General features: G+C 34.4%; 2 protein-coding genes and 1 non-coding gene across 4 annotated transcripts; 1 reads left to right on the top strand and 2 right to left on the bottom strand.

Moving 5' to 3' along the window:
• Positions 1 to 12,980: 12,980 nt before the first annotated feature.
• On the bottom strand, positions 12,981 to 13,577 carry LOC142635410 (protein SRC2-like). The gene has a single exon (XM_075809567.1). It carries the CDS (start codon positions 13,575 to 13,577, stop codon positions 12,981 to 12,983), a length of 597 nt encoding a protein of 198 aa, XP_075665682.1.
• Positions 13,578 to 17,122: 3,545 nt separating this feature from the next.
• On the top strand, positions 17,123 to 17,230 carry LOC142637751 (small nucleolar RNA snoR77). Its single transcript, XR_012844876.1, has one exon. It is a non-coding gene; the product is annotated as a small nucleolar RNA snoR77 (small nucleolar RNA).
• Positions 17,231 to 26,602: 9,372 nt separating this feature from the next.
• Positions 26,603 to 31,599, bottom strand: LOC142634495 (putative transcription factor bHLH041). Of its 2 annotated transcripts, XM_075808789.1 has the most exons (8): positions 31,287 to 31,599; positions 31,068 to 31,190; positions 30,819 to 30,924; positions 30,648 to 30,662; positions 30,472 to 30,537; positions 29,717 to 30,382; positions 28,975 to 29,355; positions 26,603 to 26,933 (listed from the first exon to the last, which is right to left on the bottom strand). In XM_075808789.1, the coding sequence occupies exons 1-8, from the start codon at positions 31,400 to 31,402 to the stop codon at positions 26,865 to 26,867; spliced, it is 1,542 nt and encodes a 513-aa protein (XP_075664904.1). In that variant the 5' UTR covers positions 31,403 to 31,599; the 3' UTR covers positions 26,603 to 26,864. The 2 variants fall into 2 exon arrangements, with proteins under 2 accessions (XP_075664904.1, XP_075664905.1); XM_075808790.1 differs by lacking the exon at positions 30,648 to 30,662.
• Between the last annotated feature and the right edge of the window lie 36,843 nt (positions 31,600 to 68,442).

The raw sequence follows: 68,442 nt of genomic DNA, 5'->3' as shown, positions 1-68,442 counted from the left end.
ATGGTAGACCGTCGGCTAATAGAGCAACCTGCCCAATCAGCATCAGAAAACCCATACAAATCAAGAGTACTTGAGGCCAAAATTTGTAACCCAAAGTGAGCAGTCCCATGGACATAGCGCAAAATGCGTTTGACAAGCTAGTAATGAGCCATTGTAGGAGCATGCATAAATTGACACACAAAATTGACACTATAGGAAAGGTTTGGTCTAGTGAAGGTAAGATATTGTAGTCCTCCAACTAGGCTACGATAATGTGTGGGGTCAGGGTAAAGAGCATTATTGATGGGAAGTTGCCGACCTTTTGAGGGCATGGGTGTCGAAATTGGTTTGCATGATGTCATGGCAGCACGATCTAGAAGTTCCAAAGCATAGCGTGTTTGTGAAAGGAAAAGACCTTGGGTACTTTGATGGACTTCAATGCCAAGGAAATGATGGAGAAAACCCAAATCTTTAATGGAGAATTCACGAGCCAATTGAGAGATAAGCCATTGAATCCTAGTTGGGTCATCACCAGTGACTATCATATCATCAACGTAGAGTAGTAAAATAAGAACTCCATGAGAAGATTGACAAATGAACAAACTCGGGTCAGATATGCTGCAATAAAAGCCAAGTTGAAGAAGAAAGTCACTAAGCCTATCAAACCAAGCGCGAGGGGCTTGTTTGAGGCCATATAGGGCACGACTTAGTTGGCAAACATGAGTAGGGTGTACTGGATCAACATAGCCCGGTGGTTGATGCATGTAAATGGGAGTAGATAGAAAGCCATGAAGGAACACATTTTTGACGTCAAGTTTGCGAATCTCCCATCCTTTGACAACTGCTATTGTGAGGGTAAGTTGAATACTAGCAGGTTTGATTACAGGAGAGAAGGTTTCTGAGAAATCTATGCCATCAACTTGATGAAACCCTTTGGCAACTAATTGTGCTTTGAGTCGCTCTAAGGAGCCATTGGGTTTAAGTTTAGCTTTATAAACCCATTTACATCCCACCACATTCGTCTCAGGTTTGGACGGAACAAGGATCCATGTTTTGTTTGTAGCAAGGGCATCCATCTCCTCATCCATGGCAGCTACCTAACCTGGGTGACTTTTAGCATTTTGAATGGATCAGGGTTCAGTTGGGATATCATGCTTTATGCGAGCTACATGGAGATTAGCATACTTGGGGTTGGGCTTATGTACACCAACCTTGGAACGAGTGAGCATGGGGTGTTGAGTTGGGTTTGTTTTAGAAGGAATAGGAGTGGTCTCTACTGGTGGATCTGAGGAAGATGCTTGACATGGCTCAAACAAAGAAGAGCCTGATATGGTCACTGTAGGAGGCTCAGCTGAGGAGGAATTGTGATGCATTTGATGGTGCAGTTGGCTAGTGATGTCTTGAGATTCAGGCGGTGTAAAGGCTGAAAGAGGTGTCGAGTAAGGTGGAGGAGAATCATTCGGTGGATCAATCTCCCATTCTGAGAAGATGCAAAGCTCCCCCTCAAGAGGATCACTCTTGTACAAGCTTGTAGGCGTGGAATAAGGAAAGATGGATTCATCAAAGACCACATGGCGTGAGATATAAACTCGCCCAGTTGGTGGATACAAACATTTGTACCCCTTATGCTTCATGCTATAGCCAATAAAAACACAAGGAAGGGACTTTGGATCAAGCTTATGTGATCTATACTCACCAAGGTAAGGAAAGCACTTTGAGCCCAATACTCGTAATGAAGAATAGTCCGAATTTCTTCCATAGAGTTTGAAAAAAGGAGATTCCATGTTGAGGTGTGGGGATGGTAGACAGTTGATTAGGAACACTGCTGTGGAAAAGCAATCTGTCCAAAATCTTGGTGGTAGATGTGCATGGAACATCATGGTGAGTCCCAATTCAGTGATATTTCGATGTTGTCTCTCAGCCTTGCCATTTTGCTCAGGTGTTTTTGGACAAGCAGCTTGATGGTGAATACCTTTCGTGGCTAGAAACTGCAAGAACTCACGATCTGCAAATTCTCCACCTTCATCACTTTGAAAGACACAAATTTTTGCATTAAACTGACATTCCACATATTTATAGAATAGATCAAAGCAGCTAAAAAATTCTAACTTCTTTTTCATAGGAAAAAACCAAGTAAAATTGGTAAACTCATCAATAAATATTGTGTAGTAGCGAAACTTTTCTCTAGAAGACATAGGGGCTGGCCCCCATAAATCACAATGAATTTTATAAAATGGGAGTTTTATTTCATTTTCTCTAGGCAAGAATGGAAGCCTACACGATTTCCCCATTTGACAACTAGTACAAATTGAAGAAGACTTACATGCTGAAGCAGAAGAAATTAAATTTTTTGAGTGCAAGTGATTGATGATCCTTTGGTGTGCATGACCGAGGCGATAGTGCCAACAATCTCTAGCAACCCGCTTGAATTGATGGGAGAATAGGGTTGTTGGACCTCTATCAAAGGCATAAAGACCACCTCGTTTACTCATTTTCGCTACTGTTTTGTTGGTTGTCCTGTCCTTTATCACAAAACCATGTCCATCAAACTCAAAGATGAGTGGATAATCAGTAGTAAGTTTACTAACAGAGAGCAGATCTTTCTTAATAGCAGGAACTAATAGCACATCTTTTAAGTGAATAGGAGAAGAACCAGTACCAAGAGTAGTTTCACCAATGTGTGTGATAGGTAAAGTATGATCATTGCCAACCATAACACCATCGGATCCATGATAAGGAGTTAAGGAATTAAGATTACCTGGTTTGCTAGTAATATGGTCACTAGCTCCTGTGTCTAGGAACCACTCAGAATCTTGACTGTCAACAATGGTTATAGCTGCTAATGCTTGTGGAATGTTGTCTGCTGTGAATGAGTGATTGAATCGATTAAAGCGTTTGAGGGCAGTGTGGTTCCTTTTGTTGCAAATCTGACAGATAATTGCTTCATCTTTTGTGTTTTTGGCTGCGATGATTGGTGAATTTGCTGGCAGATTTCGTGTAGGATGGCTGGAATTCTTTAGTGCAGATTGAGCACCTTGAACAAACCCACGTCCCTTAGAATTACAAGACCCTTGACCACCATTGCTTCTTTTATTTTTATTGTTGCGTTGGCCATAGAAAGCCATTTGAGGAGTGGGTTAAGCGTCAAGCTTATGCCTTTCAGCATAACTCTCCAGTGAAGTGACAATTTCAGAGTATGGAAGGACTGGTGGTCTCAACATGGTAGTAGTGAACACCTCATATTCTTTGCCAAGCCCATTGAGTAACCACCATGATTTCTTGTGATCTGGAACTGGCTTCCCAATGGCTGCAAGATCATTGCACACAGCTTTGAACCGACGGAGATAAACAGCTAAGGTATCGGTACCTCGAGTTATAGAGGTAAGCCGCTGCTTAAGCGCAAGGCTTTGGTTTGATAAGACACGAGCAAATGCATGAACCAATGCATTCCAGACCTCAAAGGCGGTATTGAGGCCTACAGCAATGCCAAGAACTTCCTTGGAGAGAGTGGCTGTCAACCAACCTTTGACAAGACGATCAGTTTTGCGCCACTTCACAAATGCAGGATTAGTTTGTGTGCCAAAGTCAGGATTATTGATGAACTGGGGTGGTGGTTGAACTTCACAATTGATAAAGCCTTGGAGGTCATAGCTCTCAAGGATATTGAGCATTTGTGTTTTCTAGAGAAGGAAGTTGGTAGAGGAGAGACAAAGTGACACAAAATTTGCAATATTTTGTGTCACAGGATATGGATAGTCATCAGATTGAGTGAGGGCAGGGGAAGAGCTTAATGTGGTTGACATAGTGGGTTGAAAAAAAAAATTTGTTTCTCTCTCTATCTCACGGTTGGCTCTGATACCATAAAGAATTTTTGAGAAATTCTATCTCACCTTGAGATAGAGAGAGAGCTAGTATTTCATTTATATAGAAACTATTACATTTTGTATATTGTCCATTTAGATGGATATGTACAGAGGAGAAAGAATAGGGAGCAAATCTTGTGTAACAGCCGAAAGAAATAAGGACAGCTAGCTGTCGTATTTTGCTAGCTGTCTACCTTCTACAATTTAGGTGATTTTGGTAAATTTTCCTCCTGATTTTCAGCTGCACTGTCCTGATTTTCAGCTGCATTTTCACCTGCACTTTTAGTCACTTTCCAGCAAGTCCTCCTCGTTCCATGTGGCCATGGGGTTGGTGCCGCCGTGCTCGTCCACATGGGTCTTTGCCATGTGGGCGTCCTTCTAGACGTAGACTATAGCGTAGGCTCTCATCTTGTTCACGTGCTTCACGTTCTTGAGATCCTGGGCTGAGATTAGTACCTCTATCTCTCTCAGTCTTTGATGCAGTGGGTTTCTTTGTTTCAAGTCGGTATTGTAGTCCATTAGGGACACAGAGATTTATAGGTTTAGTTTAGTATCCCTTTTTTATTCATAAGGAGAATAAAAGGTTCTAACTTCTAACTATTTATAACTTATATGGCTTTTTTTTTTTTTTTAACATGATTTGAGAGGAAAAAAAGAAGGAAAAATGGTCTTGGGTTAATTGTTGATGTCCTAATTAACACTTTTTTGTTTTATTATCACTCAAAATTTAATATTTCTTAAGGACAAATATCCTTCCTTAAGCAAGATTAAATTTAATTATGTGCTATATTGGACCATGCAACCATATGCCAATAAAAAAGTGTTAATTTATATTGAGATTTCTTTTAAGGTCCAATTGAAATTGTCAGCAAATGTATATAGTATAATTTTTTAAACTAGTTTTCAATATGAAATAATATTCTTATATAGAAATGATGAACTAAGGTTGTCAATATTGATATCGTATTTTGTCTAACTTCGATTAAAAGCATCACAACAATACTCTTAAAATAGTTTTTTAGTTATTTTATAGATCCAAACAAACAAAAACACCCCATAATAATGTTGCTAAACTTAAAATATTTTATGAACTTGCTACAATAAGTTGTTAGTAGTAGTAGCTCATTGTAGCAAGTTGCTACAAATATTAAATTATTTTCTCTTTCTTCTCTCATTATTAAATTAGTTTCTCTCTCTTTCTTTCTTTCTTTTTCTCTCTCCCTCAAGTCTATCCATGTGTAGCGTTCATTATATTTATTTTATTGTATTTTTTGTTAAAATAAAACCTTTGATATTGGGTGTATTATAAAGTGAGTTGTTAAAATAGATAAAGTAGATTTTTGAGTTGTTAAAAACTATATTTTTTGAAAACCTTACTGTGAATGCTCTAACGTGCTAAAATAGTGATATGAAAAGATGAAAATCATGCTTTTGAAAACCAAAAATTGGAAACTATGTGACAAATCTCATTTACCTTAATCAGATGATGAAACAAAACATCCAAGATTTTACAAAATATAAACTTACCATTTTTGGCAAAGTTTGACCAACGCTATCTAAACTCTAACTAGGATTGGTCAAAACCTTGACTTTTTATATATCCAACCATCTAATCGAGATAAATGTTAAACCATCTTAAAGATCATGAAATTTCCTTCGAAATGAAAATTCATGGGCCAAAATCGAAGTTAAAACAAATGAATATCAAGAAAATTCCAAAACCCTAATTAAATGTATTATTTTTCAGATAAAATTACTGTTTTGGGGCATTTTCACGCAATAAAATGTACCAATCCAACCACAACTAGTGCAATTCGCTAGGACCAAATTGAAATATGATGAGTAATCTATTTTCCATAAAAAGGGCTCAACGATATCTTCTCCGGATTAGGAGAAATGAATTTTCCAAGAATAGTACAATTACATTGTTTACACTACGTCACCTCCCTTCCAAACATGATATCTTGACAATTGTAGCTCCAAATTATGTGAGGTCAGAGCCTATGGAAACTAGACATCCAAAAATTTTTCGGGATACCAAGTTTGAAGAAATCAAAGCTTTCGAATACCTCTTAAAAGTAGCTCTAAAACATGATTGAAAAAAGAATAAAGACAAAGACCAAATTTGAGTAGGCAAGAAGGCAAAATGGGTGAGATGCTTCAGAAACATCTCACCCCAGCCACCCCTTGCAATGGGAGGCTGGGGTGGGACGTTCCCAAAACTTCTCCCAATCTATATAAATAGACCGCCTCTCCCTCTTGGACATATCACCCATAAAAATGCACAAAATCCTAAAAATTCTTCTCTCTCTAGGAATTTCTTTAGATTTATTTATTTTTTATCCCTTAGAAAACCCCTCATTAACAGTAACTCTAGCCATTTTTCCTCCATTTTTACACCTCAAAAGTTCATAGTTAAGCTTGGCAAGATTTTGTAAGGAAGAGATGGTGTAACATAGCTCTTTTCATATATTAGAGCATCTCCAATAGATTAGTTAAATCTATATTTTGGAGAGTAAGCCCAAAAAACTAGTTCCAACCGATTCTCTATATGCAAAACTTTTCCAAATTTTTTTTGAAGTTGCTACAATCATTCTCTTGATTTAGAGAACACTATAGCAACTCCAAATGAATTATTCTACTTAAAAAATTCATACAACTCAATAAAAAAAATCTTTCTCTCTCCTCTCACAGCTACAAACACAACAATCTTTCTCTCAGACATCTCTATACTCAAGCATAATCAGATTATCAGTACCAAACTCAAAAACACAATTTTAAAATTAATCAAATCATAACAATAAAAGCAAAAAATAAGAAGAAGATAGAAGACAGAAGCCATCTGACACATCTGGACTACATTGGGGATGAAGATGAGCGACGACACAGTGACCCATCTATTTTGTTCTTTCTCTCTATGCCTTTTTTCTTTCTTTTCTTATCGCAAAAAGAGCTAGTGAATGTTCTGGAATCAAGTAGAGAGAGAGAGAGAGAGAGAGAGCTGGAGAAAGAAAGAGAAAATGAGAGCTGGATTCACTGGAATGTTCTTGAATGAGGGAGAAAAAGAAAATAAAAGTAAGGGGGGGGGGGGGGAGATAGAGATAGGACACTGGGCACGTGTGTGGAGGAGAAAAAAAAAAGAAAAAAAAAGGAAAAGAAAAAAAAGAAATGAAACATATGGATGAAAATGAAATGAAAGAAAGGAAAAATAAACAAAAGAATAAAAAATCCTAATTGAGAGATTCTACCACAATATTTTCACAATATATTTTAAGTAACAGATTGTTATTAGTTAATATTAGTGAGTAAAAAAATAATTTCAGTGGTGGGTTCAAATTAAAACTAATAACAACTTTCCATATAAATTTTGTTGTGAAAATATTGCGAAAAATGTTATGGACATAACGCTTTTCATTGAAAAATATAGTTGTTAAAAAAAGAATAAATAATGAAAGAAGAAATAATATTTAAATGAGATAGAGAAATGATAGATAATTTTTTGGAAGAGGTATTTGAAAAAGTAGGTAGGTAAAAATTAAATGTCACTGTTCACTATCCAAACAGTGCAAAAATATGGAGAAGCTATTGGAGATGCCCTTAGAATGCTATTTTATCTTGTTCATCTAATTCTTTGTTACTTTTTACATATTGTTCTATATTGTATATTTATTGTTTATGCCTTTTACTCTTTAAAGCTCTATATACTTGAAAAATATTTTCTACCATTTTTTATTTGTTGTCTCCTCTATTTAAATCCCTTGGTTTAAAATGGGAAAAAAAAAACCCAACATCTTTGATAAATCTTTATCTTCCTAACTAAAAGGCTTGTGAGGAATAACCTCGTGCACAGCCAACCTTAGTGGGAAGATGGAGATTTATCATAGATGAGTTTCTCTTAAATAGATCTTAAATTCTTGTTCTTAAGCACAATATGGACATGCTTCCAAGAAAATGGTAGAGGTCCCTATGACTCCCTTTTCCCAACATGGAAGAGAATTCATAAGTTTGGATATGACAAGGGTTAGGGTTTATTTGGGAGAAATTTCCTAAAAAAAGAATTTTAACATAACTCTTTTAAATTATGTCTAGCTCTTAAATTCCTTTACATCAAGTTTTTAAATTATGTCTTGCTCTTAAATTCTTTTACATCAAGTTTTAAATTATGTCTTGCATTTAAATTCCTTAACATTCATGTCTTTAAATTATTTTCTTTATATTCAGGTATCTTAAATTTTGTTCTCCTTTAATTTATGCTCTTTACTTTTGAGCTTGCTTTATTTTCCATATTTCCTTTCTCATGTGCAAAAGGGTTTAAGGGTGCTAGCTCTTGAGCTAGCACCAAATAGCAATAGCTTGGGTAAGGAAACCTTTAAAAATGTGATTTGTAAAGATAAAAAAGATGTTCCAATGGCCATCCCTTTTTCTTAAAATAAAACTTTTTCAAAGGAAACTTCTCTTTACTTTCTTAAAAAGCATTCCCATTGAGCATTTTTCAAACCCTCCATTTTTAAATCCTTTTTGTTCTTTTTCTTTACAAGAAAAAAATGAACAAAAACCATGGTTCTCATTGAAACCTTGGAAACCCTTTTCTCAAAAACCCTTCTTCTTAAAATGATTATGATTTATGTTTTGGGCATCCTTTTGGAAATTCTCTTTTGAAAAACAAAAGCGGGCTTAATAAAAACCTTTCCCCTTTTAAAACCTCATTTTAAATTTAAGTGTTCTACCCTAAAAAGATAAAGACCATGGATTCTTTTCTTCAAAACCTTTTTTTAAGAAAACTCATGAAACTAATTTCTTAGAATCAAACTTTTTGCTCTTATTTTTTTCTTGATCTTAAATTAGGGTTCCAAACAACCTTTTTCTAAAAATTAAGCTTGTCTTTCCCTTTGTTTTGAATTCCTTTCAAAATTATTTTTGAGAACCATACTCTTACAAAAAATATTTTTCTTTATCATTTTAAAACATAAAACTATGATTTTTTTGAAAGATGAATAAAAATCATGGTTTTCAATAAAACCATGGTAATCCTTTTCTTAAAACTCTTCTTTGCTTTAAAATGATTTTGACTCAAGTTTTGGGTTTTCTTTTTAAATGCTCAGAATATCCTTTTTTATTTTTATTTTTTATTTAAAAAGTAGCTTCAATATTAAAACTTTGCATTCTTTCAAAACCCTCTTTTAAACCAATCTTTTCTTTACATAAAAATGAACAAAAATCATGGTTTTCTTTAAAACCACATAAACCCTTTTCTAAAAAGACAAAAAAAAAAAAAATTATTAATTAACTTTGGTTCCATTTTGGGGTTCCACAAATTATTTTCCTAAATAAGTTTATATTCTTACTTTTATGAAAAATCTTTTTCAAATGCAACCCTTTTCCCAAATGTTTTAAAATCAAGTTTTGGGAATGTTTTCTTTAAAAAATTTAAGGATTCATATTCTCAAAAAGGAAGAAGGTAATTTTCCAAAAGGGTTTTAAATCTTAAAAGTTTGGTTTCCCCAAAGTCTTGTTAAAAAAAATGCTTTTACTTTCCAAAAATAACCATCTTAAAATTAGAACATTCTTTATGCCTTTTACATCAATGAAAACCTTTCTTTCATGTAATATAAAGAGAAACTCCTTTTAGGTCTTTTTCCAAAAAGTGTAAACCTTAGTTTCAAAGTAAAAGTTTTTCAAAAGTCATGAGTTTTCCTAAAAGAAATTGCTTATCTTTCCCAAAAAGTAAAAGTCTTTTACATATGTTTTCTATTGGACCTTTTGGAATTGCATTCTTTTTGAGGTTTATGTCGATGGTTCATTTCCATTGAACCAATAAACACCAATCAAGCTAACATATTCCCGCTCCCCTTTGCAATAATGTTTTGGTTATTTGAGTGTTTGCATGAGAATGAAAATTTTGGAGAATAAAGTGCTAAAAGGTGACATATTTCCTCTCCTCCCTTTTATTATTATTATGTATGTAATCACATGTTAAATACGTAATAAATAATACTCACATGTTAAATTATATGTATTATTTTGCAACGTGGTAAATTTTAATGTTATGTATTTGTATTTTACATGTTTTGCTTGTAAATAATTCTTTACCATAAATATTCACATGATATGTTATATCTAAATAAATACTTACGATGTGTGTGTGTGTGTGTTGTTTGTACAAAGCTATTTCAAAATCAAATTCCAAGTATTTAATTTGTTTCTCTAAAATGTTAATGTTAGAATTAAATGAAAAAAAAATTGTATTTTCCTTTCGGTAGGCTATGTGGGATGACTAACACATTTCCCACCATAACCGAACTTCTGAGTAGAAGAATTTTTGGTTCAAAGACATTGGTTTACCTCAGTCAATTTAAAGACCCTTGAATTGGCTTAAGATTAATTAGGTAAAATAAATTAGAAAAAAGTGACCAATCACACCTTAAATCAATGGTTGGTGGCGACTCCAAATATAATAAAAATAAAAAGAGACTCACACAAACACACCTCACCCTATAGACACATGCACACAAGAGTCACATCACCAACGACCCAATGTCTGACACCAATCACGAACTCGAAATGAAATTAATTATTTCGTTGGATTTTTTTGGAGCATCCACAGTCAATTCATAGCTGACCTAAAATTTTGGGACTTCAATTTTATTTGTTGTTTTTGTAGAATATGTGAAATTTGCAAATAGTGTGAGAAAGTGGTTTCATTAAACTATCTCATAATATTCTTATTGACTTAAAGTTGAAATTGCCTATCTTTGTAAATTTTTGTATTTAAACATTGCCTTAAAGTTGTTTTATTTTTTAACTAAGAATTTTGTTAACAAATGGCGCCCTAAGAGTATTAAAAAGGTTTAGGAAATACTTTTAAAAAGGTTTTATAGGAAAGGGAAAAATAAATAAATTTTTTACACTTTCTTTTATATGTTTCCCATAAAAGTGGTAGTGTGTGTGTATATATATATATATATTTATTTATTTATTTATTTACAATATTTCACAAATCATAGGGCACCTATTAACCAGTTCCTTTAACTAAAATTAGAAAGACAACCCACATAACCATCACCTTGATAATGTTCGGCAACTAAAGTACTTTCAAGATGCGCTTAAGTGAAGCATATTGGATGTAATCTTTTAAAGGATTTCTAATTATATTTTTGGTAATTTTCTTAGGAAACAACTCAAAAAAAAAAAAAAAAAACTTCCATAAACTTTGTTACACAAATAAAGACATATTTACTATATTATATAAGCATATTTACCTATTTGTTAAACCTTATTGCAAAGGTAAAAACAAATACATTGTAATATACATTTTCCATTTTAGTAATTTTGGAACAAAAAAATAAAATTTTGTCCACCCTAATGTTGTCTGAAAGAGGCATTATCTTAGTTTCATTACATACATATTTATTACTTTTCTAATTTAGTTAGGGTTCCATAATTTTTTCCTTCACGTACAATTAAAGGGGGAGGGGGGAAAAGATAAATAAAAATATTTTAAATCAAATATGGAAAATAAAAACCATTAGAATTACCATTTAAAGGCCAATAGAGTTGTTATTCTTCATGAATTTTTGTATATAAGCATTTAAAATTAAGTTATTAAAGTATGTTTTTATTTTTTTTTTCTTTTTCGTTTCTATAGATTATTAAAATTTTATTTTAGTGTGTTTGTTAAACATATGTTAATATTTATGATTATGTATGAGAGAGAGAGAGAGAGAGAGAGAGAGGGCATGCTTACGATTGTATGGCCATTCTTTTTAAATTGGAAGAAAAAACCACCCTAATGACCATTGCCCTGAGAATGTCAAGCAACATAAGTAGTTTCAAGATGTGTTCAGGAGAGGCATATTCAATGCACTCTTCTCAAAATATTTCCAAATCCTCTTTTTGTCATTGAGTTTAGCTAGAAATTTGCTTAATAGCTTCCATTGATCAATGACAACGTAGGAGAAAAGTTGACCAAATGTGATTTATAACGTGTACAAAGCAGTGTGAGTTCCCTTGAAATTCCAATCAAAACCTTATACATTGCCTAAACTATGGTTAAAAAAATGTAAAAGAAATCAATAATATCTGATGTAATCTATCTAAGCTTCTGAGGACATATTTCACCATTGCCAATCAGAGAATGTGAAAATGTAAATCCATTTTAGGAAAAGAAATGTTGTACACCATGAACATCTGTTTAAACAAATTCACCTTCCTTTGACCACAAACATTACCAAATGAATGGTCATTCAAGCACAAACCCTTCTTAAACTAAATATTAAAAAAAAAAATCAGTAAATAAAAAATATTTGATATATTTAAAAGAAATCAAAGAGCTTATATAAAACTGTAGATGGAGCACCCTATACCCTATTGGTTGGCTGGTACAATGTCATCAGAGGTGCATTTTTCGAGCAGTAATAAAGGTACGTAGTACTCAGTACAATGTGATAGAACATAATCAAAATCAACGAAAACAATATTACTATTTGATATTAGCCAACTAATGATATTAGCCATTTTGTTAATATTATCATTACACTCCCCTCCCCCTGGGAAGGTGTTGTTTAAGTTTAGTATATTGGAATTATGAATATCATCAGTTGGTTGTTGTTGTTAAATGAGCATAAAGATTAATTGTAGAACTCTTAGGGGTCAAATTAAATATATTAAGAAAATTTTACATCCAAGGAAGGTAAATATTTTGATGTTATTGTGTTAGTTTATGTATATACATATGTTAATGTTTATGATAATGTATTTGCATCTGTACGTTTGTGAGCGTCTGTGTGAGTGCGTGTGCTTTGCCTTCAGGGCTAGCCATTCTTTTAAATTGAAAGCAAAAAACCACCTTGATGAATTGGACAAGTGAAACCCACCAAAATTAACCACACCTATACATTGCCTGAACATGTGTGCTACAAAGTCTACAATTAACCACAAAACTCAAACAAAAAAAAAAAAAAGACAAACTAAATTAAGCAGTACATATGATATGGATCATTGGCCACCATATCTGCCATTATTTTTTTTCTATGCCAAAACGAAAAAGACACCTAATTAACTCGATCAATCGCTGCATGAGAACTCAAAAAGAAAAAGCAACACCATGAGTGACTGACACATGTCCAACATGCAAACTAGCTAGGTCTCCAACTCCACACATATTTCTCCACGCACCTTATTCTTCTCCACCTCCTCTTCTTCTTTTTCTTCTTCCTGCGCACCCACCGCTTCTTTTACACTAAAAGACAAAGACTCCCTCCTTATCAAGAACCTCCCTGTCGGTGGGACCCACAAGTTGAGCAACCCGTGGGGCCTACCGGAGGGTCTCCATACCTGCACCGTGATGCACTGTATCGGATTATCCAATGGCTCAGAAGCATCCCCACCTTTCAAAACGTCGCACAGCAAAACTCTAGCGCTTCCCACAGGCTTTTCTCGCACGTGGCCGTGCGCATATATGTCCACGTTCAGCGCCGCCATGACGTCGCTTTCCGGCAAGTCCTCCTTGAACCTCACCTTCACCACCTCGTTCCATGCGGGGTTGGTGCCGTCGTGCTCGTCCACATGGGTCTTCGCCACGTGGAGGTCCTTCTGGACGTAGACTACCGCGTAGGCTCTCATGTTGGTCACGTGCTTCACGTTCTTGAGCTCCTGGGCTGAGATTATTAGTACCTCTATCTCTCTCAGTCTCAGATGCGGTGGGTTTCTTCGTTTCAAGTCGGTATTGTAGTCCATTAAAGATTTAGAGACATGGAGCTTCAAAGGTTTAGTTTAGTATCCCTTTTTTTATTTATAAAGAGAATAAAAGGTTCTAACTTGGAGCTTCAAGGGTTAATTGTTGAAGTCCTAATTAACCAGTAAAAGGGTTTTTGTTTTAATATTACTCGAAATTTAATATTGCTTAAGGACAAATATCTTTCCTTAAGCAATATTAAATTTAATTATGTGCTATATTGGACCATGCAACCATATATATGCCAACAAAAAAGTGTTAATTTTTATTGAATTTTTATTGAGATTTTTTTTAAGGTCCAATTGAAATTGCCAGCAAATCTATATAGTATAATTTTTTAAACCAGTTTTCAGTATGAAATAATATAGTTATATAAAAATGATGAACTAAGGTTGTTAATGTTGATATCATATTTTGTCCAATCTCGATTAACATGCTAAAATAGCAATTTGAACATGTGAAAATCATGTTTTTGAAAACCAAAAGTTGGGAACTATGTGAAAAATCCCATTTACCCTAACTAGAGAACAGAACAACCCATCCAAGATTTTACAAAATTCAAATCTATAATTTCTAGCAAAGTTTGACCAACGCTGACTAAACCCTAATCTGAATTGATCAAAACCATGACTTTTTTATCCGACTATTTGATCGAGGTAAATTTTTAACCATCTTAAAGATCATGAAATTCCCTTCGAAATGAAAGCTCAAGGCTAAAATCAGAGTTAAAACGGATGAAATATCAAGAAAATACCAAAACTCTTATTAAATGTATTTATTTTCAGGTAAAATGACTATTTTTAGGGTGTTTTCACCAATAAACTATATCAATCTAACCACAACTGGTGCAATCCACTAGGACCAGATTGAAATATGATAAGTCAACTATTTTCCGTAAAAAGGGCTCAACGATATCTTCTCTGAATTGGGAGAAATGAATTTTTCAAAAATTGTGTTATTAAATTTTTTTACACTGTGTCACCTCCCTTCCAAACATGATATCTCAACAACCATAGCTCCAAATCATGTGAAATCAAAGCCTATGAAAACTAGAAATTCAGAAATTTATAGGGACAACAAATTTGAAGAAATCAGAGCTTTCAAATACCTCCAAAGAGCAACTCTACAACAAGGTCGGAAAAAAAAAATTTGAGTGGGCAAGAAGGCAAAATTGCTGAGATGTTTTGGAAACATCTCACCCCAGCAGCCCCTTGAAATGGGAGGCTGGGGTGAAACATTAATTCCCAAAACTTCTCCCAGTCTATAAATAGACCCCCTCTCCAACTCTACCCATATTCCACTACCTTATTCTTCTCCACCTCCTTTTCTTTTTCTTCCTCCACCGCTTCTTTTATACTAACGTTATGTTTGGAAGTTGGGAGGAAGATGAGAGTAGAGTAGAGTAGAGAGGAATGATTATCTTCCACCTTGTTTGGATGTTTTTAAAATTAAACAAGGAGGAGGCGAATAATTAGACTTTCCTTTTGTTTGGATGTTTTTAAAATTATGATGAGAATAAGAGGAAATGATTAAATATATTTGAATGGACAAATTTACATCTATTTGAAAATAAACTTGCAATATTGGTCTATGATTAATATGATTAATTTATTAGATTAAATAATTATATTTCTTAGCACACTTTTATTATTACTATTTTTTTTTTCATTGGTGCTCTTTACCGATCCAAAAAGGTTCTAGTTGATTAATTGTAGAATATATATTTCTAAAAAAAAAGCTGTAGAATATATAAAGGGTATATGAACGTCACCAAGAGTGATCAACTTCATGGGTTGGTTGTTCCTATTCAGTCTGACACTCATGACAATATGAGATATCATAACTCAATGTTGGATTTGTTGGCCAAGTGGCTAAAAGAAAGATATGATTCATTCTACCATTCTACATAGTCTACATAGCACATTTAAAAAAAAGTATGAATCATTCATATGTTTGAATGATTACAATTATTGTGGATGTTTTTATTGTAAAACAAGACCAAATTTTTCTGCAAAACACAATGTAACCCTCTAGTGTAGCCCTCAAATAGAACATGGAGAAACAAAAGAGCACGAAATCCAAAATACAAAGAAAAAAGTAATCCCATGAACATTTCACCACAATCTTGGTTTGTTGCCCAGTTGCTCTATCTTTTCCATAAGGCTGAACCAATTTGTCATATATAGTTTGGAAATGGTTTGTTCTTAAACTCTTTTGCTTTAAGTTTAGCCTGTTAAAAAAGGACAACAAAATAAGAATTGTCAAAAGCATAAATCCACAACCAAAGTTCTGGTGTACTAATATTACTAGTAAGTTTAAGTGTAAAATTTCTATTGTCATTATCAAACTATGAGTCAATAAGGCAGCAAATTTGTGCATTACAAATTTACAAAAAAATTTGAATTAAGCAAATATCGAAAAGTCATACATCAAGGCTCCCTATTTTTTGTTAAGCAGATGCAAGAAGATCATTGCAACCATTCAAACATTCAAGACATCCCAGAAGTTCAGTCATCAAAACCACAAAGATATTGGAAATTACAAATGACAGCACTTCAGTATCAATTGAAATTATTTAGAAGGACGAAAGGTTAAAAAAAAAAAGTGCCTGCAAAGAACAAAAACATTTCACTTTCAATTTCTTTACTTAAGACTTTAATTTAGAATCATCTAAACCCTCTTGTTAAGTTGTTAATTGAATATAAGAACAAACACAAAGCACACAGCAAAGTTAAAACTTAAAACTTGGCTTTGTCCTCATACCATTGGAGCTTCCAATAAATAACAACTCTATCTCTATCTAATAATTCTCTGCCCAAACTACCCGGTGTTAGTACTCTTTCCCTCTATCTCAAGCACCCTCCTATAATGTAATCAAGCAAAACAATGTAACATTCAAAAGGACTTCTAAGTTGCATGCTTTTAAATGTAATGCAAGGCAATAAAAGAACTCTTAACTTAAAATAGAATACAATGCAGCCAAACAATAATTCATACTAGCAGTTAACATATTCTTATATTCTATGCAACTAGGTCTTGTTCCTATAAATCGTCGGCCATTTACTGAAGGCCAAACATGTCAAGGCTGGCACACCATCTTTTTTAGTATGACAGATCGGTTAATTATGCACAGGTATTATTGAATAGTATGGTTGATCAAATTAATAAATAAGCAGCCATATTTATATCATTTATGTTAAGCAATCTAAAACTATTCAAACCTTGATATGAAAATGATTTCTCAGAAGCTGTAGATCAAGAGTAACAACCTAATAATAGGACAAAAATGAAACAAAATTATATTTGCTAAGCATGTGTTCTTGTCCATGACACTGCCATGTTAAATAATATGCATAATCCTTAGACAATAGTTGTCAATTAAATAAATAATAACCATAAGCTCCAAAGGATTTCTCTTTCTCTTGTTGGATAAATGTAGTTTTCCACATCACAGCAATAGTTTCATGACAACAGCAGGAAGAAAGAAAGACAACATAATAACAGCTTTGTTTTAAACATAAACTTCATACAATAACAATTCTTCAGCAGCTTTCCAATAACAACATAAAACACTACTTGCTCGTAAATTAATGTCTTTTGCTCTTCAGACTTGCTGAGATGCCTTTGAAGCTGGTCTAGTAAGCTCAAGTACATTCTTTTTCTGTTTTACAAAATTACTTATCAAAAAAACAACATAAAACACTACACAAAAGGTTGAAATGCCTATCTAAATCCCTAGGCCAGGAGTGACATATTAGCAAACTTAACTACCAAATCATTAAACCAGGCAAAAATTATGAAAAACAAGAAAGTACATCAATTTATTAGTGACTTAACCATTGAAAAAGTGCCAGAAAAATAGCGATTCAATCACTTGTAATATTTGAAGTGTGCACATTATCCTTGCACAGACCAGAAACAATCATTGGAAAGTAATAAAATTAAACAAAGCATGTAGTTATATCAGATTTATAACTTAATGCTTTTAAATAGAGCTAAAGAATAATGGCATTGAAAAAATCATAGAATTATGTCAAAAATTTGACTTCGACTTCTGCTGTACACAAAAGTAATGAGTATTCAATCATACCAAATTGTCTACATCACTAGCCACTTACCAGCAATCTCACTAAACCCAGCCATCTTATATCATACAAAATCATATATTTCAATAATTCCATGATTTTCAGCAGACTCTAGCTAATTTAAGCAGTTAAAACGTATTTTTAAAAAAGCACAAGGTCAATGAAATATGGGTGCAAAGAATATAAAGCCTTCATTGCATCGAAGAAATCCAGAGGCAGCATTATCTTATAGAATCTCTCCTCATTGATGGTGTGGTTACTCAGGATTTTCACCTCTCGGGCCAAGGGCTTTTTGCCTTGTAACCTTGTTTGGCTTGATACCTTGTATCCCACATCGAAGAGAACTCCTCCCACTTTCTCACTTATAAGCCTGAGCCGAAGAGAAGAGTGTACCATCAGTTGATCCAGAAAACAAAAAACTCCACCCCTTTCCCCATGCAAAGAAAGTCATGATCAAAACCAACAAAACCAGAAACCACTACTAATTCCATATTACCAAAAAGTCCTTCCCCAAACACAAAAATGTCAACCCAAGCCTCCCAGTCAAACCCACACAGAACAGACTTTACCTTGTTTTATGTTTGACCATGCATCACCCTCCTATTCACAAAATTTTCCTCCTCTAGAAAGCTTTGACCACCCCTAAGCCAATGTTAAACATGTTTGGAAAATCAAAAACCCTGTTGGAACCAATCCAGATGGAACCAAAAAACATGTCTCCTCAGCTGAAGCAGCTCTCAATTGGCAGGCAGAAAATGTTGTTGCACAAAATCAAGTCCTTTCGAAGATTCTTGATAATCAACAAAAGTTTACTGAAGCAGTAACTCATACCTTCTCATCCTCAAATTCTCTCATTGAAGATTTGAAGAAAAAAATACAGTCTATGGAGAAAAAGAAAGAAAGCAGTTGTTAATGCAACTCCAATCTATGGAGAACTCACAAAAGGCAGCTACCCAAGTTCTTCCAATGCAAGTCTACATGCCTTATCAACCTCATCAATCATTGTATAAAGATTTGTCCATACCAGGACCCTCACCATTCTCCCCAGTTTCCCCCTACCAGAACCTCCAACCACTAAACATGACACATCCAGCTCAAAATCCTTTTAAACCATGTGGAATTTTTTCCAGCATAACAAACCCAACACCACCACCCTAATTAGAATCTCAATCCAGACCAGAACCCCAAACCAAACCACAAAATGAACCTCCTCTCATCAGAAAAGACAAAGAACCATTGTACCAACCACCAGATCCAACTATTGGTGCTTCATCCAGACCCCCAGATATGAACATGTTGGCCATAAATTCTGATCCTCCAAACCCGATTTCATCATCCCTGAGAACTTTAACTCTTCAAGAACCAACAGAGCCTTTTGTTCTCCCAGTCATTGATGACACAGATCTAGACTTGTCTAGCTTTGACTTAGATGAAGTCTTCATGATTGATCCAAAGGTAGAAGAGGAAGATGATGTCCTCCGCCCTAAACAACCTCCACCATCACCATCAATATTTCCTACACCACCTTTCATCCCTGATCATCACACAAGATTAACCTACTCATCAACCACAGATTCAAAGCACTTGTTTACCCTTGATAATAGTCCTCCTTCAAAATGGCATGATGAGATTTTCAACATGTATTCATGATGTACAGCTGAACTTCAAGCCCCAAACAATACAGTTGCCCAGATTATTGCCAAATTTGTAGCAAGACTTACAGGAAGACAATGACAATGGTGGATTAACCTTGGAGAATACAAGCAAAGACAAGCAGCCCAGTGTAACACACTCGAGGATTTTTTCACAATCCTCCATAATGAATTCCTCGGTTCACTGGCCCATTACACTGCAGTAGCGAGAGATGAATTCCTACTGATGAAATGCTGTTTTTTTGAAAGAAAGGATTTGGAAAAACATTTTGACAGAATGTCAAGCAAGTACTATGCTTTTAATGGCATGGATGATGTCAATTCCAAGCACACTTTCTTGAATTCATTCCCAGAACCACTAGGTGATGAGACTCTTCGCATGATGAATCTTCAAAAAATCACCCTGCAGGAAGCCTCTTTAGGAGAGATTTGTCAGCATGACCTCATTGCTTTGAAAAAACTCTGCAATCAAAGAAAGTTTCTTTCAGAGATTGACAAGATCCACATCAAGCTTAAAGACAATTGTAAAAGGAAAGATTTGCAGATCAAGTGTTATGACAAAACTTGTGCTTGTCCAACCAAGAGAAGAGATCATTACAAGAAGTACTTTTGGAAGAAGAAACATTCTCATCCAAAGAAGAAGTTTTTTCAGAAAAAAGAAATGGAAATTTCTCAGAAGAAAGCAGTTCAAAGGCAAAACTTCAAAAGTTTGTTTTGTATGTAGAAAGCCCGGTCATTTTGCAAAAAATTGTCCAAAAAGAGAAAAAGCAGCAAAGCTTTTAGAGCAAGCCCAAATTCATGCAGATGACACCCCATTTTCAGATGTTGAATCACTCTTTTCCCTGGATGACGATTATTCTCCCCAAGCCTTGGGAGTCATGGCTTATTCTATCTTAGAAGATGAGTCAGATTCAAGCAATACTAATGATTCAGACCCAGAAATTCAAACCATATACACATCTCAGCCTCTTATAGCCCCAATAACTGGCCCCACACCAATAGCCCAAGTTCACATCCTCCTTGATACCTATTCCAGACCCATCCCAGTGATAGCTTTGTTTGATACAGGAGTAGCAGCAACAATTTTCGATCCCAAGATTTTACCAGAAGATTTTTGGCTACCCCATCATCAGATGTTCAGAGCAGCCAATGGAGAAACATTTTTGATCACCCAGAAAAGTAAGCCCATTCACATTAGAATATTTCCAACCCTTACCATTAAACACCAAGTCCTTGGATCCCCCTTCACAGGCAGAGACCTCCTCATAGGATTAATAACTAATGGTACACTCCTCTCTTTGGCTCAGGCTTATAAGTGAGAAAGTGGAAGGAGTTCTCTTCGATATGGGATACAATGTGTCAAGCCAAACAAGGTTACAAGGCAAAAAGCCCTTGGCCTGAGAGGTGAAAATCCTGAGTACCCACAATAAAAGGCGCCTTCTGAGGTTTGAGGGGGAGCCCCCACCTTCCCCCCCTGACTTGAAGAAGTAGGGGAGTGCAATCATGCATAGCCTGCAGTTTTTAAGACTTGCTCAGTACTACACATGTATCCCACATCGAAGAGAACTCCTCCAACTTTCTCACTTATAAGCTTGCGCCGTGGTGAGGAGTGTACCATCAGTTATTAATAACTGATGGTACACTCCTCACCACGGCGCAAGCTTATAAGTGAGAAAGTGGGAGGAGTTCTCTTCGATGTGGGATAAAAGGTGTCAAGCAAAACAAGGTTACAAGGCAAAAAGCCCTTGGCCCAAGAGGTGAAAATCCTGAGTACCCACAGATGGCAAAGGACAAAATCAAACTCACAGCACACAATCACTCAAGCAATTTATCAAACATATTGTGAGCAACTTTTCCAAACTTTAAAATTCTGGGGGGGAAAAAAGCCATCAGGTCAGAAATCACCATTTATATGAAAATGGTGACAAAAGCATATGAATATATGAAAATCATAAACCCAAATAAACCCAAAATTAAACAATAAAACCAAGAGAGAAATAAGATAAGAGTTTACCTATGAGAGAGGGCTGGGTGTGAGAAAGAAGAGTGAGAAAGCAATATCAGAGAGAAGAGCGAGAGAGCAGTGTGACAGAGAAGAGAAGAGAGACAGAGAGCGTGAAAAGTGATCTAAGAGAGAAATTTTTACTTTAGTGTATTTCGTAATTGCCATAAATGGTAAAGGGCAAAATGGGTAATTCAAAATATTTAATTAGCTTTAGAAATATTTAGAACCCCTCTAAATCCCTCCCCTCCACCTCCTCTCTTAAAAATCATCAAAACAAGGTAAATTAACTTAACTTACTACTCTCATCTACTCTACTCTCTCCTACTCCCCTTCAATCTAAATAGAGCATAAAAAACAAAGATTCCCTCCTTATCAAGAACCTCACTGTCGGTGGGACCCACAAATTGAGCAACCCATGGGGCCTATCGGAGGGTCTTCATACCTACACCATGATGCACTGTATCGGATTATCCAACGGCTCAGAAGCATCCCCACCTTTCAAAATATAGCACAGCAAAACTCTAGCGCTTCCCACAGGCTTTTCTCGCACGTGGCCATGTGCATATATGTCCACGTTCAGCGCCGCCATGATGTCACTTTCTAGGAAGTCCTCGTTCCACATGGTCGTGGAGAAAATACTTGGTGTTTCTAATGCATATATTTTTGCTCTCACATGAGGATGGACTCCACACTTGTGGGGTCTACCCTCATATGAGAGGGAAGATACATGCACTAAAAACACTATATACCACCTCGTGGTCGTGGGATTGGTGCCGCCATGCTCGTCCACATGGGTCTTTGCCACGTGGACGCCCTTCTGGAAGTAGACTATAACATAGGCTCTCATCTTGGTCACATGCTTCACATTCTTGAGGTCCTGAGCTGAGATTTTTAGTACCTCTATCTCTCTTAGTCTTTGATGCGGTGGGTTTCTTCGTTTCAAGTCGGTATTGTAGTCCATTAGGGACACGAAGCTTCAAAGGTTTAGTTTAGTATCCTTTTTTATTTATAAAGAAAATAAAAGGTCCTAGCTATTTATAACTTATATGACTTTTTTAAAAAAAAAAAAAACATGATTTGAGAGGAAAAAAAGAAGGAAAAACGGTCTGGGGTTAATTGTTGAAGTCCTAATTAACCAGTAAAAGGGTTTTTGTTTTATTATTACTCAAAATTTAATATTTCTTAAGGATAAATATCTTTCCTTAAGCAAGATTAAATTTAATTATGTGATATGTTGGACCATGCAATCATATGCCAACAAAAAATTGTTAATTTATATTGAGATTTTTTTAAGGACATTTGAAATTGCCAACAAATGTATATAGTATACTTTTTTAAACCAGTTTTCAATATGAAATAATATTCTTATATAGAAATGATGAACTAAGGTTGTCAGTGTTGATATCATATTTTGTCTAGCTAGCTTCGATTAAGAGCATCACAACAATACTCTTAAAATAGCTTTTTAGTTATTTTATAGCTCCAAACAAACAAAAACACCCCACAATAATGTTGCTAAGCTTAAAATACTTTATGAACTTGCTACAGTAAGTTGTTTGTAGTAGCAGCTCACTGTAGCAAGTTGCTACATATATTAAATTATTTTCTCTTTCTTCTCTCATTATTAAATTAGTTTCTCTCTCTTTCATTCTTTCTCTTTCTCTCCCTCAAGTCTGTCCATGTGTAGTGTTTATTATATTTATTTTATTTGTTTGTTTATATTATTTTATTGTATTGTTTGTTAAAATAAAATTTTTGATGTTAAGTGTATTGTAAAGCGAGTTGTTAAAATAAATAAAGTAGATTTTTGAGTTGCTAAAAGCTATATTTTTTGAGAACCTTGCTGTGAATGCTCTAATGTGCTAAAATAGTGATACGAAAAGATGAAAATCATGTTTTTGAAAACCAAAAGTTGGAAACTATGTGAAAAATCTCATTTACCTTAATCGGATGATGAAACAAAACATCCAAGATTTTACAAAATACAAACTTACCATTTTTGGCAAAGTTTGACCAGTGCTAACTAAACCCTAACTAGGATTGGTCAAAACCTTGACTTTTTATCCAACCGTCCGATTGAGATAAATGTTTAACCATCATATAGATCATGAAATTTCCTTCGAAACGAAAATTCATGGACCAGTATCGGAGTTAAAACAGATGAAATATCAAGAAAAATCCAAAACCCTAATTAAATGTATTATTTTCAGATTAAATGACTGTTTTAGGGCATTTTCACGCAATAAAATGTACCAATCCAACCATAACTAGTGCAATATGCTTGGACCAGATTGAAATATGACGAGTCATCTATTTTTTTATAAAAAAGGCTTAGCGATATCGTCTTCAGATTAGGAGAAATGAATTTTCCAAGAATAGTGCAATTACATTGTCTACACTGCGTCACCTCCCTTCTAGACGTGATATCTCGACAATTGTAGCTCCAAATTATGTGATGTTAGAGCCAGTGGAAACTAGACATCCAAAAACTTTTAGCGACACCAAGTTTGAAGAAATCAGAGCTTTTGAATACCTTCTAAAAGTAGCTCTAAAACACAATCGAAAAGACAAAAAAGATGAAAACCGAATTCGAGTGGGCAAGAAGGCAAAATGGGTGAGATGTTTCCGCGGGTGAGATGTTTCGGAAACATCTCACCCCAGCCACCCCTTGCAATGGGAGGCTGGGGTGGGACGTTCCCAAAACTTCTCCCAATCTATATAAATAGACCGCCTAAGCACCTTACAAGTGTGCAAGGGCTTTTTAGCAACTAAAATTTATCCTCAAAAATTAAATCAATTAAATTCAAAATACCTTAACAGTTTCTTTATGAATAGATCTCCAATAATTTAATAGAAACAAAATCCAAACCTTATGTACATTATGCCAATTGGCCAATAAATATAAAACTATTTGAAGACCATTCAATCCCAAAATCACTAAGCTTCTTTTCCTGCTCACAACACAACATCAAAACTCTCAAAACTTGTTATTCTTTATAATCTGAAATTGGAGGGCAAAAATTGGTGAGCTAACAACTCAATAAGTAACTAAAATCTTAATAAGTTTTATCAAGCAATAGATTTGTAAAGTATAAGATGTAATATGTGTTTTCAAAGTTATAATACTATGTGATTTCAAAATACTGAAGAAGTTTCGTAGTCTTAAAATAATAAGTTGCACATAAATCACATACTTTAATCTTACAAATATATCATAGATGGTTTTGAAAAGAGTCAGTTTTCCATATATCAAAAGTTTATAACTTACAATAGGTTCCAAAAACACATAAACAGTTTTAGTGACTCAAAATATTTCAAATACTCAAACATTTCCAAAATCACATATGTAGTTTTAAGGACTCAAAATAATTCAAATATTCAAACTTAATTCATATTCTTAACAATCTTATAACTATGGTCACACTATATCCCCGTGATTGGGCATATTAATAGATCTGTAAAGTAATAATATGTAATATGAGTCTTCAAAAGTTATGATATACTATGGGTTTCCAAAAATAACTAAAGAAGTTTCAGAGTCTTAAAATAATAAGTTGCAAATAGATCACATATTTTAATCATACAAATATATCATAGATGGTTTAGAAAGTAATCAGTTTTCCATATATCAAAGTTATAACTTACAATAGGTTTCAAAAATACATAAGCAATTTTAATGACTCAAAATAGTTCAAATATTCAAACGTAATTCATATTCTTAACAATCTTATGACCATGATCACGCTATATCTCTGTGACCGGGTATCAAAGTACCAATAAATAACCCCCATTGGCCAGGTATTAGAGTACCAATGAATAACTTCCATTGGTTTGGGTATCAGAATACGAGTCCAAATCTTCTATCCCATTTTTCCCGCTCCATTCTATACTCTACCAATAAATACTTGCCACATGTTCACATAATTAATTAAATACTACTATTAATTAATAACGGTAGCATTAATAAGTCAATAATTGTAGTATTTAATTAATTAGGTGAACACGTGGCAAGTTTTTATTGGTGGAGTATAGAGTGGAGCTGGAAAAGTGGGACAGAAGATTTAGACTCATCAGAATACCAATAAATAACCCCCATTGGTTTGGGTATCAGAGTACCAATAAATAACCCTCTTTGGTTGGGTATCAGAATACCAGAATAACCCTCATTGATTTGAGTATCAGAGTACCAATAAATAATCTCCATTGGCTGGGTATCAGAATACCAATAAATAGCCCCCATTGATTTGGGTATTAGAATCAATTCATAGTCAGATTGCCCATAATCATATATATGAAATCATAGTTTCTAACAAAAATATATCTTATTCAAATACATACATATATATATATATATATATATATATATATATATTCAATATTCAAATATATTTGTGATATTTCTATATTGTTTACTTTAAATCAATATAGCTAAAAAAACAGTTAAATAAAATAAATCTTATATTCAATGCTCATATATATTTGTGAAAATTCTTTATTCTTTACTTTAAATCAGTATAGCTAAAACGATTAAATAAAATACATCATATATCCAGCGATCAGATATATTTGTGATAATTCTTTACTTGAATCAGTAATACAATAGAAATAAAATTGTAACAACTATAAACAATTTTCAGTAGTTACATTACACAAAATAAAACCAATTAGGATAAGGTTACTTACTTCAATCCAAAACCTATTCAAAATCCTTGAAATTTCCCAAGACCAATTCAATGTAAACCTTTTGGCAAACCAAATAAAGAATTTACTCCAAACAAGTTTGTCACTTAGATCCTTGGACCTCAAATCTCAATGCCATCCAACACCACGGAGACAGCAAAGCAAAGATGCTTTACACGTGAAATGACTAAGTCCTTAGAAATCTTCAAATAATTGGTATTGGCTTCATCTTTTATCTATCAATAAGGAACCTTAATGACAAGTTAATAATGCTCATAGTGGCCAACAAGCATCTAGTTACATTGCCCTCAATAAGAATCATGGAATAAAAGTGATGTGCTTTTAGTGGTGAAATTTTGCTTAATTAGACATATAATGGTTGACTTCTTAGATAAGAGAAAAGATGAGGAGGGGGGAGGGGGGGTGGACGGCAACTCCTCTTAGAAATATGTGGGCAAGAATTTCTTGTTAGAAACTATACCTAGATGAGGAGTTGATCTTGTTAGAAAAAAATCTGGTTAAGATCGGATTGATCTTAAGTTGTGAGGTACTAAACAATATTAGTATAATAATACTTTACTCCAAAATGATAGTAATTGGTAAACCAAAAAGTGTCAAATATTTATTTATACATTGCTTCTAGTTCTATATGGTGGCTATCAAAAATTGTGCTAACAGGGCACTGATTGTGAAAATCAATATAATAAGTGATCTCAAAATTGGAGGCGGTGATGAAGAGGTGTAATAATATCTGAAATAAAGAAAAGTAACCATTGAAAATGATAGGGAGCCGCCATAAAATTAAATTAATTCTTGACTGTGTTCAGTGTCTCACACATGTGGCCAAAAGAGGGATTGGTTCAATTGTCATGGTGCCAGGTCAGCAACAACCCTTCTCACTGCTTCCTGGAAGGCAGACTCGTCCCATTCGGGCCCCTTCAACAACAAAAAATTCACTTATTAAAAATTCACCCTCTAAAAAGAAAAGCTACCTTCTTCATTTGGCATATGCTACACGTTTCTTATAGCTTGTACGTTTCGTTTCATAGTGGTGCAGGGTCTACATGTTTCAATGCGAATATATAAGATAGTTATTGTAGCTAAACACGTCATCATTTTCAGAATTGTTGAATTTTAATATTCTAATTGGTATATGATAAAAGTAGTGACAGTGATAAATCAATTTGCGTAATTTGTATTATAATCATAACATCTATTTTAACATTTGACATTTTTAAGAGATGATTTTATGCAAGAATACAAAAGATTCTAAGGTTGAATATTCAACTCTATAAAGAGAAGCTAACTTTTTTCATTTGGTACATGCAACATGATTCTTATAGCATGAAGGTTTCATTTCATAACAGTTGTAGACGACTAAATTTCTTAGTTCGAAATAAATCAAACAAGTAAAATAGTTTCACAAATACGAATTTGTATTGATAAATGTGTGGTACAATTCTCTGTAATTACAAAAGAGTGATCCTCTGATTCGATCTCCTTGAAAGATTTATTGATTGTAATTGTGGTAATGTGATTTTGATTTGAACATAAGATATTCTTCAATTTAGCTGAGGAATGGATCGAAGATCTTTGAAACGGAATTACAATGAATCTCTGGCTATAAGCTTGTTAGAAATTCTTTGTTCTTCGTGTTCTTCGTGTGTTCTTCGTGTGTTCTTTGTGTTTGAAGGTTTGTGGTGGAAATTCTTCGGTGCTTTAGAAGCTTGAATCCGTAGAGCTTCACCGATTTGTGGTTTGTTGAGGTTTCTGGAGGCTTTTGAGCTTGATTCCAGTGAACTTTGAGATTTAGGAATATGATTTGGATGATTCCTCTTTGATTGTTCTTCGTATTTGAAGGTTTGTGGTGGAAATTCTTCGGTGCTTTAGAGGCTTGAATCCGTAGAGCTTCACCAATTTGTAGTTTGTTGAGGTTTCTAGAGGCTTTTGAGCTTGATTTCAGTGAACTTTGAGACTTGGACAAGTAGTTTGGATGATTTTGCTTCGAATGTTGTCTGTATTCGAGGTTGAAGTTCTTGAAATTCCTGGAGGCTTCGGGGTTTGATTCCGGCAGAGCTTCTGGATTTCTGAACTCAAGATCTCCTCTTCCTTCTCTCTGTCTGTCTGTCTCCGTCTGTGTGTCCTCCTAAATGTCTTAGGAAGGCTTCTATTTATAGGAGTTTAGGGGTAGGTGAGCGACACGTGGCGGAGTTTGATTGGTGACACTTGTCATAGCTTGATTGGTCCGCTTATGTCATCACTTACACGTGCTGGATTGCTTGTATCATCGCTTACACGTGCAGGGCTGCTTGTGTCATCGCTTACACGTGCTGATGCAGTTTCATGCCTTTATTTCAATGACACTTGGCAAATTTCTATTGGAATCCGAATAGTGATGGAAAAACCTAGCAGCAATACATGGCGCCTTGTAATTGGTTGTATTTTGTGGACTTGGTAGTATGATGTGTCAGTTTGTGATAGGTCGGGAATTTTCCCTCTCTACAACAGTGTAAGATCTACATGTTTCACTACGCATATATGCAATGGTTATTGTTTCTAAACACGCTTTTATTTTCACAATTGTTGAATTCTTATATTATATTTGGTATAAAATAAAAGTAGTGCTAGTAATGAATTAATCTGAACATAATTTGTACTATAATTATAGCATCCACTTCAACATTTGACATTTTTAATACATGCAATTTATGCAAGAATAATTAAACCTTTACAAAATATACAATTTTTTAATCAAAATTTAAAGCATCCTACTTTCCTCTAAATAATGATTTCTTATGAATAACAATAGTAGTGGGACAAAGAAAATCATTACATGGTTTATTATTTGATGCTATAGAACTAGAAGTAGTGTTCCCTGCATTATTTTTTACTTATTATTATTCAAAAGAGTTTAATAACCCACTCTTTTTTTTTCATTGTTCAATCTTAAAAAAAAAATGCATCTAAATTTCCATACCTCAATTCTTAATCTCAAAATAATGTGATTCATGGAGCTTGACTCTATTATCCGGGTGTTGGTCTCCATGGACTGCAAGCTTACATTCTTAACCTGCTTCAAGAGTTCCAAAATGCGAATCAGAATATCCACCATTGGACATTCACCTCTTATAATCACTTGCAAATCAACAATGCGCTCCTCCGATGAGGTTGATTCCGAGACATGTGAAGTCCGAACAATGAGCCTTTCATTTGAGGAACTAGTTTCCTCTTCCTTAGCTTCTCTGGCAGGCAAATGATGCGGCTCCAAGAGCTGGTTTTTTCTATTAAGCTCTTCAACTTGAGCTTTCAAAGAACTCAAATACTCCCTTGTTGTAGCAAGCAGCGATGCCTTATCTTTCTATTAAATCCAAAACATATTTGTCAAGGTTGGAGTTGGTGTTATATATTGGTAGGCAAGGGCGCACGCGCGCGCACACACACATATATATGTATGTATGTATACAACTATACACATATATATATATATATATATATATATATATATATATATATATATATGTATGTATACAACTATACGTGAATGCCAATGTGTACTTTTTTTTAAGGGATGCGAATCCAATTGAAAGAACTGAGTAATGCACATGAACAATAAGAGTCTTGGCCAATGATGCAAATCTACTTGTTACTAAAACAAAAGGAGAACGAAATTTAATGCATTGCCAAATAGAAATATGTTTTCAATTCAAAGTGATTGTTACCTTAGTTCCAGGAGGAAGCAATGATCTCAATGCTTGAAAGCTTTCATTGAGTTTCTCACGCCTTTTGCGCTCTGAGATCATATGGTGCAATTGAGTGGTTGTGGGGCAATTTTCTTGGATACGTGCACTAAATCTCGAATAATTTAAGCTTCTAAAGAATGCAAATGATCTCTTCATCATGCTTTGCCGGTCTAAATTGGCTCTCACTTGGGTCGTTCTTGGTCCTAAAGGCAAGGCATATCTCTTGAATGCACTAAATTTGGAAACTACCTGGTGACTATATGGTAAATTTGTGTGGGCTTGTTGTGATGATGAAGAAGAAGAAGAAGGTGAAGTTAGAACATTGAAGATGGCTCTTGTAATTGCAGCAGCTTCGGTTTCCGGGTTTGGGAGTTGAATGTTTTGGAGCCTAGCATATGCTTGCATGGCTGCTTGGTGTGGACTAGGTGTTGGAATTTGTTGCAATGTAGGATTAACAACCTCTCTAAGGGTTTCTGGAAGATGGGTTGTGTTTGGAATGTTGAATAGAAGGGATGAGTACTCGAGGCTATCCATGGATAATGATGAAGATGATGAAGGTGGGTTTGGATCTGGTAGCCTAAGTGGGGAAAATTGCCTTGAGAAATCTTCAGGAAACCAACTTTTCAATTCCTTTTCAATGTCAATCTACAAAAAAATTCATTTGAATTAAGAAATGAACTTTTAATTAAACAAAAGAACAACGTTATGGAAAATGTGATAATGGGGTTTCTTACCTCAGCAGGCACATTGGAGAAGCCTACCTCAATCTCTCCACTCTTGCATCCCATAAAAATTGCAGTCTGCACTTAACAAACAGATAGAAACTTTATAATCTTTTACTATTTTATGCTCTATAAAATAGAAAGCTTAAGAAACACCTAATATCACATTTTGTTTCAGCTGCACAAACCTTAATCCCTGCTACCTGTGACAAAAACAAAAAAAAAAAGGCATAGAAATAAATCAATATAGCTAACATCGTTAAGAAAAATTGAATTCGTTGTCTGATCAGTCAACAAATTACAAGCTCTCTCCCTCTCCGTATAGCTAGCTCCTCTTATTATTGTCATCAATTAATTACCTGATAGAATTGTCTCTGTACTTCTTTTGATGCGAATATTTGAAGGTGCACTTCTTGCAACTCTAAGTAAGGTCGACTATTCTTGAAAGCGAGTCCTGGAACACATCTGACATACAATAGCAACAATCAAACCCTAACCCCAAAATCTTATTACATATATGCACAAAAGTTCATTTAAAGCGATTGCATATAAGGAATCATGTTTTGATATATCCAGCATCTTAACTAGAATATATATCGCCTTCTTACTCATTTTCGACCATGAAAACTGATTGCCGGTACTCCTCAAAAAGCCTCCGAGCTTGAGTTCCAGAAGAAGAGCTAGGTTGGTTGTTTTCTTCATAAAAGAATCCATCCAGATATCTTAAGAAGCTGTTAAAAAAAAAAAAAAAAATCACATATATATAATCCATGATATGTAAATCAATATATACATATAGAGAAAAAAGAGAGAGAGTTGAACAATACCTAGATGATTGGGGCCAATTTGACCATAGGCAAATGTAAGTGTAGGGAATAGACTGCATTATCAACTGGAAGAAGTTGGCACGGCTGCTTTCATCGAATAAGAAGGCCGTGTCCATGACCTTGAGGTCCAGTACTTGTCTTGTGGTGGCTAAGAGTACAGATATTTCTGCCTGACATGGCTTTGGTTCTCTTCTTTGCAACCCTTCTTATGTAGCAGTTTGATTGTTTCGTCCCTGCCGAACCTTCTGTGATCTGAGTCTGAATGCGTCATTTGAAAAATATGCATGTGCTTGTAGGGCAAGTGAGGAAAAATCTTGACGTATCTAAGTGAAAAAAGGAGAAGAAGGGTATACTAGAAGAAGATGAAGAAGACTAATCTAAGGTCATTAAATGATCTTTGTTAATTAGGTATTTGTGTTGGGGAGCAGGACTAGCTGTTTAATAGTATAAGAAACAAGCTGGGTATGTCAGAGAGAGAGAGATAGGTTTGAAAAGTTGTGCGTGGTGGTGGGGAAAGAAAGCCCTACCAATGCTTTGAGAGGGTGAGTGAAAACAAAAGGGAAAAGACCCCACTAGGGTATTTGTATACTACTATGAGAGAGACAGAGAGACAGAGAGATAGAATTGTCTCTGGCTAGAGAGCTTGAAAAGTAGTAGTGAGAGAGAGAGATAGAAGATTTTTAGGACCTTTTGGCTAACATCACTGGTAGAGAGAGAGAGAGAGAGAGAGCAGCAGCCACCAGCCAGTCAAGGGAAAGTGAGAAAAGTAGTGGTCAAAGCCCACCCTCGCGCGAGGGTTTGAAATGAGTCAAGGGCGGAAGGCAGAGTGTCGTTTTCATTATTTCCTTTCCTTTCCTTCCTTACTTTTCTGTTTTTCCTTTCCATTCTTCTTCTTCTTCTTCTTTAGTTTCCAACCTTCCTTATCCCTATGAAACATTATTTAGGCAAGAATAATATATATTACTACATTATTTATTACCAAAAATATTAGTATTTAAAAGAAACATAACTGATGCGGTTGTTGATCCAATGGATGCCGAAAATACTTTTTATTTTTTTGTGAGTATCAAGAAAAACTCACATTTCTTCCAGATTTAAACTCTTGGAATGAGGACTACATAGTTTAAAACTATGATAATCTAATATTCGATTAGGGTGATTGTGGTACAGTTTTAGTGGTTTTATTTATTTATTTTTCTAAATATGAAATTTGATAATCGTGGTAATTATTAATAAAATATATTATGATTATGTTTGTATATGAAACAAAATATATGAAAACTCTACCAATAATACGTAGCTCAGCATCGAAAATTTTGTACCTTCTCTCAAAAAAAACAAAATTCTATTAGTCTTTTCACTCATTTTTCTTGCATTAGGCATTTATTATGATTGTGTTTATATATATATATATATATATATATATATAATTTGAGGTAAGACTTAGGTATTTCCAATTAAATTCAAAAACCTAGTTGGCTTGATGAATAAAGCATAAACAATATTTTTTTTTTCATTCAAAGATAATTAAATTAAATTTATGATTAAATTTAATTGGAACCTATTGTACAGTATCTAACTTTTATCTTATTCTACTATTTTTTTTTCTTTTAGAAAAAAATGATATATCAAAATTCTATTGGAGGGTTTAATTATAGGATAAAATTTAAATTTAATTTGAAATATATGTATTAGAATAATTACATATAAAATTATGAGATCTCAAAAGTTTATTTTACACAATATTACGAAGTCAATTAAAAATCAAATGGATTTGGTTTTTATATATGGAGAACTTACTGTGTCGGTACTCTTTCTTCTATGTAAATGTCACAACTTGGTAATTGGGAATAAATACTTTGTACTCTTGGTAATTGGTAATTAGAAGGAACAAATGTGTCCTTCTAAGCTTTCCTTTTTCACTTTCTTTGAATTTAAAATTTTGCTTATTAGTATTTGGAGCATTTTGTTGAAATGTCTTCGTTTTAATAAATGCGTCCAAAACATGGTCTATAGCTACATTATAGCCGCATTAAAAAAAAATGCGGCTACAGACCTGTAAGACTTATAGTGACGTTGTATAGACCATGCGTACAAACGCGGCTGTAGACCCATTTGGTCTATATCTGCGTTTTAAAAATGTTTTAGAGATATATCTCTAAAACATTTTTACAATAATTTCACAAAAAATCATAGGTATTAAGTTGTTATTAGTTCTAATTTGAACCTACTACTAAAATTATTTTTTTACACACGAATAACAACTTATCACCTAGTATTTGTTATAAAAAGTATTATAAAAATATTGTAAAATGGTTAGAAAATGGTGAATTTAATAATTTTAAATTATTTCTATCTGTTTTTAACTTTTCACATGAATAGGGACATAGGGTTTCTTAAACATTTTTTTTTTGGTTGCTAAAACGTTAATTATGTGGCAAAAAAAATAACCATACATAAAGAAGAAAACGTAAGTATGCTTTATGCTGCGTCCAAAATTTACTTGTTCAAATTTGAAACATTGCATAAATTTTCTTCGTTTTGACATTCTCTCCTTTGAGCAAATCTTCTGGCGGCAGTGGCACCTACTCAAAACTTACCTAGGTCCCCGACCTATAAGCCAAAGACATGAGTATTATTATTATTTTTTTTGCTGAATAAAAAAATGGGTTCTCTGGTGTGGGCTCGTCAAGCCCATACTACATGATGGTAATTGGTAATATCATGTGTACCACATGAGTCTTGCTGGGACTATCACTCTAACCACTTCTTTCTTGGGGCTGAGATAAAGATTCCTACCATCAAGCCACACCTCCATATGGTGCCAAAGCCCCGAGTGTAATGCTAATGCAACATCTCCCACACTTTTGTTGCCTTGAATGGCGTTTAACATATATATATATATATATATATATATATATATATATATATATATTAATTACAATGATCATAAAAAATTTGAACGTTAAATATTTCTGTGAAAATGTTAAAATGTATTAACTATTGTGTTATAAGATTTTTGACAGTTGGATATACACGTATGAATGAAGTCTTATATTGAATAATGATGAAAATAATGAGTAGTTAATATAATATAATTGAGTTCATATCAAGCCTTTTGAGTTAAATATGTTTCTATATATTATATTAATTACTAGTATTAATTACTTAAAAGAGTCTCAACAAATAGTATAAGAGCTTAGGCGTGTGCGGCGAATATATTCAAAATTTAACCAAGTATTCCCTGTCCCATAAGTCCGGCACAAAACTTTATTTTATGGTCCCACGCACCCACACTGCTTTCATAACTTTCGTTGCACAAAATTGACCAATTTGCTGATCAAGAACTTTTCTTTATTCTTAGTGATTACTAAAAAAAGCATAGCCACAATTCACAAGGAGATGGTAGATATATTGCATGTCCAAGATTATCTATCTATATTCTTTAGTTGCCTCTTCTTCTTTCTTTTTTTTCTTTTTTTTTTTCTTTTCATATTTAACCTTATTTTTTGGATTTGGTCCTAGGCTCCTAGCCTTTCATCTTGTCTTTGTGTAGCTTTGTAATTTCCACGCACACTCCATGCAGGTACAATGTGAAATGTAGTGTTCACATTGTATAGTTGGTGTTCTTACTTTTAATCAATTTTTTGGGGTCCTTTTCAATGGCCCTCTTGCTTCTTGGTATATTATCAATGGACGTAGTGTCTTATGCTTCATCAGTGACTTAGGGTCAGCTTGAACCCAACGTTTTTTAAAACCCAACTTGAAAGTTTTGTGAGTTTACTGAATGAAATTTGTAATATTAGCTTGGAGTTTGGACTTGGGCTAACCTACAAAACCAATCCCAAAAAAAAAAAAAAAAAAAAAAAAAAAAAAAAAAAAAAAACCTACGAAAGGTTAGGTAGTTTTGGGCTTGGAAATGGCCTTATGGCCGGGACAGCCGACTTTGACCGAAATCGGATCCAGTGAGAACTTTCCATGTGCGTGACATATATAGTAGTAGTTACCTATTAATATGCAACAATTCATGTATAGAATCTACAGATGAATTATAAATAAAAATTTCCGCAAAAAACAAAGTTATAAATAAAAAAATAATGTGTAGATGGACTTTTATATTTTTTATTTTTTAAAATTTTAAAAAGATAATGTTTTTAGATGGCATCAAGTTGTTTAGCACATGTTGTACTACATATATATTTCTCTCATCTAAAGGTAGGTCTTACTCTTAAATTCCATTCATAGGATTTATAATTATGCAAGAGCGATGTGCAATATATTGAATGTGCGCAATAATTTCTCCCAGATGAAATTGTTTAGCACTTGGTATATTACATCTTATCTCTCATATAAAAGTATGTCTTACACGTAATTTTGTACATATAATTTATATTTACATCGAAGAGATGTGTAGTACATCAGATGTATGTAACAATCTCTCCTAGATCATAATGGTTTTCGAAAAATTGAATCATTACTTAATATTATTTCTCAATTAAGAATGTAATTGACACAAACTTATCAATTTATTTCTTTGTTTTCCCCTCAATTTATAGTATTTTCTTTAGAGATGGAAATTTAAACTTACCTTGTCTTGCCTCGGTCCTCATGGCAATGGGGTATAGGGTTGACTCCTTCCCTCAAAGCAAGGTTCAGGGTGGGAGTAGGTATTGGGTCGGGACCCCACCTTGTTTATAATAATAATAATAATAATAATAATATTATTATTATTATTATTAATAATATTATTATTATTATTATTATTATTATTATTTTGTAATGTCAAAACTTGATTATTATTAATTTTTAATATGTTTTATGAATTTTAATTTAATGTATTATATGTTTGTAATGTCAAAACTTGATTATTATTAATTTTTAATATGTTTTATGAATTTTAATTTAATGTATTATATGTTTCAACTCAAATTTTAGTTAATTATAAGAAAAATTAAGTGAGGCAAGGTTGGGTGCGCTCTAGGATAAGGGTGGGGAAAAATACCCTCCCTAAGGTAGGGCTGGGGTGAGGAATAGAAAACTCACCCCATACCTAGCTCTTAGCCATTATTACTTTTTTTGCTTTAGATTTGCATCTCATGGCAAGTGAGTTTAATAAAGTTTGAGACACCAATAAGCTATAAACTCTACCTCATATTACACCTCTTTAATAAAAGTAAGATAAATTATGATATTATGAGTTCAAGACCTATTAAATGGATGCACAACATATTAATTAAAGGTCCATTTGGTTGGAGGAGTGGAAAAGTAGGAGGATAGAAAAAATTTTAATTTCCTCCTTTTTATTTGGTTGGGAGTGAAAAAGTGAAACGATGAAAAAAATGAGTTTGTATAAATTTACTCACATACCCTTTGTTAAAAAATAATGCCCAATTATAACAAAAAAGTGACAAACAAGCAAAAAAATAAAAATAAAAAAAATCAATCACCCAAATTTACAAAAAATAAAAATCATGTCAAGGAAAAAAAATCATATCTAATTAAGCCAAAAAATAAAAATAACAAAAACAAAACAAATCATTGTCACCCCCATGCCCCAAGAAATCAAAAGAAAAAAAAAGAACGAGGCAAAGTGTCCCAGGAAAAAGAGCCAACGTTTGTCCCAAAAAAATAAAAGCCAACGTTACCCACGCCCCACGAAATCAAAAGAAAAAAAAGAAGAGGTAAAGTGTCCAAAAAATAAAGAGAGATACTATGTTCACAATATTTTTATAATATTTTTACAATAAATCACAGGTGATTAGTTATTATTGGTTCAAATTTGAACCCAACACGAAAATTACTTTTTTGCCCCAATAATAACAACCAGTAATAACCTGACATTTAAGATTTATTATAAAAATATTGTGAAAATGTTGTGGACATATCATTTTTCAAAAAAAAAAAAATGAAATTGGCTGCATTTTTGTCCATCTAACAAATCACACTCTCTCCCTTAGTTTTCTCCTCATTTTGGGGAGAAAATATTTTGGTGGGGCTCACGAAAAAAACACTCGAATCTCGCTACATTTTTTTTCTCTCTCCCTCTCAACTAAACACCTTTCAAAAAGTTTTCCCTCCTCATTTTTTTCTCATTCTTTTTCATCCTCCCTAAAATCTACTCTACCAAACACAACCTTAAGGAAAAATTTGAGATAAATATTAAAAAAAAAAAATTACACGACCTCTAAAAATTCCATCATAAAAAGGTTATATTGTACGTTGGAGTGTGCTTTTGACAGGTAAAACACAAGTGGACAACATGCCTAGACATCTTATTAGCTTCACCTTTTAAACAAAAGTGTATGTAATTATTAATTAACTTCCTTATATTGTCTTCTCACCAAAAAAAAAAAAAAAAACCCTTATATTGAAGTTATCTTTATTTATTTGTAGGTAATAGCTTTCATACGAGAATTCAATATTACCATTAACATTTTTTTTTTTTTTGAGAATCAGCCATTAACATTTATCTGAATAAGTAATTTAAACTTCCTACTTTCTTCCGGTGGGGTTTTGGAATTTTTTTTTAAGGGTTATGGATTATATTTGGGGGCCAAAATTATTTTTGGAGTAATGTTACATCCACAACATTTTCACAACAAATCTTATACGACAAATTGTTATTAGTAGTTTTAAAAATCATGTCAGTATTGTGTCCAAATTAGATTCAGTAACTGCTTACTACAATTTTGTTTGTTTCAATGAAAAACTTTGTGTAAAGATTGTTTTCCGTGTTTTCTAGTGTTTGATCGCATCATAAAAAAAGAGTCAATGGGAAACTATCTTTAGTCAACAGAAAAAATATAGCTTATTTTTAGAGATTGTTTTTCACTATTTTTTTTTTTTTTGGAAATCTGCTCTATCTCACAAGAAGTTAAATAAGGAAAGTTCAAAGATTGTTTTTTAACTCATTCAAAGTTGTTACCAAACATAGAAAAATGATATAATTTTATAGAAAATAACCCATTTTCTAGAAAACATTATTGCCGAAACAAACATTTTCTAGAAAACTTCTTGTGAAATTATTGTGAAATCGTTGTAGATATAGCATTACTCTTATTATTATTATTTTTTTAAACTCAAATTCTTGTGATTTTTAAGTCAAGATATTCAATATTTTTGTTAGGATAATCACAATAAATTAGTTTAGTATATAATTTTTGTGTGGTAAATTTATATACAGTTGTTTTGCAAGTCAAAGTGGTCTCGTGACCACCCTAGCTTAGAGGTGGAGCTGCCATTGCTTTCTTTTTCTCCAATTTATATTTTTTTAAAATTAGGTAAAATTTCTTAATATTCTCACGAAATATCAAAATAAATACATTTAAAAAAAAACTTGGACTTAACTTGAACTTGTATGAAAAATCCTATATAAAATAAAGACAAAACTACAATATTGGTCCCTCAGGTTTACCTTGTGTGCGCAATTGGTCCCCCAAGTTTCAACTGAGCATAATTGGTCCCTCAAGTTTATAAAATGAGTTGTATTAGTCCTTTTACTAACTGTCGTTAGTGATGTTACTTACATGGCTAACAGAACAATGACTTGACATTTTTTAAATGACATCGCATTTTTTTAATTTAAAAATTGCAATAACTAATTTCCACATCAGATTTTAGTGATCCGGTTGAAATCAAATTTTAAATAATAACCCGGTTACAAATTAAACTAAACCCATTTATCATCTAATGTTGGTTTCACACAAACGCACGACGGAGCCAGGGAGGGAAAGGGGAAGGAGAGATTGTCGTGACACCGCCTCCCTTTGACCTGCTGCCGGTGGAGACCCAAGCCCTAGCCACCGCCAGCGACAGATAGGGTTGGGTACCAGGCGTCTGGGATAGGACTAGCTATTGCTTTCGGAGCCTTAAAAAAAAAACCAAACAAATAGAAATGGACCTTAGAGAAAATTGCAAACAAAGAAATCAGTTTCGAAATGAAAGCGTGTGAGAATCAAGCGGTTTTATACTTACAATGGCGCAGATGAAGAAGAAGAAGAAGAAGAAGAAGAAGAAGAAGAAGAAGAAAGAATGATATTATTATTATCTGTTTGGGATTGAGAGGACTGTGAACTCAGGGCGCTAATGTTGAACTGGAGGTCTGGTTTGGGTCAATATGAATGTTAAGCTCGATTTAGGTTCTTTGGGCGGAGACTAGGGCTTGGGCTATCGCTGACGGTGGCTAGGGCTTGGGTCTCCACCGACGGCGGGTCAGAGGGAGGCGGCGTCACGTCAATCTCTGCTTCCCCTTTCTCTCCCTGGCGCCATTGTACGTTTGTGTGAAACCAACATTAGATGATAGGGTTTAGTTTTATTTATAACCGGGTTATTATTTAAAATTTGATTTCAACCGGGTCATTAAAATCTGATGTGGAAATTAGTTATTGCAGTTTTTAAATTTAAAAAATGCCAAGTCATTGTTCCGTTAGCCATATAAGTAACATCACTAACGACAATTAGTAAAAGGACTAATACAACTCATTTTATAAACTTGAGAGACCAATTATGCTCAATTGAAACTTGAGGGACCAATTGCACATACAGGGTAAACTTGAGGGACCAATATTGTAGTTTTGCCTAAATAAAATCTAAGTTGCAAATTAAAAACCATACGCGAAACTTATGGCTTAATAAACTTTTGACATGTATACTTGTGGATTATTATTTTTTATTTTATATTCATATATCTCGAAAAGTTGCATAAATATAGAACATTTTTGCCTCAAACAACTAAAAAAGCTCAAGGTTATGACTGTACGAAGTTTAAAATTTTCAATTTATTATGTCAATACTACGAATTATAAGGAAATTGCTGACATCTTTTTTATTTCACAACAGTGCTCTAACTAGTCAATGCCAAACATTGATTGAAAAAGAGATCTATTGGTTGAATAAGAGATTTGGGGTTCAATCTCTACCTACACTAAAAATCGATTGATGTTTTAATTTGATAATACAGAGTTATCAGCCTATCATCAATAGCAAATACTATAAGTTGAAACTCTTTTTTTAAAAAAGAAAAAACTTGTCAGTGCCCGATTACTTTATTGAGATGACTACAGGATACTTGAAATGTGCTCCTTCCAAACCTTGTCACCATTGTGGAGAGAGGAGAGTTTCGTGGAAAGATCTCAATCGCTATTGGATGCTAAAAAAGTTAGCCAACTGAAAAAAAAAATAAAAAAAAAATCCAGTGCATAATTTTTCTTCAATCTAGGTTGAAAGAATTTCCTCTAAATTTATACAAACTAGTTACGGACCTACGCGATATGTAGGAATAAATAATCATTTTGTAATTATGATATAATATATAATTTGTTATTTAAGATTTTTTGAAGACAATTCGTTCTCCCTAAAAATTAAACAATTTTTATTCGGTCTAATTAGGTCTATCTCGGTCCACTTTGGTCCCACTCAGTCCACTTCAGTTCACTCATTCAATTTCGGTCCCCTTCGGTCTATTTTGGACTAATTTGGTCTTAAATTGATTCTTTTTGTAGGTTATCTTTTCAAGTTTTGCTCAAAATTTCATTTTTTTTATCTTCATTTTTGGATTGAAAAGTATGAAACTTTATTATATTTGGGCTAAACACTTCAGTTTTGAGTAGAAAAATACAAAAAAAAAAAAAAATAGACATTGGAAATTAGAAATATGAGCCCTAAAAATGCAATAAAAATTATAAATATTCAAAAATTCTATTCGGTCAATTTTGTCTTCTTTAGTTCACTTTGGTTCTTGTTTGTTTGTTTAGACCCCCTGTAAACTAGATTAGTTTAACCTAATGAATTAACTAAGTTGACACTTAGGTTTATTATTCAGATCTAGGTTAAACAATAATAAATCATATCATGCACAACAGCAGAAAAGTAAATAACGCATAATTATGATTACCCAGAAAAACCAATGAAACCAATAGTTTCAAGGTAAAAAACCTGGGGAGGATATAACCTAACCTATTTTCAAGGCAAACAAATCCACTAGTAGAGAATTGAGGTTTTTACAAAAAATTTAACCCTAAATCTATTGCTACCTTTAGTAATAACTTACTGACACGACCACGTACAAGTTCCGAATCCACGAACTCTTTATCTCTTAGATTTGCAGAACACAAACTCCCACGTTTGTGACTTTGAGATCCCACTAAAAGGTTTAGCAACACAAACTCTCTAGTTTGTGACTCCAAAACTACCATTGAAGGTTTAGATCATCAGTAGTTGTTGATCTTGTTGTAGCAATTTCAGATCTACCGGTTCTAATGGTATCAAAATTATTTCCGGTAGTGACTTTGAAACAGGAAGAAACAATACCTTTTAGATCTCACAAAAGCACCTCCAAAGTTTCCTCAAAATGTGTCTTAGGGTTTCCTTTAAATATTATGTGAAATAGATCTGAAACCCTAATCACTTAATGGGCTTAATGAGCAGATGCGCTTAATTAAAATTTTGCAGACCTGTGTTTTGAACGGTCGAGCCTGTCTTTTGATTGGATCGAACCTGGCATGTTTCGAATTCTTCTTTCTGCAGCTTCCTTTTTATGACTTGCAGTACCTTGAGCATTGTCTAATCAAACCTATAGACTTAGGTATATATATCTAGACAAGTTTGTGCTTACGATTTACCAATTGTTCTAAAGTTTTAAGACCTAACAGGTCTATTCAATCCACTTTCATCCCATTTATTCCATTCGGCCCACATTGGTCATAGTATGTCCACCTTAGTCCTATTCGGTCCACATTGATCCTATTTTGTCCACCTCAGTCCTATTCAGTCCACATTGGTCCTATTTAGTCTATTTTGTCCAGTTTGGTCCTATTCAGGACATTCGGTCAACTTTGGTTCTATTTGGTCTATTATGTCCACTTTCGTCCTATTTAGTCGACATTGGTCCTATTCAGTCCAATTTGGTCCAATTTAGTCCATTATGTCCACTTTGGTCCTAATCTGTCCATTTATTCTTATTCGGCCCACTTCAATACTATTCGGTTCACACTAGTCCACTATGTCCTATTCGGTCCACTCCACCTTGTTCCCATTCAATCCTTTTTTGTCCATTTGGTCCAATTCGGTCCATCCAGACAGCTTTTGCTCAGTTCGGTCCATTTCGGTCAACTTCGGTCCATTTTTGTGCACTTCCATATAAGGAAAATATATGTCTCAGTTGAGAGCACCTATTTTAAATCCAAATTTATTTATTTATTTATATATATATATATATATATATATATATATATATATATTTGTCCCAAACTTATAATATCTAAAATTTTAAGCATAATATTTATTATTACTACACTTTTGTTGAGTCACATTAACGTAGTATTTCAGTCCACTTCAGTCTGGCTAAATTTAAGTGAAAGTCTTTCTAAATATGAAGGTTATGAACATAAAAATCTAATCTTTATGCCATTTACTCATTTTTTTTAAGTTATTATTTTTAAATGAATTGTACGAGGTTGATTATACCTTCAAGCAATACACACACACACACAATTTTTATTTAAATAAATTATTCAAATTCATCATTCTATTAAAAGAGATTATTATGATAATCAAAACTCATAACAAACTTATACTGAATATGTATAGTTTATTCTTTAAATTTTATTGTAGATAATTTTTTTCCCTCAAAATTAAACAATTTCAAAAAGTAATTTCCATAACTCTATTTTTACATATTTATATATATATATATATATATAATTTTATTGTTTTTTATGTTTTTTATTGATATTATTCTTTTTTTGAAATAATCCATATTCTTTTAACTATTGTTATTATGCATTATATTTTCCTAGTTTCTTTTGCTACAATTAAAATTTTTAAGCTTCAAAGTTATTTTTCAAATTCTCATTCTCTTAAGAAGACTATTATGATAACAAAAAATTATTATATAATTACAATTGATATTACTCAAATTGATAGGATACTGAAATAGACCTAATGGACCGAATCAACTAAATGGACCGAACGAACCAAATTAGACCAAAGTGGACCTAATTGACTTGAAGTTGACCAAAATGAACTGAAGTGACCGAGCTGGATTGAATAGATGAAGTGGACCAAAATAGACCGAAAGGAACCGAATGTCAATCTGTAATTAGCATAGCTGAGATTGTGTTTAGATATAAACTAAAATTCTTACTTCCAAAATAATCAAGTATTAACTCAAAAAAAATTAAGTCAAAACTATAAGAGAGAGAGAGAGAGAGATATACTATTTGTTGTGAGGACAAAAGGTCCATGGCATGTTCTTGGGCCTTACGCCTGATTCGAGGGTATTTACTTGTCTGAGGAGGGTTTAGTGGTAATAATGATATCAAACTTAAAGGCCCACGAGCAAACTGTTGCGAAGGAGGCTGGTGGAAATAGTTCGAGGAGGGGTATCTCCTCGGCTAAGTGAAGTGAATGTTAGATGGTACACCATGTTGATTAGAATGATATTCTAGAAGGTCTTGTGGATGAAGATGTGTTTCACAAGGGCACAGAGAGGAAGAATGGATGGGAAATATCTTAGACAAAAGCTGCTACCACCGCATTAAATGCTCTGCACCTACCTTTCTAGCCGCATTAATGAGGTAATGACATCTGAATAATGATGATCAATCTTACAGTTATTGTCTGAAGACTTTAGGAAGGGGTTGATGGGACAAGTATCTTAATCGGTGATCTGATCCATACATGGAAGATGGGGAGAAGGGGGAGGATGATATAAAAAGGAAAAGAAAGACATTCAGGTGGAGGATCGAAAAAGAAAAAGAGAAAACACTGCACACACCACCGTTCATAATTGTAATCCATTTTTGGAAGAAGGAAAGATAATACAAATCATCCTCGGCTTATATCTGAGGAGAAATTCTGTTACATAAACAGTTCATTGTATGTGACATGGTAATCTAGCCTATCATTTTTGTTATCCAACATCATTAGAAACTAGATTTCAAACTCACTCTCTACAAATTTCATTGTATTGGCCTTTTTGGGCCTATCCCATTCTTACTGTTGGGTTTAGGTGCAAATTGTGGCCTTACAATTGGCATTGTCTATGGAAAATCTTGTGTTTGAGGAAGTAGAGCATTATGGTAGGCTTAGGTTTACACCATGCAGAGTCTATGGGATCCCAACGTGAAGATCACTTCTTGCATCTTGAGCAGGAAAGAGATCGGGAGGGCAGTGTGCATACGGCGCACGCCAGTAAGAGTCATTCACGAGGTGGAAGTAGAATTCCTTAAGAGGTGGAAGTAGAATTCCTCACGAGAAAAACGCTAAGGCCATGCAGCGGGAGATTGACCACCTAAAGAAGAAATTGCGCCGCGAGAGGCGAAGGCGAACTCCCTCTTTTTCTGACCCTTATTCTAAGGACTCCTGGGGTAGTAGTTACAAGCCTAGGTCAAGAACTCCTCCTAGTGAGTCTTTTCCCTACGAGGAGGATAATCTTCATGGTCGTGGTCGTGAGTGCAAGAAGCCTTCCTCCAGGGGTTTAGGAAATGACACTATGAGTAGGGCGTTGCACCAAATTTCTAAATCACCCTTCACATGCAGGGTGGAAAAAGGGAAGCTCCCTCGGCACTTCACCCAACCAACGTTCACCATTTATAACGGCCGAACGGACCCTGTAGAGTATGTGAGTTATTTCAATCAGAGGATGGCGGTGCATTCTAAGAATGAAACTTTAATGTGCAAAGTCTTCCCCTCCAGCCTAGGATCTGTGGCGATGAGATGGTTTAATGGCTTGCGGGCAGGTTCTATCGACTCTTTTGTGGAACTTACCTGGGCATTTGAGTCTTGCTTCATTATATGCAATAGAGGTCCTCGGCCCCTGGATTCATTATTGTCCATGGCTATGAGAGAAGGAGAAACCTTGAAAACATACTCTGATAGGTACTGGGAGATGGTCAATGAGATTGATGGTGATTTTGACGATGTAGCAATAAGGACTTTCAAGGTTGGCCTCCCTACCGAGCACGACTTAAGGAAATCTCTGACCAAAAAACCTTTAAGGAGTGTACGTCGGCTCATGGATCGCATTGATGAGTATAAACGGGTTGAGGAAGATTAATAGCAAGGTAAGGGAAAAGTGAAGGTTATCCCTTAAGAGAGGAGGGATTTCAGGTTGGACAGATACAACAACAGCAGGCCCCGAAAAGATTTTGCCGGGCAATCTGGTCCTACCACTCCTTAGGTGGTTAATATTGTATTTCGGGAACCTGTGAATCAAGTGTTGGAGAAAATCCATAATGAACCATATTTCAAATGACCTAACAAGATGGCAAGGGACCCCATAAGGCGTAATCAGATTCTCTATTGCCACTATCATCGAGAAAGGAGTCATACCACTAAGGATTGTAGGACTCTATGGAATCATTTGGAGCAGTTGGTTAAGGAAGGGAGGTTAAAGCAATTTTTGTATCGACCCAATGGGTAGAAAGGTCATTCAAGTTCAGTGAACCAGAGGAGCACTTCATCAAGGCCTCCCTTTGGATACGATCAATGTTATTTTTGCTAATCCTAGGAGGGCTGGTTCTTGTCCTTCCAAGGTGATGTCTGTAGCACGAACCCTTGCCGAGGATTCTAGTTCTGAGCTGAAGAGGACTAAAGGGAATGTCCCACCAATCTTGGGTTTCTCGGAAAAAGACAAAATTGAGACTATCCAACCGCATGATGATGCTTTGGTGGTTACGTTGAGGATAAGGGGTCACGACATAAAGAAAGTGATGGTTGACCAGGGTAGTGGTGCATATATTATGTACCCTGACTTGTTCAAGGGGCTAAACTTAAAACTTGAGGATTTTATGGCTTATGACTCGCCACTGATAAGCTTTGAGGGAAAGACTGTCATACCAAAGGGGAAAATTAGGCTACCTGTGCAATCAAGCCCAGAAGTGGTAAAAGTGGATTTCATTGTGGTAGATGCCTATTCTCCCTATACGGCCATTGTGGCAAGACCTTGGCTACATGCTCTAGGTGTCGTTTCCTCAACCCTACATGTCAAAGTGAGATTTCCATCAAGGGATCAGATCGAGGAACTAATTAGGAGTAAATCTGTGGCTAGACAGTGCATGGCGACTGCAATTCTGCATCAGCCTGGGCCGGAGTCCTCGGCCTCAGCTAAGGGAGGCTCATAGCAATCAATGTCTCTGGCCATACCCAAGGTAGCAGCGGTATAAGAACCTGCATGTGAAGAATTAGAGAAGGTTCTTATAGATGGTGACCTTGAAAAATTCTTTCAGGTGGGAGTTCAGTTGCCACCCCAGGAGAAGGCAGAGTTGGTTATATTTTTGAAGAAGAATGTGGATGTATTTGCATGGAATGCTTATGAGGCCCTCGGGGTTGATCCGAGTTTCATTTGTCATCATTTAAATGTCAATCCAACTGTGGTGCCGAGGAAGCAACCACCTCGACGCTTATCTAAAGAGCATTCTGAGGCTGTCAAGGAAGAGGTACTCAAGCTCAAAAAGACTGGTGCTATCAAAGAGGTGTTTTATCCTGAATGGTTGGCTCATACATTGGTAGTGAAGAAAAAGAATGGGAAGTGAAGAGTATGCGTAGACTTCACAGATTTGAACAAGGCTTGTCCTAAAGATTCTTTCCCAATGCCTTGTATAGATTAGCTGGTGGATGCTACTATTGGGCATCCTTGGATGAGTTTTTTGGATACTTTTCAAGGTTATCACCAAATACCTTTAGCTTTGGATGATCACGAGAAGACAGCCTTTGTCACTCCTATAGGGAATTATCATTATAAGGTGATGCCTTTTGGTTTGAAGAATGCAGGAGCTACCTATCAAAGGATGATAACTAGGATGTTTGAGCCATAGCTGGGAAAGACTATTGAAGTATATGTGGATGACATGGTGGTAAAAAGTAAAACGGTTTCCATGCATATGGAAGACCTAAATGATACTTTTCAGACGTTAAGGAGGTATAAGTTACGTCTTAATGCTTCCAAGTGTTCTTTTGGTGTAGGATCTGGTAAATTTTTGGGTTATATGGTAACGCATCTGGGAATTGAAGTTAAGCCATCGCAATTCAAGGCAATTAATAGCCTATAGCCACCTCGGAATCCTAAAGAAGTTTAAAAGTTGACAACGATGACTGCTGCCCTTAACCGGTTTATTTCTCGATCCGCAGATAGATGCAGGCCTTTCTTCCAGTTGTTGAATAAGTGGAAGGGATTTGAATGGACCGAGAAGTGTGCTTTAGCCTTTCAGCAACTTAAGGAATATCTTTCGCGACCACCCATTATGTCTTGGCCAGAAATGGATGAGGTTCTGTTCGCGTATATTGCTATGGCTAATCATACCGTTAGTCTGGTTCTAATATGGGTTGATAATGGTGTACAGAGGCCAGTTTATTAAGTGAACAAATCTTTACATGAGGCTGAGGTGCATTATTTACCATTGGAAAAAGCGATTCTAGTAGTGGTGCATGCTACGCGTAAGCTTCCCCATTACTTCCAATCTCATACAGTTGTTGTTTTAACTCAACTTCCTCTTAAATCTATATTTCGGAGTGCTGATTACACGAGAAGGATTTCTAAATGGGTTACCATCTTGGGGGCTTTTGATATCAAGTACATGCCTCGCACCTCCATGAAAGGTCAGGTCCTTGCTGATTTGATGGCAGAATTTGCTAAGCCTTCATTAGAAGAGAACGTTAAGAAGTTGGACATGGATGAAAAATCAGTTGACATGATTTCGTGCAAGAAACCTTTGATATGGAAAGTGTATGTTGACGGAGCAATGAATCAAAGAGGATCTGGTGTGGGGCTAGTCTTGGTGTCCTCTGAGGGAATTACTTTTGAAAAATCCTTGAGACTGGGGTTCTCAGCCACCAACAATGAGGTAGAATATGAAGCTTTATTGGTAGGAATGGATATGGTTTAGAAAATGGGTGGAAACAGTGCAAATATTCTCTAATTCATAATTAGTGGTGGGCTAGGTGAAAGAAAAGTTAGAGGCTAGAGATTCAAGAATGCAAGAGTATCTAACCCGAATTAGGTATTTACAGTCAAAATTTGAATCTTTTACCTTGTTACATGTCTTCAGGAGTATGAATACCCATGCTGACTCCTTAGCCACCCTTGCGACATCCTCGACACAAGGCCTACCTTGGGTCATCCTTATTGAAGATTTGTGTAAACCCGCTGGGACGAATAGTGACACCATTTGGATTCATCAAATTAGACTAGGACCTAATTGGATGGATCCTATAGTGTCATTCCTTAAAAATGATATCTTGTCCAAAGAAAATTCTGAAGCAGATAAAATACGCAAAAAAGCACCTCGGTTCTGACTGTCCGAGGACCAAAAGTTGTACAAACGCTCTTTTTCAGGACCATATTTGCTGTGTATACACCCTGAAGTAACGAAATTACTTTTGGAAGAGTTACATGAAGGGATTTATGGAAGTTACACAAGAGGAAGGTCTTTATCTCATTGAGCTCTTACACAGGGGTATTTGTGGCCCAATATGCAGAGAGAGACACAAGATTATGCAAAGAAGTGTGACAACTGTTAGAGATTTGCTCCCAACATCCATCAACCAGGAGATGTCCTTAATTCTCTGTCTAGTCTTTGACCTTTTGCTCAATGGGGCTTGGACATTATAGGGCCTTTCCCAAAAGCAGCAGCGAATAGGAGGTGGTTGCTCGTTGGAATAGATTACTTCACTAAATGGGTTGAAGCTGAGCTATTTTCAAACACTAGGGATGTGGATGCGAAGAAATTTTTCTAGAAAAACATTATCACCAGGTTTGGAATTCCTCATACTCTTATTTCATAAAACGGCCTGCAAGTTGATAGTAAGGCCTTTAGAAGATATTGTTGTGATCTAGGCATCACGAATAAATATTCCACTCCAGGTTATCCGCAAGGGAATGGACAAGCCGAGGTGGCCAATAAAGTTATAATTAGTAGGCTCAAGAAAAGACCGGATGATGCCAAGGGAAGGTAGGTGGAATAATTGCCGCATGTTTTGTGAACATATCGAACTACGCCTAGAAGATCCACTAGAGAAACACCATTTTCTATGACTTATGGAGCCGAGGCTGTAATCCCTCTAGAAACTGGGTTTCCGACACTAAGGACGAGCTCTTTCATCCCAAGCAGTAATGACAATTTATTGGAAAAAAACTTAGACCTAGTTGAGGAATGAAGAAAAAATGCCATGGTTCAACTAGCTTATTATCAGCACAAACTCAAGTAGGGATATGATTACCAAGTGAAGCTACGGCCACTTGCACTTGGAGATTTGGTATTGAGAAAGGTTTTGGGTACTGCCAAGAACCTAGCATGGGGAAAACTGAGCCCTAATTGGGAAGGACCTTATCGTATCATTTCGGCAGCTGGCATAGGGGCATATTATCTTGAGGATCTAGATGGACATGTTGTACCACGTTCTTGGAATGTAAATAGCCTGCGAAGGTATTATTATTAATGAAATGCATTTTTGCCATCTTATTTCTGTTGATACTGTATTACGTTGATTATTATTTTTTCTTAGTATCAAACTAAAACTTGGTCATGCTTGGCTTTTCGAACCACATACCTTGAATAAATTGATATTTCTATCAAGTGTTAAACAGAACCTTAGTTACGTCTGGTCCTCGGACCATCTACTTTGGAAAAATTAACACTTCAGTTCATTTTTCTAAGTATCAAACTGAAACTTGGTCATGCCTGGCTCCTCAGACCACATACCTTGAATAAATTGATATTTCTATCAAGTGTTAAACAGAACCTTAGTTACGTCTGGTCCTCAAACCATCCACTTTGGAAAAATTAACACTTTAGTTTATTTTTCTAAGTATCAAACTGAAACTTGGTCATGCTTGGCTCCTCGGACTACATACCTTGAATAAATTAATATTTCTATCAAGTGTTAAACAGAACCTTAGTTACATCTAGTCCTCGGACCATCTACTTTGGAAAAATTAACACTTCAGTTTATTTTTTTAAGTATCAAACTGAAATTCGGTTATGCCTGGTTCCTTAGACCACATACCTTGAATAAATTGATATTTTTATCAAGTGTTAAACAGAACCTTAGTTACGTTTGGTCTTCGGACTATCTACTTTGGGAAAATTAACACTTCAGTTCTTTTTTCTAAGTATCAAACTAAAACTTGGTCATGTCTGGCTCCTCGGACCACATACCTTGAATAAATTGATATTTCTATCAAGTGTTAAACAGAACCTTAGTTACGTCTTGTCCTCGGACCACCTGCTTGGGGAAAATTAACACTTCAGTTTATTTTTCTAAGAATCAAACAAAACCTTGGTTATGCTTGGATCCTTGGACCACATACTTCGGCGAAATTGATATCTTTCTTTGTTTGCTTAAGTATTACATAAAGCCTACTCTCAGGCCACATTTCTCTCACTTTGGGTTTATACATATTCTTTGGTATTTATTTGTTTGCTATTGCTTGTTAAAGAATATAATCCCAACACACAAGTTATCAAATGAGGATATGGGTTTTAAGCGTTCATTCATCCATTCTTGACATGAGATTATTTCCTTGTCAGATTACCTATATTATCAAATCTTGTATTAGGATTTACCCTATTCAATTGAACATCAAATCATTCGTACTGTATATGTGAGTCGCATTAAGACAAAGAGGTAAATATCCCAATGAAATAAGAATATGTATGAAATGAAGGATAAAAACTCTTGAACTTATCATTATAATTGTATGTAATTACATTGAAAATAAAAACACGGGACGAACTACAAAAGTAAACTCATAACAAGAAAAAGCTATCATGAAATTGGGCAAAAAGGAGAGAGAGAGTCCTAGGCAGTTTCTGTCTTGGTCTTCGGCAGAGGATCTTCTTTAGACTTTGTTTCAGCTCCCTTTGTTTTGTCCTCCGTCCCTTATAGTTTGGGCTCAGTCTCTTTGGATTTGGGAGCCACTTCTTTGATTGTAAGAGGAGCATTTGGAGCTTTGTCGGACAAGGACATAATTTCTTTTCCTTTGTTTTTCTCTCCTACCCGAGGATCACCCTGGCTAGTCTTCTCTCTCAAACCCTTCTCAGTCTTCTCACCTTGTTCCGCAGCCTGGTTAGAACCTATAGATGCTTTATGAGGTGGAAGAGAGCCCTGGACGGTGGATGGTTGTGTAGGGAGCACTGTCTCAGAGGCAGTTAGAAGAGAAGGGATGGCTTCAATGCACGGATATCTGGGGGATACCATACATTTTTGGCCTTTCTCCATTCAAAAGTAGCAGGGAAACCTGCCACATTAAGGGCTTCTACCCATACCTGCTAGCAGTAGTCCCTACACACTTCAGCAAGTTCGTTAGCCAGCCGGATCTCTGTTTCTTCGACCCCCTTGTTGAAGGAAGCCAGGGAAGGCCTCCACAGTCTCTTTGATGGTGCGAGCCGCTTCCTTAGCCTGAGTTAACTCACCCTTCAAGCCCAGAATTTCTTGTTGAGCAGTGGCTAGCTCTATTCCTTTGTTATAGAGCTGTTTGTGTTGCTCCTCCGCCTGAGTCTCGGCCGTTTTAAGTCCAGCCTCAGCGCTCCTCCTCCCTTTCCCCTCTTCTACCAATTTATCGGTAAGCTCTTTTTTCTCTTACTCGGACTTACCCAAAGCTTTTTCAATCACGATCCTGATATCGGCCTCGGCCTTAGCCTCATTCCAAGCATCTTCTACCCACTTCTTCGCTACAAAAACCTCCTGGATGGTCTACGCGAGGATGGAGAACAAGTGCATTATGACAAGGATAACATAAAAGTATATATATGCTTAAAAGGGTTGGAAGAAAGTAAATTATAATGATGAGGTAATCGAATGGCACATACCAAAGCCAAATCCCTTTTTAAGGACAGAAAAATTTCTAGTTGCCTCATTTTCTTCAAGGCAGCCATGTCCTTTGGTAATAGGATGAGCTGCTCCAAGGCCTCGGCCAGGTAATGGGCATGCCCTTTTTGAAATTTCCTTATACTTGAGTGGTGGGGAATGGGAACTCCATCCAATTCCAATCAAGGTGCCCAATTGGACTGAGTTTGGTGCACCTCGGCCACATCATAGCTCTCCTTACTCTCCACAGAAGATGCTTGAGGTTGGTCCTTTGCCATCTTTTGTCGTTTCTATTTTTTCTGCTGTGCCAACTCCTCATCCACACCCTCATCTATTCTTTTCTTTTTGAGGTCGGGTATAGGAAGAAGGGTGCCTAGAGGAGAAGGAGGAAGAGGAGGAGGGGGTGGGAGATTGGCAAGATACTGAGATCCAAAAGTGCCCTTCGTGGTGGTCTGCTTGCCTCTTTCAGCAAGTAAAGTCCTCAAACTTTTCCCTTTTTGTAGAGACATGTCTTCTTCCTCTTTCTCAGCGCTGCTATCTACACACGCAACTATGAAACCTCCAATACCAGAGCTCTTGTCGGATTCGTTTTCTTCGTCCGAGAGGTTAACAATGTGGCCCTCTGTGATTTTCTCTACTTCCTCAAGTTGGAATTGGTCTATTTCCTCCTCGAGGGACAAATGGGAGGATATGGACTCTTCTTGGAGGACTGTTGCTTCAGGTTGTACAGGTGGGGGGACAGCTGTTATTGGGCGTACGTAGAGGATGACGGAAGGGTTGTCCGGCAAATCACGTGAAGCAAGGAATCCCGTTTTTGAGATGTCTATCCTTTTACATCTCCTGTCACCCGCGATGATTTCATTGCCGATGTCTTGGAAGGTAGTCAATAAAGGTTCATATCCCAGGATGAGATAGGCTGCCCTCACTTGCCCGTCTTCACTCACGAATACCTTGAATCTTGAAACTCTGTTGAGGTCATCAATGTTGGATAAGCTCAAACGAGGTGATACGTGCTATTAATCTGCAAAGACATCCAAGAAGCCCAGCATGGTTAGACCAACAATAGACGTCAAACAAAGAGAAAGTAAAGTGCAATGTAAATCTAAATGATAAAATTAGAAGAAGGAAACCCCATACCAGGGGACCTAAATTCTATGGAATCACACCTGGTGTTCCCTCTTTGACTGGACAATGAGGACCGTCGTACCACTTCCCAGAGGCGATTAAGTAGTTGTCCTTCATGCCTTTGTTAGATTTGGGAAGACATGATATGAGTCTAACGATGTTAGACCTAGACTTGAGGTAATACCTCGCATCTTTAAGTGAGTGAAACTCATACATATGGACAACGTCGTGCCACGTGAGTCTCAAACCCATTTGCTCGTTGAGAGTGTCGACACAGCCTAAGATTCTAAACATGTTAGGTGTACATTGGTCTGGGCATAATCTATGATTATACAAGTAGTCACGGGTTACGTTCTTCATGGGAAGTGTCATTCCTCCTTCTAAAAACGCGATTATGGGAATTACAACTTCTCCTTCTTTCCTATCGTCGGCTATGGCATCTGAGGCACAATACCTCAAACCCACTTCCTGGGGAATGTGGTATTTGACTCGGAAACCCTCCATACCGACGTCAGTATCTACTAAACATTTGAATCTACCCATTTGGTTAAAATAAAAGTGAAGATTTAGAAAGTAAAAGGGGTACAATTAATGGCCGAGGATTATAGCCGAGGAGAAAAAGAATTTAGAAGTGTGAAAACTTACAAGGGAGGGAGTAGATGACTCTTCAAGAACTTTTTGGGAGTTAAGAAGATGAGGAATTCTTTAGAGCTGGTCGATTTCCGGAGTAATGGAAAAATTGCAACTTCCCAGGCATTTTATATGGGAGGCAGAACCGAATGGAAGTTATCCCGCTCAAAATTCAAGGAAAAATCCAGACCGTTAGATGTACATCTCACCGTTGGACGTGGGAGACAGTGCGTTGCTTGGAGCAATTAATAGGGGCGTTGTGGATTTCGAGGCGTCAGAAACAGTTTTAAAGGAGGGAAATGACGTTTTTACGTGTAGCAGTTTAAGAAGCGTGCGAAAGCTGGGGCATTGGGTCAAAACCTCAATTTTCTCCTCGGATAGAGAAGAAAAATGAAGTTTTGAGGGGCTATTGTGAGGACAAAAGGTCCAGGGCATGTTCTTGGGCCTTAGGCCTAATCCGAGGGTATTTACTTTTCTGAGGAGGGTTTAGTGGTAATAATTATATCAAACTTAAAGGCTCACGAGCAAACCGTTGCGAAGGAGGCTGGTGGAAATAGTCCAAGGAGGGGTATCTCCTTAGCTAAGTGAAGGTCAGGTCAGATGGTACGCCATGTTGATTAGAATGATATTCTAGAAGGTCTTGTGGATAAAGATATGTTTCACAAGGGCACAAAGAGGAAGAACGAATGGGAAATATCTTAGAGAAAGTTACTACCACTGCATTAAATGCTCTGCATCTACCTCTCTGGCCGCATTAATAAGGAAATGTCATCTGAACAGTGATGATCAGCCTTACAACTATTGTCTGAAGACTTCAGGAAGGGGTTGATGGGACAAGTATTTTGATCGATAATCTGATCCATACGTGGAGGATAGGGAGAAAGAGGTGGATGATATAAAAAGGAAAAGAAAGGCATTTAGGGGGGATTGGAAAAGAAAAAGAGAAAACACTGTACACACCACCGTTCATAATTGTAATCCATTTTTGGAAGAAGGAAAGATAATACAAATCATCATCGGCTTGTGTCTGAGGAGAAATTCTATTACATAAACAGTTCATTGTATGTGACGTGGTAATCTAGCCCATCATTTTTGTTATCCAACATCATTAGAACCTAAATTTCAAACCCACTACCTACAAATTTCATTGTATTGGGTTTTTTGGGCCTATCCCCTTCTTACTGTTGGGTTTGGGTGCAAATTGTGGCCTTACACTTGTAATTAGGAACTGAAAAATATAGCACCAAAACATATGAACCCAAATTAGAGTTTCAAAAATTACAATGATTCATCAATATAAAGTAAAGTTGCAAGAAAGAAAAAAAAATCAAAAGAGAGAGAATATCCATTTTTTCAAGAGAGAATGTGAGAGAGAATAATAAGAAATCTATAGAAAATAATATAAGAAGAAAAAAAAAGTAAAAATAAAAAATATAGTAATAAACACTAAATTATCCAAATCAAGTTATATTATGTAATAAAATAACATGATATACTATATTTATAATGCAGTAGGATAACATTTATGAAATCAAAGAAAAGAAAAAAGATAGCAATTTTAAAACATAACTTAATCAAATCAACCCAAATTAGAGTTCCAAACAATACAAAAATTCATTAACCTAAAGTTGAGATGCAAGAAAATTAAAAAAATAGGTAAAATACTATTTTTGTCCCTAAACTTTATCAAAGTTTTTTTTTCATCCTTAAACTTTAAAAAATTCTTTTTTTTTATCCCGAAACTTTGTAAAGAGTGTTTTCAATAGTTTAGACTTTAGAGACAAAAATAAGGATTAAAAAAGAACTTTTTTCAATAGTTTAGGGGTGATTTATTTTTTTTTTTTTTTTTTGTAAAATTTAAAGACATAGATAAAACATTTTCAATAGTTTAGGGATGAAAGATGAACTTTTTAATAGTTTAGGGATCAAAATAATATTTTACTCTAAAAAAATCTACCAAAAAATGAAAAACAAAATTTTGAGAGAGAGAGAAAGAACCTGTTCTGTGTAGGAAAACTATATATGTATGTATGTATGTATAGGATTGGGTTCAAGTTACACATAGTGTAACTCTAAGCAATATTACACCACTTAATATATTTTAATTGATTGCGAATTTTGATAAATACACCGTTAGATTACATTATCTTTGTATATTCTCCATGTTTGCAAATTTTCATGGTGATCAGAGATTAATAGTCATGTCATCAATCAATTATTTAAATTCAAATTTTTGTAGTTTTAAATAATGCATAAAATATGAGTTTATGAATTGAATAGTAAATAACATCCAATTAACATGAAAATTGGCAAGAATGTTAAAAACATATAAAATATGTAATTCAACGGTGAGATTTTCAAAATATGAATTCTATAATAAGTTATTAGGTGGTGTAACATTGCTTAGAGTTACACTAGTTGTAACTTGAACCCAACCCATATATATATATATATAGAGAGAGAGAGAGAGAGAGTTGTAAATTTATAGTAAGAGGAGGGGAATAAGAAAAACCAAAAATAAAAGAAGATAAATGGATAAAGGAAAAAAAGTAATGTTAAGGTAGATAGTAGTGGGGAGACGAAAAGATAACAGGGAGGGGAAAAGTTTGAGAAAGTATAACAATAAGTTGGGAATTAATAAGAAAAAAAAAGAGTTAAAAAAAAAAGAATGTTAAAAATGAGTGGATGATATGCCCATTGATGTGGCTTAGCAGGAGTATAGGAATAATAAATACAATGCTTCAACTTTTATATATATATAGATCGAGTGGAAGCATGTCAAGTTATATAAAGAAGGGAGAGAATGAGAGTTAACGGAGAGAGAGAGAGAAAGAAAGACACAATTTGGGCTTCTGTTAGCAACTTGAGTGAGATAGAGTTGGCAATGGCCAAGGAATCAGATCAAACTGGATCCATGTTCAAAATAAAGTAGAGTTAATAGAATCTTTGATATCACTTAAGCTAAATTTGACTTGGTGGTTAAGGAAATGGTAAATTTCTTATGTATAAAGTTTGGCTTAAAAATTGTTTGGAGCTATTTTTTTCAACACATCACGTGGCAAATTATAAGGAACAAAGTTTGGCTAAAAACATGGGTTTAGCCAACGACTACTACTCCTAATAAAAAAATTAATATGACTTATATTTTGAAAATTTAACTGTTTGGTTCCATATTCTTTATGTTCTTAATATACATGTCAAATTTTGTACCAATTGGATTTTATTTACTACAAAAACTTGAAATTTGAATATTTGATTGATTACATGACTATTAATCTTTGATCTTTTAGAAGTTTTGCAAGTATAGAGGATATAAGAAGAAAATATAATTCAAAAGTGGATTCTCAAAATTCACATCTAATAAAAAGATTTTAAGTGAAGTTGTAGTTATTGACTACAACCAAGTTTATAACTAAACTTTGTTCAAACAACCAAGTTTATAATTAAACTTTGTTCAATTATAAAACTATTTATGTATATTATTTAAACAAGTCACCTGACTTATTAAGAAAGTCATATAATTAAAACAACATATGAATGATCTCTTCAATTATTGCATAGTAAGTTAAAGCAAGATGACTAGAAACTTACTTAGAGCCAAAACTTTTCTATCTTTTATTGACTGGAACATTAGTTTTAGATCAAATTTGTACAGGGAGGAATACAGCACTACATGAGAAGTGGCTGTCAAATCAAGACGAACTGGTGAAAGCCTTATTCAAGCATATTCAAGATCACATATAATTAAGTTGCACTCATGTTGAACTTCATTTTAAGATAAGAAATAAGAAGTTGTATGGACCAAGCTATAACAAGGTTCTTATAGTAATTGTCAGAGATTGGAGAGGGTCTTTGGTGTTCGCCATCACAGAGAAAGCCTACACCAGGGTCCTTTTCAAGCGGAAGCATAGGCAATTACTTGGCCATTGAAATTGGCACAAGAACAAAATCTGGACAGTATTGTTGTAAAAAAAGATTCAATAGTGTTTATCGAGACTTTAGAAGAGCAAGGTCCAGGCTCTCTAGCCTCCATGGAGGATCCATTGAAGTAAATTAGAAACAATTCGTCTATCCTCTCAATTCTCGGCCTGCTCATTCCGATGAGTGAGGAGGGAGGAAAATAAAGCCCCCACATACTCTGGTTACATGGTCATTGCAAAATCGCTTTTGTGGTACTTTTGATTTAATTTCAATTCCTCTATTATTTGTAAATGTTTTGGAGAATGAATGTTGTTATGATGTTATCAATTTTTCCTAGTTGTATGTTCTCTTTTTGTTAATAAAATTATTTTATTCCATAAATGCTTAGAAGGACCACGCCCCATTGGAGCACCAATTGCTGCTCGCACATGAGAATCAGTTCAATGTGCTTTGCTCTGTTGCTTGAGGCTTTTGATATCAACTGCTGCCCACCTTTTTTGCATATTAGCTATGAATCTATTTTTTGACTGATTGTGGCTTACACCTATTTTAGTATTACATGACACCTATTTTAGTATTACATAATTTCTTTGAGGCTTTTCTCTATTACTTTGAGGGGCGACAACTGATGCAAAACCCTTAAGTTTTTTATGGAAGTAATATTGTCGTTAAGCATCATTAGACTTTAACTTTTCTTCATTATAGATTGCTGTTGAAGTTCTGTTTTGATGTGCAAAATTTATTAGCAAACTGCTTGTTAGATTGCGTGTTTAAAGGTCAAAAAAGGTTAAAATATGCCTAGCAGCCTGACTGATAAATTAGATCACAAGTGTCTCTGCTCAATTTGCTCCAATAGGTTACAGGATTTTGTGAATGCAGCTAAATATTTTATTGTTTATTTATTTATTTTGATAAATAACATCCATTTATTTTTTATTTGGTTGTGTAGGATTTTAATGTATGTATTTACCTTGAGTGGCATGATCTTGAAGTCATAGCAAGGAGCAAAAGTGTTATTAGTGGACTATTAGACACCAACCAAAGGCTGAAGAACAAAGTTGCAAAGCATAAGAGGATGTTGTTTAAGTTTGATTATTAATGTTGGAAGTCACTTGAAGTGACTATTTATGTATGAGTACCAAAAAAATGGTTTGTGGCATAATAAGAATGGAACTAGTGTTCTGTTTCCACACCTTTGTACCTAATATGATTTTTTTTTTTTTTTTTTTTAATATTGTTTAGTGATTAACAAGAATTGTTGTAACTATGACAAACGGTAAGGTTCGTTTAGTTCTCAAATTGCTTGGTTTAATTTTTGCCTCAAAGGGGATTATTCTAAGGTGCATCTTTTTTCTTTTCTTTTTTCGCATTGGAATAAAGAAATCGGGAAGTCATCAATTTGGCTTAGTTTTTGCCACAAATGGGATTATTCTAAGGTGCAATTTTTGTTTTTGCATTTGATTAAAGGGATGAGGAAGTGCTTGTCCAAATTGAAATTTCATATATATATTAAAGGGGCCATAAACTGAAGCTTACAATCCAAAAATATGAGTAAACATGTCAGTAAGGCTGCCTCTTAGAGTTAAGAGTTTAAGTATGGTTTACAATTTTTGTATCCATTTGAAAAGATCACCATGCTAGAATTAGGGCTACAGGAATGTTGATTTAGGCCACCCTTATCTTCCTTCAATTTATAAAAGTCTTATCACTCAAGAGGTAAAAAAAAGGACATCATCAACCAAACCATTTAATTCATGCAGTACATGAAGTATATAAGCCAATATTTTAAAAGAGGTGAATCAATGAACTACAATATGTTAGATCGCCTAAGTTATTAAAGATTTTCCTTCTACATTTAGAACCCAGTAATCTCATTTTTTCCTACTACATAATTATATGGTACTCCTACATATATAGTCAATGCAAATAAAGAAAACTTTCAACGTTATTTAACACTTGGATCCCATACAAAAGGCTCTCACAATCCCACTATTAATTTAAGAAACCACCAATAATCACCAAAGCCACATAGGGATTCTCTTATGCATTGCAGCTTCATTCTTTAGCCTTCAGTTAGTGTCCATTAACGAGGGGAAAAAAGAAAAACTCAAATCCAAAATTTAACCAAAACGGAATAGCATTTGAGTTCATCAATCTTCAGTCTGGTCACCATTGAAATGCACTCCCCTTAAGTTAAGTTTTGTATCCCCCCCTCAGCCTAAGGTGAGACACCTTAAGGTCCTTAACCTAAGGCAGCTGCAGCAAAAGTTCACTGCAACAAATAGATTTTAAAATCATAAGAACCTCAGGTTACATAAACCATTAATTTTCCACGTTACATTCTACTACAATTATATACTACCAATTTCTTGAACAATTTCAAGCTAAACCCATGTACCCATTTCACATACAAATATCATATCACCTATGGCTCCCACCATCCCTCCAAATAGAATATTAGGAAAATAGCATAAAAATTCCAAATTTTAAGTAGAGAAGCAACATACAATCCAGCATTGATAAAACCCACTTGCTGAAAATTGAGAATCACTTACTTATGAAGATGCACTCATTATGATATTTTCTTTTTCCTAAAGTGCAATCTATAATGAAGAAAAGCTAAAGTCTAATGATACTTAACCACAATATTACTTCCATTAAAAACTTAAGGGTTTTGCATCAGTTGTCGCCCCTCAAAGCAATAGAGAAAAGCCTTAAAGAAATCATGTAATACTAAAATAGGTGTAAGCCACAATCAATCAAAAAATAAGTTCATAGCTAATGTGCAAAAAAGGTGGGCAGCAGTTGACATCAAAAGCCTCAAAGCAACAAAGAAAAGCACATTGAACTGATTCTCAAGTACGAGCAGCAATTGGTGCTCCAGCAGGGCGTGGTCCTTCTAAGCATTTGTCATCCACCTAATAGAGCTTTAATCAAAATAAATTCCACTCTATGGCCCCACCAGCCTCTAACAATCAATTTCAATTAAAATTAGCTCATTGTAAAAGTATTTCATCTAACATGGTAAGTCATATCTCTCTCAGGCATTTAATCAAACATCCCTATGGTGTACTCAAAAGCAACGACTCTATAGCATAAAATTGAACAAACAAGTTCACAGAGACCCAACCCAAAAATTAAAACAAACCAAGAATTTCTACTATAGAAATTCGAACATGGATATTAAAAATAAAAAAGAGTTTCTTTGTGGATTTAAACTCTTAGTTTTTTCGTATTTCACTACCATCAATTTCTAGCATGCAATGGACCATAACCATAGATTACACTTCCAATGATAAGTAATGCAGAAAAAAGCTTCTCATTAACAATCGTCCCTCAGAGCTCTTTAGCCAGCCATCTACAAATCAGAATTTTTAGGAACAAGCAAAGGGAACGAATGAAAAAAAAAAAAAAAAAAAATTACCAGGGGCTGGGTATTGAATGGTGCGGCGGAACCACCAAGTCGCCGCCGGGACAAGGGTGGCGACACGACAGTGAGAAGCTCTATGGTGGCTCTAGTCTCTCCTCTCTCTTCTCTACTGGTTAGAGGTCTCTCCTCTCTCTTCTTTCTATCCTTTCTATTGTGTAAATGAATTTGTTTTGTGAGGAACACGTGCATCTCACGTGCCTATTCTGTTAGTGTTTTAACTTAGACTAACTGAAGTATTGATTTGACAAGTATGTATAGTTTAGGGAGTAAATTGGCTAATATAATAGTTCAGGGGTGTCTTGGCCAATGGTTAAAAGTTTATGGGGTATATGAACATTTTTCCCAAAAATTGATGTAGCAAACTTTAATTGAGCAAGTTAAGTTATATTAAAGTATGTTTCAATTAACTCAACTATCAAAGAGTCCGTGTAATGTGCTGAAAATGCTTTAAATTGCCATGTGAAAGATTATATAAAATGTTCAAAATATGCTAAAGAAATAATATGAATTAATGTCGCGAAAACATGAATAGGTTTTTATTGAATTAAAGTAATATGAAATTATGAGAATAAATAATTTTTTTTAATCTCAAGAGGATAAAGAAATAGAGTATGTCATAGAAATTAGTTGAAGTAATGAATCCATCATAAAAAGTAAAAATTTAAAATTGCAAACACATGTCCATTACAATTTTTTACTTAAAGTAAAAAGCAATTAAAGGATTAAAGAATAACGTAGGAATATTTTAATTTAAATAATGATAAAAGCATTTTAATCCATTCCATAATATTGATGTTTAATATGTGGTGTAATTTTGCCACATGGCAGAATCTCATGATTTTCCACATGAAATTTTTGCTTTCTTATTTTAAAAAACACAAACCAAATAAACTATATATATAGTAGTCCTAAAAAAAGTAATTCTAACACCGCATAAAATGTCACAACTACCTTATGCGTTAGATTGTGACTGGTTGCTTGTTACTTTCATATGAACCCTTTTTTTTTTTCTCCACCACTCGCAATCTATTACTTAGACAGTTGTTGTAATATTCTGACCAAACTTTATGCTTAACATATATATTTCTATGGTTAATTATTACTTGACCCACATTGATAGCTATCCACTTCATTTTCTATTGAGCCAATCCATTAACTCTTATCAGTTAAGTTCAAAAAATTACATTTCTGGAATCAAAACTTATTTCCCAAGGATATTAAACAATCCTTCCATTGAAAGAAATTGAGGACCTCAAACTTCTAAGTAACAAAGCATGTCTCAAAAACATTTAGGGATTACCTCACAGATAAATGAGGCTATGGTAATCCATGTAGGTCAACCCTAACAAGAACAATGATCCAAAACAAGGTTGGTCCTTAACATTAGAATCCAAGGAAGTCCACCGATATATTACTGAATTCTTTAAACACCCTCATAATTTATATAATAAAATATAATATAATGTGAACTACAATAGCCACAAATTAATTTTTCCTTCACACTACAAACTTTCCGTTTCCTTACTCCATATAAACTAAAATCAAGGAATCATAGCTCTAAAATCAAACCTTAACCCCTAAATAAAGTTTTGCAATTTCCAATTCCCTAAAAGCACTCCAAATTCTAAATAGGGCATATAGTAAACTATCATTCAATAATTAAACCTATGAGGATCTCCTACAAATCAAACTAACCTTAAGTAGGTCAACTATATAAGACAAAACTATCAAATGAGTTTTCAAAAGATCGGTCACAAAACAGCAGAAAGATTTCCTTTACTTGTTCTTTTCTCACTCTCTTTTCCTTTTAATAAAAAGAAGAAGTTTTAATAACCTGTAGGGGTATTGGGCCCAATAGTATATGAAGGATGGCCCAACGAAGTATTTTGGGCTGGAAACCCAAAATCCGAAGACATCAAAATGGTCGTGGACTATTTACATATCCAAACACGTCCGAGGAGTAGATTTGTCCTCGGATTTCAAGGCCGAGGACATAGAAAGAGAAGTTTGGTATCCCTGGGTTATATTATAATGAGTCCTACAATTATGGGGATGCACGGTATACGTGGAGGGCGAGAGAAAGAACGGTGGAATGTCTAAAAATAAAGCTGCTACCACCGCCCATACATTAAAAGCTCTGTAAATTGATACGCTGACTGTATAGATGGAAGGATGGGACCTGAACATCGAGCTTGGAACTTGGTCCCTAATCCCAGCGGGCTTTAGGGAAGAATGGATGGGACAAGTATCCAAAAAGGGGGATTGCAACCAGAAAAGTGGAAGGTGATGAAAGGAAAGGATATAAATAGGAGGAAAGGCATACGAAGAAGAGGAGGACTTTTCTGAGTAAAAGAGATAAGGCCAATAGTAAATGATAATCAACACTTGTATCCAAACTTGAGAAATATCATTAGAAACCATCCTCGGACACAATCCGAGGACGATTTCTCAGTCTTACTCTTTGCAAACGATTCTTTGTTCTGTTCTATTGGGCCCAAAGCCCGTTCTTTTTGTAATTGTCTAAACCATCCTTGAAATCTAAATTACAAGCCCATCCTCTACAAATTCATTGTAAAGAAAGGCCTTTCAAGCCCATTTTTCTCCCAGTCGTAGTTTGGGAACTTGAATTGTGTCCTTACATAACCAATTTGATTAATTACAAAATTTTCAAGAATAAAATATACCCACTTAATACTAGTATATGATCATAGAAGTATATCAATTAAAATCCTCCCTTTTGTATTTATAAGTCACGTATGCATGTCCATGTAGACATAAGTATCAAATCCTTCAAATTTGACCTAAAAAATCATCATATATATGCTGGAACCTCATTTACACTTCTCATCAAGTCATCAAAAGAACACTATCTATGGCTTAATAACCTTCATAAACATTAATTATAACCATAATCCCTAGTGTTCAAACCTTATTTCAATTCAAATCCTCGTATAGAGTCTGCAAGATCATAACCTAAGCTCTGATACCGTTAAAATTGTCACACCCCGAACCCAACTATAAAGATAAGCACGTGACAACCGTCGCATGCTTATAAAATAAGCACCTTACAAGTGTGCAAGGGCTTTTTAGCAACTAAAATTTATCCTCAAAAATTAAATCAATTAAATCCAAAATACCTTAACAATTTCTTTATGAATAGATCTCCAATAATTTAATAGGAACAAAATCCAAACCTTATGTACATAATGCCAATTGGCCAATAAATATAAAACTATTTGAAGACCATTCAATCCCAAAATCACTAAGCTTCTTTTCCTGCTCACAACACAACATCAAAACTCTCAAAACTTGTTATTCTTTATAATCTGAAATTGGAGGGGAAAAATAGGTGAGCTAACAACTCAATAAGTAACTAAAATCTTAATAAGTTTTATCAAGCAATAGATTTGTAAAGTATAAGATGTAATATGTGTTTTCAAAGTTATAATACTATGTGATTTCAAAATACTGAAGAAGTTTCGTAGTCTTAAAATAATAAGTTGCACATAAATCACATACTTTAATCTTACAAATATATCATAGATGGTTTTGAAAAGAGTCAGTTTTCCATATATCAAAAGTTTATAACTTACAATAGGTTCCAAAAACACATAAACAGTTTTAGTGACTCAAAATATTTCAAATACTCAAACATTTCCAAAATCACATATGTAGTTTTAAGGACTCAAAATAATTCTTCAAACTTAATTCATATTCTTAACAATCTTATAACTATGGTCACACTATATCCCCGTGATTGGGCATATTAATAGATCTGTAAAGTAATAATATGTAATATGAGTCTTCAAAAGTTATGATATACTATGGGTTTCCAAAAATAACTAAAGAAGTTTCAGAGTCTTAAAATAATAAGTTGCAAATAGATCACATATTTTAATCATACAAATATATCATAAATGGTTTAGAAAGTAATCAGTTTTCCATATATCAAAGTTATAACTTACAATAGGTTCCAAAAATACAAAAGCAATTTTAATGATTCAAAATAGTTCAAATATCCAAACGTAATTCATATTCTTAACAATCTTATGACTATGGACACGCTATATCTCCGTGACCGGGTATCAGAGTACCAATGAATAACCCCCATTGACTAGGTATTAGAGTACCAATGAATAACCTCCATTAGTTTGGATATCAGAATACCAATAAATAACCTCCATTGGTTTGGGTATCAGAGTACCAATAAATAACCCTCATTGGCTGGGTATCAGAATACCAGAATAACTTTCATTGGTTTGGGTATTAGAGTACCAATAAATAATTCTCATTGGCTGGGTATCAAAATACCAATGAATAACCATCATTAGTTTGGGTATCAGAGTACCAATAAATAGCCCCCATTGATTTGGGTATTAGAATCAATTCATAGTCAGATTGCCCATAATCATATATATGAAATCATAGTTTCTAACAAAAATATATCTTATTCAAATATATATATATATATATATATATATATATATATATATATTCAATATTCAAATATATTTGTGATATTTCTATATTCTTTACTTTAAATCAATATAGCTAAAAAAAACAGTTAAATAAAATAAATCTTATATTCAATGCTCATATATATTTGTGAAAATTCTTTATTCTTTACTTTGAATCAGTATAGCTAAAACGATTAAATAAAATACATCATATATTCAGCGATCAGATATATTTGTGATAATTCTTTACTTGAATCAGTAATACAATAGAAATAAAATTGTAACAACTATAAACAATTTTCAGTAGTTACATTACACAAAATAAAACCAATTAGGATAAGGTTACTTACTTCAATCCAAAACCTATTCAAAATCCTTGAAATTTCCCAAGACCAATTCAATGTAAACCTTTTGGCAAACCAAATAAAGAATTTACTCCAAACAAGTTTGTCACTTAGATCCTTGGACCTCAAATCTCAATGCCATCCAACACCACGGAGATAGCAAAGCAAAGATGCTTTTTACACGTGAAATGACTAAGTCCTTAGAAATCTTCAAATAATTGGTATTGCCTTCATCTTTTATCTATCAATAAGGAACCTTAATGACAAGTTAGTAATGCTCATAGTGGCCAACAAGCATCTAGTTACATTGCCCTCAATAAGAATCATGGAATAAAAGTGATGTGCTTTTAGTGGTGAAATTTTGCTTAATTAGACATATAATGGTTGACTTCTTAGATAAGAGAAAAGATGAGGAGGGGGGGGGGGGGGGTGGACGGCAACTCCTCTTAGAAATATTTGGGCGTAAAAAGCAAAATCTTTAGGGTGGCCAAGGTTTACATGATACAATTATGGTATAAATATTGCTAGCTTCAATATCAGAAATACTAAGTTACCCAAAAAAAATAAATCTCCTTTTTATTTATTTATTTTTAGAACCGGGTATTACAACATATGTTCTAGTTTTGCAAACATGTATAGAATTAAAATACATATATTCTAGTTTTGCAAACTCAAGGCATGTACTGATATACATACATATGTATGTTCGCAATCAGGGTGTACGCATTGTTTTGTCTTTGAATTGAAGCGGATATCATAGCAGAGTTGTTCTAATTATATTTTGGGCAATTGTCTTAGGAAACAACTCAACCAAAGAAAAAAACAAACAAACAAACAAACTTCCATAAACTTAGTTACACAAATAAATACATATTTATTGTATTATATAAGCATATTTACCTATTTTGTAAACCTTATTGCAAAGGTAAAAACAAATATATTGTAATATACATTTGCCATTTTAGTAATTTTGGAAAAAATATTTATTTTTTTGTCCACCCTAATGTTGTTTGAATGAGGCATTATCTTAGTTTCATTACATACATATTTATTTACTTTTCTAATTTAGTTAGAGTTTTCTATAATTTTTTCCTTCACAATTAAGAGGGGGGGGGGACGATAAATAAAAATATTTTAAATCAAAGATGGAAAATAAAAACCATTAGAATTACCTTTCAAAGGCCAATAGAGTTGTTATTATTCATGAATTTTTGTATATAAGCATTTAAAATTAAGTTATTAAAGTATGTTTTAATTCTTTTTTTTTTGTTTATATAGATTATTAAAATTTTATTTTAGTGTGTTTGTTAAACATACGTTAATGTTTATGATTATGTATGAGAGAGAGAGAGAGAGAGAGAGAGAGAGAGAGTGTGGCCTTTCTTTTAAATTTGAAGGAAAAACTACCCTAATGACCTTCGCCCTGAGAATGTCAAGCAACATAAGTAGTTCTAAGCTGTGTTAGGGAGGCATATTCAATGCACTCTTCTCAAACCATTTCCAAATCATCTTTTTGTTATTGATTTTAGTTAGAAATTTGCTTAATAACTTCCATTGATCAATGACAACATAGGAGAAAAGTTGACCAAATGCAATTTATAACATGTACAAAGCAGTGTGAGTTCCCTTAGAAATTTAATCAAAACCTTAGACATTGACTAAATTATGGTTCAAAAAATGTAAAAGAAATCAATAACATCTTAAGTGATGTAATCTGTCTATGCTTTCGAGGATATATTTTATCATTGATAATCAGGGAACATGGAAAATATCCTCATTGGTCAATTATCCTAGTAACAGCAATCAACTGTTAGAACAAATTCACCTCCCTTTGACCACAAACACTACCAAATGAATTGTCATTCAAGCACAAACCCTTCTTAAATTAAATATTAAAAAAAACTTCATTAAATAAAAAATATTTGTTATATTTAAAAGAAATCAGAGAGTTTATATAAAACTATAGACGGAGCACCCTATACCCTATTGGTTGGCCGGCACAATATCATCAAAGGTGCATTTTTCGAGGAGTAATAAAAGGTAGTACTCAGTACAATGAGATAGAACATAATCAAAATCAATGAAAACAATATTACTATTTGATATTAGCCAACTAATGATATTAGCCATTTTGTTAATATTAACATTACAGTCCCCTCCCCTTGGGAAGGAGTTGTTTAAGTTTAGTACATTGGAATTATGAATATCATTAGTTGGTTGTTGCTAAATGAGCATAAAGATTGTAGAACTCTTAGGGGTCAAATTAAATATATTAAGAAAATTTTACATCCAAGGAATGTAAATATTTTGATTTTATTGTGTTAGTTTATGTATATACATATGTTAATGTTTATGATAATGTATTTGCATCTGTACGTTTGTGAGCGTGTGTGCAAGTGCGTGTGCTTTCACTGCTTTGCCTTCACTGCTTTGCCTTCAGGGCT

This window comes from Castanea sativa, chromosome 5, assembly GCF_040712315.1.
Source record: "Castanea sativa cultivar Marrone di Chiusa Pesio chromosome 5, ASM4071231v1".
Taxonomy (NCBI): Eukaryota; Viridiplantae; Streptophyta; class Magnoliopsida; order Fagales; family Fagaceae; genus Castanea; species Castanea sativa.
This window is presented reverse-complemented; position numbering and strand designations above follow the sequence as displayed.

What these genes read in the sequence shown, in the direction of transcription:
- LOC142634495 (XM_075808789.1), bottom strand. Translation starts at nt 31,402, where the DNA reads ATGGACACGGCCTTCTTATTCGATGAAAGCAGCCGTGCCAACTTCTTC. An exon ending in GTTTTCATGGTCGAAAATGA is followed by an intron (nt 30,925 to 31,067) that starts GTAAGAAGGCGA and finishes ATTGTATGTCAG; the next exon opens with ATGTGTTCCAGGACTCGCTT. An exon ending in TTTTGAGATTAAGAATTGAG is followed by an intron (nt 26,934 to 28,974) that starts GTATGGAAATTT and finishes TTGTTGTTGAAG; the next exon opens with GGGCCCGAATGGGACGAGTC.
- LOC142635410 (XM_075809567.1), bottom strand. Translation starts at nt 13,577, where the DNA reads ATGGACTACAATACCGACTTGAAACGAAGAAACCCACCGCATCTGAGA.